Below are 72089 nucleotides of genomic sequence, written 5' to 3'. Positions count from 1 at the left end.
CGTCTTTACTAAACCCACATTTAAAACCGAACGTTCTCTTGTTCAGTACCATTTCCCGTTCAAACAACACACACAGACACAAGGTGAATTCTCACAGATGGGCACATGATCTCAATCATTTGGCTAGGTGATCAAAGGGTCTAATATGGATAAATAGGAGGATTCAATGCAATCATTTTAAGGTGGCAATCACTCAAGAATCAAGGAGCTTGATCATTATGCAAAATTTATCTAAGACTAGGAGCAATTCATGCATACATGGATCCATCCTCATCATTCTACCCCATTCCTAAGTAATTACAAATTCTACACCCTTTTCATTCATCCCATAACCCAAAATGAAAAACACTCACATCACTCACCCAATGAACAACATTCTTTTCTTAAGACTTAACCACTAAAGACTTCTTATTCACTTTTCACATTTCTAAGCTCTAACACTTTTTATTATCCCTTCCCCACTATCTTATTGAATCTTTTTTTTTTCTTTTCTTTTTCTTTTTTTTTTATAGATGGGGAAAGTCTCAAACAATACAACCAAGAGCTTTCTTATCTTTTTATTCTAGGTCCCTAGGGCTTTTCTTTCTCATGACAATCTTTTGTTCATCAATCTCAACTTTATCACTTCCCAAACTCAAGATATAAACATTTAAGGAACAAAGACCCCACTCACCATCCTAGAAGCTAGTTCAAATGATGACCCTATGCTAGCAAGAGATGAGAACAAATCCATGTCGCTCCTAATACTCTCAAGATTTTGCACATGTCAAACTATCAAAAGAGGCCTCACTCATGCAAATCAATATAGGCTTCAAAGAATGGCTAGGGTTCAAGGGTAAGGAAGTGCCATTTGGGTTAACAAAGAGTGGTACAATGGGGAAAGATAACCCAAATGTGTATGAAACCCATGATCAAGTATGCAAATGCCCATATGCAAGAGAGATTAAGTTCATTCAAGTCTAAGTTCAGGTTGGAGCTGGTTTCAAGAACAATGCCAATATCAAGCAAGCAAACAAGTTTCAAGAAGAGTTTTCAAGGCTCATAGCATGCAAGCCTTTCAAAAGATGCTTAAGCTACTTGATATGCTTAACTAGGGTGTCAGATTCAGTGCAAATAAGTGTTCTATACAAGGCAATATCAATCAGCTGCTCCATATGCAAGTGAATGCATCCTATATGCTCTAGACTCAATCTTAAGAATGCAAGTGATGCAACTACATGATTCAAAAATTTCAATTTTTTTTTTGTTTTTCTATGCATATATGTATATACAATGCAATGCATGAGACTCAAAATCATCAAAGCAAACATGATCAAATACTTGCTACCTCCCCCCACACTTAAATCACACAGTCTCTGTGTGAGTAAGGGAGAGATACCCAAAGGAAAGCAATATGCAAAGATAAACTGGTATGTACAAGATTAAGGTGAAGGAGTACCTCTGATGGAGTGTTGGAAAAGGCAGTGGTGTCTAGGAAGCAATGTCTGGCCGCTTTCATCCTTAGCCCAAGGGTCTTAAAAACGAAGATCCTACTGATATGTACAGGGATAGCCATGGGACTTCCTCCCAAGTGAGCTTGTTATAAGTATTTAGCTTGACTTTTCTTCCTTTGGCTAGTGAGAAGGAGGGTTCTTCCCACCTTCAAGAGTGATGGTGAGGACGTGGGAGAGAAGCTCTTGAAGCTTGATTGGATCATTCTGGAGCTGGGGAGTGATGATGGCCCCTGCACTTGAGCATGGCTTAGACCTTCCCTTGCACTTGATTTTGTACTCAATGGCCCCATCCTTAAGCTTCATTGGGTGGAGAGTGAGAGTGTGAGGAGTCTTATCAAGAGGTGAAGGATGAGGTTCTTTCACAATCTTCTTCTTGTCATGAGCAGCCTTTGTGGCTCTACTCACCTCCTTCTTTTTAGCACTTTCCAAGTGCTCATCACACAACTCTTTAGAGGACTCTCCAGCAAGACCTTCTTTCTCAATACCAACCCCTTCAGCCTTGGTCTTCTCAATGGTGGATGATCCACAAGTGATTGTTCCACAATACTCAGCATTCATCTTTGGGGATTGTAGTGGATAGGAGAGAGCTTTGTTCACATTTAGGAGTGTGACCTCTTGTTGGCAAAGTCTATGCAAGCTCCCACTGTTGTGAGGAATGGAGTGCCAAGGATCGATGGGACTCTCTTCTCAGTTGCCATCTTCAGAACAGTGAGGTCTATAGGAATGGTGCATGCTCCAATCTTCAAAGGGAAGTCCTTGATGAGACCAATAGGAGTTGTAGAAGAGGAATCTCAAAACTGTAGGGAAGATGTGTTTGGCTCCATGCTCTCAATCCCTAGGCTCTTCATCATCTCCATTGAGATCACATTCAGACTTGCACCAGAATCAACAAGAGCATCATCAAAAGTGAGCTTACCAAGGTAGCAAGACAAGGTGAACATCCCTTGAGACTCAAGCTTAGGAAGGGACTTTGGAGGGATTGGTGGATCAATCTTCAGAATGGAAATGTCCAAAAGCTCGGCCACTTCAGCTTGGTGGTCTAGAATGTCGTTGATGAGCATCATCTGGACATGAGCTTCACGCATACCTGAGATTTCTGGAAGCCTGACCCCAACATCATTAAGATCTTTCCTGAACTTGGAGAGCACCTTCTTCTGAGCTTTGGTGAGAACTCTTTGGGGGGGGGGGGGGGGGGGGGAAGGGAGCTTATCATAGGGTGATAGCTCAACCTCAGCGGCTTCCTCTAGCTTAACCTCTTTCAGCTTGTTGTCAGCTCTCTTCTCAACTTGTTTCTCAACCTTGTGCTCAACTCTTTCCAGATTCGTTGCTTCAACCTTCCTGGCAGCATCCTTCACAATCTGTGCTTCAGCTGTGGCCACAACAAATCTCTCAACTTCCCCAAACTCAGTTCCAAATACCAGTCTTTCAATCTCATCCTCCTCTTTCTCATGATCACTCAGCTCAATCTCTGAAGAAGTAGTGGAGAAGACAACATTGCAAGACTCCTTGGGGTTCTTTTCTGGTTTCCCTGGTAGAGACCCCATTGGCTGCTTGGAGGATGAAGGCATAGAAGCAACTTGACTCTCCAAAGCCTTGAGATGAGAGGCAAGTTGCATGTACTTGTTGTTGAGGTCAGAATAGTTCCCATCAATCTTTGCATGGATGTTCTTGAACTCATAAGTCATGGTCTTCTCATTTATGGCTTGAAATTCCAAGAGTTGCTTGAACATAGAATCCACACTTGAATCTGGAGCTTGAACTTGAGAAGAGCTTCCTTGAGTCTGAGGAGACTGATTGGCGTGAGGATAGTTCTGCTTGGCTTGGTAACCACCTTGCTGATTGTTGTAGTTAGGCCTTTGCTGATAGTTGTTTTGGTACTGAAAATTGGGCTCTTTCCTGTACCATGTGCCATTAGCATTGATGAAGCACAGCTCCTCTTGGCCTTCTAAACCATCAACCTCATTGATCACTGGAGGTACCTCTTGTTTCTGGTCCCCAACAAAGTTCATCTTCTCCTGCTTAGCCTTTTCTGCAAGAAGAAGATCCAACTTGGCTTGGAGAGACTTCAGCTCTTTCCTGGTGTGCTGATCATCACCTCACTGTAGACTGAGTCACTCTTAGCCATGTTTTCCACCAGCTCTTCTGCATCCTCTTCAGTTCACCCAAGAAGAAACCATTACTGGCTGTGTCTAATCTGCTCCTGAACTCTGGAAGAGCACCTCTATAGAAGGTACTGAACAAACTCTCCTTGGTGAAGCCATGATGTGGGCATTGAGACCAATAGCCCTTGAACCTCTCCCAAGCTTCACTAAAGCCCTCTAGATTCTTCTGCTGAAAGCTAGAGATCTCATTCCTGATCTTGGCCGTCTTTGAGATAGAGAAGAACTTCTCTAGGAATGCCCTCTTGCACTCATTCCAAGTTGTGATAGAGTCATTTGGAAGAGTCTTCTCCCATTGCTGTGCTTTGTCTCCCAAAGAAAAAGGGAACAACTTGAGCTTGAAGGCATCTTCAGAAACACCATTGGTCTTGGACAAGCCACAATACTTATCAAACTTGTCCAAGTGATCAAATGGATCTTCAGCAGCAAGGCCATGATACTTGTTGTTCTCTATGGTGTTGAGCAGCCCTGACTTGATCTCAAAGTTGTTGTTCTCCACAGCTAGTGCTCTGATTCCCAACCTATGACCATGAATGTGAGGTTGATCATAGGCTCCAATGGCTCTAGCTTGGCGTTGTGGATGCTGTGGCCTAAGGTTTGCAGCTCCTTGGGCCACTCCATCATGACGCTGATTCTGATTGTGCTCCATTTCAAACCCCAATCTATGAAAGTGAGCATGTTGCTCTTCTTCTCTTCTCTTTCTTGCTATCTCCCTCTCAAGTGCAACTATGTCTTCAACTCTTGGAACTAGGCTTGATGAACCTCTGCTCCTCAAGTCCATACACCTGAAATGCAAAGGGAGAGGAAGAAGGAGAATCAGTAACAAAATAAAAGAAAAATGACTTAGTCTCAAGCAAGTGACTAAATCTCGATGTCACAATCAACCTAAAACTTGGCAACGGCACCGATTTGATGTTAGGAGTTTTCAAGGCTCCTAATCAAATGTTGTAGTATAAAAGATTGTCGAACTAATCCTAGGTGATTCTAAAGAAAAGGGAATGCAAGTTCATGCTTAAGCTACGTGCAATCCGGTTTTAAAGATGGTATAAACTAAGAACTAATAAGCTAATGCAATAAAGTAATGATCTTTCTTTCTCAATATGAATCAAGAGGACTCATGGGCTAGGCATTTAATCTTGGGTGATGCAGATCCAATCTAGAGGTGGCAAGCTATCAATCAAACACTTTCCTTATGCCTAGACACTAAGCTAAACAAAAACTATCTGTAGATGAGTGTTCTTTTGGTAAAGCAACTCAAGCATATAATCTCTTAGATTGAATGTTACTAAAGCAAACATGGAGAACAAGTCAAATAGCAATCTTAAATCCTTTAGCAACTAATCTCTTAGGTAAAGCAAGCTAAAAGCATTGAAGAGTTGGTTCATGCATTTCATCATACACCTTGTGGGCAGGAAATGCCTAGAGATCTATTTTAGTATTATCAAGACTAAAATAGCATTGAGAACCCTCAACAAGCATGAAAACAAGTAAATCTAACACTAAACACCCTAGATCTTCTCTAATCACCCTAGCCCATGAATCCAAGATTAGTCTACTCACTAATAGACATGAATAACCCCAAAACTATGGATGATTCAAGGTTAAACATGATTAGAGAGCAAGATAATCACACAAACACAAACATTATAGATGGAAAATGATTCAAGATCCAAATTTTCTTTAAAGAGGTTTATGTGTTCTTAGATAGAAAAGAAGATAAGTCCCAACTTTGGGATCTACAAAGTACTTATATGATCCTTAAAACCCTAATGGGCTTCATAAATAAGTCTAAGAAAGCCCATAAAAACATTAAAATCGACCAAGTAAAGACACGGAGCGGTAGGTGAATGTGGGCGACAGGCCGCTCCAACAGATCGCTCCAACTTGGTCGAGAGAAGAAGGTCGTGCAAGCGAGGTCGAGAGGTCCCTGAGGTCGCCCGCTCCAGTCCTCAGTGCGGGGTGATCAAGGCGCTCCGGGTGGTCGCGCCAGTCTGGTCAAGTTGGACGATGTATCTGCCGACGGGTGTGGGACGTCGCTCCGACCAGCCGCTCTACCTCGTCCTGTAACCAGCGGGCTCTCCAGGCCGATGTACTCAACCCACTCCCACAGCCCAGCTTCGACCAAACACCAATCTTCACTTATTTTCGAACCACAATGCCTCAAAACACCTCCAAGAACTCCATAGGACACACCAACACCTGATAAAGACATATGAATGAAAAATGGATCCTAAAGATGCCTAAATCTATTCTACATGATCAAAATATACAAGAATGTATTATTAAAAACATGTAAATATGCAAGATATCAATTTATCACTGTGTCTTCCAACCAGCTTTTCTCCTTTTTGAGACATAGATTCTCCTTACCAATCTGAACTACTGTCTGACACAGTTTTTGATAGTCAATTCCATCATCACCATATGCGCTTGACTGATCATCGTCAGTGTCAGTTTCTCCTTCCATGAACTCTGTGATGCCAATGAATGCTACGAAGTTTGCCAGCTCCTCTTCATCACTATCTTCTTCTGAGTCTATCTCATCAATTCTGATCATCGACTTCTCACGCTCTTCTGACCATTGACGCATTCCAGCTGAGTGTGTCCAATTCCTTTGCACTTGTAGCACTTGATTTCTCTCCTTCGGACAATTTGACATTCAGTCTTGTAGTGTACATACCCGTTACACTCATGACACTGAACCTCCGCTTTATGATCATTCTTTTCTGACTCTGATGTTCGTTTCTCACCTTCTGTAGCACGTTGTGATGTACTTCCTCTTCTCTGACCTGATTCGGCTCTACGAAGGACTTTGTCAAAATGCCTGACTAGCATACTTACTGGATCATCGTCATCTGATTCTTGTGATACCATTGCAACTCCCTTTCCTTTCTTTCCTCCGTCAATCTCCATTTCATGTGCTCTCAGCATCCCTACCACTTCATCAAAGCTTATCTCATCTGTGTTTAGAGAAACTGACATAGCTACCTTGTACGCGGTACACTTAGATGGTAGACACCTTAGGAACTTCTTGACAAGCTTCTTATCCTTGTACTTCTTTCCCAGTATCAAGGATTCCTGAGCTATGCCACTGAGTTGTGAACTGAATTCTTCAACTGACTCATTTTCTCCCATTTTGAGATTCTTAAACTTAGATGCTAGATAATCCAATCGTGAGCTCTTCACTTTTGAAGTTCATTCGAAGTGAGTTTGCAGTATTTCCCATGCTTCCTTGGCTGTCTCACATCCTTGAATCAGCTCAAAATGCTTCTTCGTAACACTGGCATGTATAGCTGAAAGTGCTCTGGAGTTGAACTTCGCCATCTTGAGTTCCATCTCGGTCCAATGTTCTTCTTCTTTGTTGGATTCAACACCATTCTCGTCCTTCGCTTTTGGTTATGACCATCCAGGTGTCACAGACTTCCACGCCATGGCATCAATCCCTCGAATGATAGATCTCATCCGTGACTTCCAAAGTCCATAGTTGGATCCATCCAACATCACCCTTGTGCTTGACACCAGCTCATGATAGTTCTCCATTTCTTCCGCATGATCTCACCTGTTATATAATCGAACGGGTGACCGCTCTTATACCACTTGTAAATGCAAGAACTAACCCACAAAGTAAAGCACATAGTACACCAGAGAATATCTGTACAAAGATATGTGTTATTACTAGTATTCTTGTAAAGCGAACTTACAAGTCTCTCTTTAAACAGAACCCGAACAAGATCAAGACCCTTCTTGACTTGTTCCCCTAGCCTCACACGTCATAAGATCGAATACAAGATCTCTAGAACCTCTACCCCTTAGCCCTTAGTGTTATTCACTCGCTTACAAGCTTAGTGAACTCCACTCTTATGCTAAGAATACAATTTTTTCGACAACCCTAATCCACAGGTCAAGTATGACTATATATACAATATAGTCAAGTCTGCTATCAACGCCTATCTACCCAATATTCACCAAATAAGGTAAGTTCCCTAAAAACCTTACCAAAGTTTTTAAGGACTTCCCATCGTGAGATCTCCCTTTTCCAAGGTGAATCTCTTCGCTTGCTTCCCAAGATCTCTTCGCATTAACTTCGTCTTGGTCCGCAATCCATTCTTCAAGTCGCAATCTTCATCTTGACTTGTTCATCCGCACGTACACTTCTCTGTTGCAGACTCTGCTCTATTCGCTGTTATACTTGGTATCAGAACGTCTATCTGATCTTTGCATCTACAAGATCAACTATGAAAGACTGTCGGAATATTATTGTCGTAATGTAGTATATCCACTGTACTCTAAAGGCTACGTTAGAATTTATGCATGAAAGATAACTAACTAATAGGTATGAGTTTTAATTATATTTTTTTGTAGGTTTATCCGTGGTTATACCATGATTATCAGCCAAGAGTTTTTTATATATTGGACGGTATGTGTGGTACTGCTTTGACTAATTTCACAATCTGAATTTATATATAATTGCAGTAATTTTAATTAATAAAATTGATTTATGTGCACACATCATAGTCTGGTCTATATAATTGAACTGGATGTTATGTAGGAGATAGATTACATCCCTCCACAAGGTCCATTGAATAATAGGCCATAATCCAGCAAGTTGGATTATATAGTTTAGTCGGTTCGGCGGCTAAAGACGTCAGCTCGACCTTAGAGTACTTTTAGCCGGTTGACTAAGCCGACCCGAAGTACCCGGTTTGGAGGGAACTTTACCTAGGCCCATATACTCGGCCTCTCGCATCAAGGCCTAAAGAGGGACAAAATTAGGGCGTCAAGGTTACAAGACCTATAAAAGGGGAAAAGGAAGCAACAAGAAGGGGACTTTTGGATTTTACACACTGAGCGGCTAGATCTAGAGTTTTAGTCATCTCTTTGATCTTGTTGCTTTGAGCTTTCTGGACCGTCTTTCTCACTTTCCTGTCACTTTTGTAACCCTTTGGTTCAAATCTAATAAAATGTCTTTAGTCATCCCATTTCCGAGTTCTTTCAATCTAGTCGACTGAATCTCGTTCAAACAACTGGCGCCCACCGTGGGGCTGACTAAAGTAACGTTCTAGATCTACATGGCTCAAGACGACGCCACCTTCGGCGCTCCGGGCGGAGAACCAACCCCTACGCCTGAAGCCGCGCCACCCATCACCGCAGATTTCATGAGCTCTATCATGGCTCGACTCGCTCATCAAGACGAAGTCCAAAAGACGACCAACGACCAATTAGCTGCTTTGGTGGCACTCACAACTCCTGATGGCCAAACGAGCCGTCCCCAGCAGATACACCATCGCCTCTTCAACACAAACCCAACGGCAACCGAAGGCGACCACGTCTCAGACGACTCGGAGCCTAATGAAACGCTTCTCGCAGACACCCCCCAGTAGGCTCAGATCTCGCAACCATACGCGAGATCGCCGAGCTCAAACTCAGCTTCCAACAAATGAGCGAGAAGATCCATCAGGCAACCAGCGCGGCCCCGCAAACCGAGAGCGTACTCGCTGCAACCTCGCGCACCCCTTTCACTAGCGCGTTGACTAGTGTGCAACTCGGAAAGATCGAGAAGCTGTGCCTACCTGTGTACAAACCCAGCGGAGACCCGGTGGAACACATGACAGCTTTCAACATCGAGATGGCGTGGGCTCGACTCTCCGACGAAGAAAGTGACGCAGGCTACTGACAGCTGTTTGTCGAAACTCTCCACGAGCAAGCCCTAGCCTGGTTCTCCCAGTTAGAGGAAAACTCAATCAGAAGCTTCTGTGACTTGTCAGCAGCTTTCCTCAAGACGTACATTATGTTCACCAAGCGCAGCGCTACCGCCTCTAGCTTGTGGAACCTCAACCAAACCAAAGACCAGAGCCTCCGCGACTACATGGAGAAGTTAAAAGCCGTAGTCTCGAGGATTGAAATCCCAGACGGTATCGCCATTGATGCCCTGCGGAACACGTTGTGGGTTCGCTCTAAGTTCCGAGAAGACTTATTCCAAAACCCAACTACGTCACTCCAAGACGCTATCGCGCGCTCTGATAACTTCATCCGAATGGAAGAAGATACTAATGCAATTCTCATCAAGATGAACGCACCCAAAGCTCCAGCGGCTAAAAACGCCAACACGCGACAAGAACCGCGCCAACATGCCCCAAGCGACAAACACGGCCGCAAAGACGGATACATGTATGTCGTCAATGAAAACAACGTGCCGGTTTCAACTCTCGTAGTCCGCGGAGAAGGTTGGAACAAGTGGGTAAGGGAGCTCGATTCGTCCGACAAACCAGTCGACACTGTTTGCGCGACCCAACCTACAACAGCAGCAGGTTCAGCGGCAGGCCCTTCCAGAACCGTCGATCTCACCAAACACTGCAAATATCACGACGTCAAAGGGCACAATACGACAGAGTGCAAGTCACTCTATTCGCACTACCTCTCATCTCTCGCAAGTGGAGACTTCAAGTTCGAACCCATAAAAGCTAAGCCGAAGAACGGCAAGAGCTGGAGCAAGAATAAAGAAAGGAGATCCCAACGCAATGCTACAGGCAAAGGTCGACATAGCAAAACTCAACAACAAGACGACGGGGAGGACACTCCGAGGGGTAACAGCGAGGGAGACTCCTCACCCGACGAAGAGCAACCAGCTAACCGCAGGCGCATTAAGGTTATACTCTCTCAGCAAACCTTATCATCGGACGAAGAGAACGACGACACGCATGCACTCGAAGATTTGAAAAATGTTCTGAAACGAAAGTTCGAGTCCGAAGATAGCAACAGCTCCACGCACGATGACCTCCGAACAACGTTGGATACACGGAAGTACCGGCGTATCTCGACAAGTGACCCCGATCCCAAAGAGCGCCCAAACGGTGACCTTCGAGATAAACTCAACGCAGGTGCATGCGATCTTTGCATCCGTCTCAGTCGTTCGAAATCCACCGACCTCCAAAGACGTTTGGAGCAAACTAAGACATCAAGAAATGACACTCTGTCGTCGAAAAACATCAATAACGTATCAACCGACTTACGCACCTTCTTAGACCCCAAGCGAGTAAAAACGAGACAGCAGCTAAACGTCATTTTGGGCGGTTCTCCTCCTTGCGGCAATTCTGTTCGCTCCGTCAAGGATTACCGTTGATAGGTCGCGACTTCGCAGAGGTGGCCGACTAGGCCGCCAAGTCACCCTCCGATAACTTTTTTGCCGGATGACGCCGAGGGGATTCACGTACCCCACAACGACCCTCTTCTTGTCGTCCTTGGAATTGGGGAGTACGACGTCACCAAGGTCCTCGTTGATACAGGAAGCTCCGTCGACCACATCTTCCGAGGAACTCTGCAGAAGATGGGAGTCGACCTCGATGACATAAAACCGTCCTCCAGAACATTAACCGGCTTCAATGGATCCTCCAAAAAAATACTGGGAACAATCCGCCTTCCGGTACGCGCATGTGGAGTCACTCGAACTGTCAAGTTTGTTGTTGTAAGCACGAAAGCCCTTTACCACGCTATACTTGGAACCCCCTGGATACACTCAATGCAAGCTATTCCATCTACTTATCATCAGTGTGTAAAGTTCCCCAGTAAAGACGGAAAAATCAAAACATTGCGAGGAGTTCAAAAAGCAGCTAGGGAGCTCCTAGTTGCCACATTCAAACTCCAACGATCGTCTCTATCCGTTAACTCCGTTTCTCCTCCAACCTATAAAGTCTGCTCCCAGGAAGGCGAAGTTCTCGAGTTACCTATTGACGATACCGATCCAAGCCGGACCGCAAGGATTGGTGCATATCTGTCTGAGGATATGCAGCAGTCAGTTATCAACTTCCTCAAGAAGAATGTGTCCACATTCGTGTGGTCCATGTCGGACATAAAAGGAATTGATCCGGCTATAACAACTCACGAACTAAACATCAACCCGACATTCAAGCCTGTCCGACAGAAGCGACTCAAACTCGGTCCCAACAGGTCAAAGGCTGTAAACGAAGAGGTCGACCGGTTACTCGGCGCTGGCTCAATTGCTGAGGTGCGCTACCCCGAGTGGTTAGCAAATCCAGTAGTCGTTAAGAAGAAGAACGGGAAGTGGCGCGTCTGCGTCGACTTCACTGACTTAAATAAAGCCTGCCCAAAGGACAGCTATCCTCTTCCCAACATCGACCGTTTAGTCGAGTCCACAGCTGGAAACGAGATGCTCACCTTCAAGGACGCTTTCTCCGGGTACAACCAAATCATGATGCACCCCGACGATCGCGAAAAGACGGCCTTTATCACAGATAGAGGAACCTACTGCTATAAGGTCATGCCATTCGGCTTGAAGAACGCAGGAGCAACCTACCAACGGCTTGTGAACAAAATGTTCGCAGATAAGCTGGGCGTCACCATGGAAGTATATATCGATGACATGTTTGTTAAGTCGCTACACGCCGCTGATCACCTCCGTCATTTGCAAGATTGCTTTGAAACCCTCAACAAATACGGCATGAAACTGAACCCAGCAAAGTGCACGTTTGGGGTTTCCTCAGGCGAGTTCCTTGGTTACATAGTGACACAGCAGGGAATCGAAGCCAACCCAAAGCAGATCTCCGCGGTCCTGAACCTCCCAAGCCCAAAAAACAGTAGAGAAGTACAATGGCTTACGGGTAGGATAGCTGCACTCAATCGGTTCATCTCCAGATCCACCGACAAATGCTTGCCGTTTTACGATCTCCTACGAGGTAACAAGAGGTTTATCTGGGATGAGAAATGCGAGGAGGCATTTACTCAACTCAAGCATTATTTGACAACACCACCCGTACTCGCCAAGCCAGATGTCGGCGACGTTCTATCTCTTTACGTCGCAAGCAGTAGTCAGTAGCGTTCTGATAAAAGAGGACGTGGTGAGCAAAAGCCAATCTTCTACACAAGCAGGTGCATGACCGGACCAGAAACGCGATACCCAACTCTGGAGAAGATGGCGCTGGCAGTCGTTAAAACGGCGAGAAAGCTTCGCCCATACTTTCAGTTACATTCAGTGGAAGTATTAACCGACCAGCCCCTCCGAACGATACTCCAAAATACCAACAGGTCCAGAAGACTAACGAAGTGGGCTATCGAACTCGGTGAGCTTGATATCACGTGCAAGAACCGAACCGCGGCAAAATCTCAGGTTCTTGTGGACTTCTTAGTCGAATTGGCCCCGGAATTGGAGCAAGACCTCACACTCGCAAACCCAAACTGGACACTGCATGTCGACGGATCTTCGACTAACAAGGGCGCAGGTGCCGGAGTCCAACTACAGTCCCCGACCGGAGAACTGATCAGACAGTCTTTTAGCTTTGGCTTTCCAGCTTCGAACAACGAAGCAAAATACGAATCTTTGATCGCTGGACTCCGCTTAGCAAAAGTTGTCAAGGCTAAACGGCTAAGCGCCTACTGCGACTCGCAGTTAGTCGCCAGTCAGTTTAGCGGCGACTACGATGCCCGCAACGATCGGATAGACGCCTACCTCAAGATAGTACAAGGCTTAGCCGCAGAGTTCGAATTCTTCGAACTCATCAAAGTTCCCAGAGGAGAAAAAGTCTGTGCCGAAGCCATCGCAGCCCTTGGAAGCAAGCTTCGAGATCAAGTTAAACGAACCATCCCAATACACCGCATTTAGAAGGCGAGCATCGATATCTTGGCCGACCAAACCGTCATCATAGCCCCAGTCACCGAAACAGACACGCCCGATACTGATGGATTCGGCCCTGACTGGAGAACTGAGTTCATCGACTATCTCTCAAAGGGAGAACTTCCAACCGAGAAATGGGCAGCCCGCCGACTAAAAACACGCAGTGCCCATTATGTCGTCCTAGACGACGAACTCCATCGTTGGACTGCGAGTAAAGTACTCCTCAAATGTATCCATGGTGATGAGACAGTACGGGTTATGGCCGAAACGCATGAAGGCGCTGGAGGAAACCATTCAGGCGGACGGTTTGAGGCCTAGGCTTCTTCTGGCCGACGATGAACGCAGATTGCGAGTCCTACGCTATAAGCTGCGACAAGTGCCAACGGCACGCACCAAGGATCCATTGTCAAACTGAAATGTTACGAACGACGACCACGCCGTACCCGTTTATGCGATGGGCAATGGATATCATAGGACCCCTTCCCTGCTCCCGCCAGCGACGTTTCATTCTCGTCCTCACTGATTAGTTCACCAAATGGATCGAAGCTGAAGCCAACGCTCAAGTCACAGACAAAGAAGTCCATGGTTTCGTCTGGAAAAACGTTATCTGCCGCCACGGTCTACCTTATGAAATCGTTACTGATAATGGATCACAGTTCATGTCAGGCAACTTCAAGGAGTTCTGCAGCAAATGGAACATCTAATTAAGCCCTTCCACCCCTTGTTACCCGCAAGGAAACGGCCAAGCGGAATCCTCCAACAAGCTCATCATCGACGACATTAAGAAACGTTTAGACCAGAAAAAAGGTCATTGGGCAGACGAACTCGACGGAGTCCTATGGAGCCACCGCACAACACCAAGAGGGTCGACTAAATAGACACCTTTCTCTCTTGCCTACAGTGTTGAGGCTATGTCTCCCGCAGAAGTTAACGTTTCAAGCCTCCGACGTTCGAAAATGCCCCAGTACGTCGAACTCAACAAGGAGATGCTGCTTGATGCCCTCGACGAGATTGAAGAACGACGGGACCAAGCTCTGCTACGAATCCAAAACTATCAACACCAGATAGAGAGTTACTGCAACAAAAAGGTCCGTGCCCGACCCCTTGAACTCGGTGACCTTGTCATGCGCAAAGTGTTCGAGAACACTAAGGGGCTGAACGACGGTAAACTCGGCGCTAGGTGGGAAGGACCTTACAAAATCATCATAGTTGTCAAACCAGGCGTCTACCGACTTCAAACGTCACGCGGAGAAGAAGTGCCTTGAGCATGGAACTCAATGCACCTACGACGTTTCTACGCGTAGGGACATCACCACCCAAAAAAAAAAAAAAAACCTAGTAGATGCACCTCCGGGGTCACTTCTACTCGACCGAGTAAATGCGCTTCTAACGGCCACTTTTACTCGGGAAAAACGAACTATGAATGGCTTGATCCGCTACCGAGGTACGTAGGCAGCCTTAACCGGTCCAGCTGTAACAAAACCAAAGTCAAAATCTTGTTCTTTGTTTCGACCTCAATCGAGTAAATACCGATTATCGAACCAACGGCTCCCGTATCTCTAGCAGGAGGTACGGGACACTCATGTTCCATTGCCTAGCTATGTCCTGATCAGAAACTTAGCCTAAGGACCCAATGGTCGCGGGTCACCTATGCCCAAAGAGCATTGACCGACCAAACAGAGTGAATCTTTACCTTTTCTCGACTAGCGGGTAACAGATTAGCTACCCAATTACTCGATTGTCATTGAGAAAACGGACGAAAGAACCTTCCACTCTTAGATTCAGTTTCTTGTTTTCGAAATAGAATGACGCGCCTAGACGTTATCTCAACTGAAATACGACAAGAGCTGAACAAAGCCCCTTAGCGGGTTGTTTCGTTATCTATTTGCAGAAGCTAAAGATCAGGAATCTATTGTTTCTAAGCGAATATATCGCGAGACTCTAAAGATAACTGAAATTTACTTAGAAAAATTGCAAGTACAGATAAGGACCACAACAACCCACAAATTTAAAGTCTGCTTAAAACAGCGACTTACCGACAAAATGAAAGTATGTCTAATCGTACAACAGCAGGGTCTATCAAGACCACAAACACAAAAGGCACAAAGAAAAACAACATAAGCAAAGCGTCAAGGCACAGAATCTTGATCGTCCTCCTCCGGCGTCCCAAGAGTAGGAGGACCGACTGCGTCTTCAGTAGCGGCAGCAGCCGGGTCTTCCACTCGAGTAGGAACAGGGACAAGGGGGTCCACAGTAGGAGGCGGGGGGTTTTGAACGTCTCTATCCCCAACTTCGTTGGTCGTCTCTTCCTCGACAGGCTGCGGTGGCGACGTCTCCTCGGCTCTATCATCTTCCTCCTCTTCGTCTTCTCGTCCTTCGGAGGAAAAATCCGAGACAAGGACAGGACCCTCGATGCCCACGTTCTTGGTCTCTTCCCCTCGAACCGGAGTGTCGCCTGTCTCAAGGTTGTCCTTTTCGGGGACCTCCTCCAGGTTCTCATTCTCTGGACGTTCCTCAAGACCACCTCCCTCTGGGATCTCGACGTGCTCAGCGGGGACCGACGTGACGTCAACCAATGGCTCTTCTGATGGCTCCTTGGTAATTTCGAGCAAGAAAATGAGCTGAGAAGCCGTCTACGGTCTCATCAAATTTACGTTCGATCCATAAGGATCAAACGATGCTCTAAACCTATCCTCGACGAAGCGAGAAGGAAGAACCAGCGGAGAAAGAGTGAGGTCGCTATCAGACAGCGGACCTACAGAAAGCTTCGTAGCCTCCGCCTCATGGAGTTTCTCCTGCTCAGCAAAGACGTCGATCATTTCTTGTGGGATCTCCGTCCCATTGGCCTTTATCATCTCAAGGCACTTCTTCGTCCCCGAAGCTTGACCGTACAGGTTCTTCGCTTTCCCAAAGGCATCCAAGCGAGTAAAATGGTCGCGTACGCGACCAAGACAGCGATTTGCCTTCTCGGCCATAGCAGCTTCAACCCTTTCCCTCTCACGAGTAACCTCCAACCCCCGAGAGTCCTTTAAGCGTTGCCTCTCTCTGATCAATTTCTCCACTGCAGCGTCCCTTTCTTCGAGTAGCTCAGCCTTCTCCTTCTCAAGGGTCGCAGTCGCTTGCTCCAAACGAGTGTTCTCTCGGGCAAGCTCTTTCTTCGCCGCTCTAGCGGATTTGAGCTTACCCTCCAGCTCTTCGAACTTCACTCAAAGAACTTCCTTTTCTTTCGCAGCCTTCTCGTTAGCCTTCTTATGGTCCGCCCTTACTCTCTCGATGGCCTTCAACCTTGCCTGAGCAAGCTTCTCTGAAGATCCCAACTGGATCTTCGTCTACTTCAGAGCACTGTTCTACTTCTCGACAAGGAAGTTCATGATCCCGTCACTCTGCAGAACGATACACACGGACTACGTGAGATGGATGAACCCAATAAATCAACAAGGAGATAAAAGATGAAAGGTAGCGCAGTTACCTGCGCTCTCGAAGAAGCATCGTCAATGTATTCATGCCTGAAGTAGAGATCTTCCAGTTGCGGCATCTCCTTCGTCCCACCACGAATTTGGCGCGTCAGTTCCGCGCATCTAAGGGGATTAAGGATTAGGGGAGTTGTCTCATCATAAGAAAACTCGACGCGATCAGGGAATTCGATCCTCCTTTTCTTTTCTAGAGAACCCTCAGGTCGAGAACTTTTTCTCGCAGAGGAGTCGGGAGCAGACCTCTCGTTCGCAACGGGCTCATCACCAGAACCCCCTTCTCGAGAGCTGGTTTTCCTCCTCTCCTCCGACAGGTTTTCAGGAGTGCCGACGTCCTCCCCAACAACATCGACTAAGGTCGTATCAGCAGCATTCGTGCCGGAGGTAGAAGGACGGGGTTCTGCCTCAACAGACCTCTTAGTTTTCTCCTTTTGTCGTCCTTCTTCTTCTTTGCCTTCGAACCCTCGGAAGTCGCATCAAGGGAAGCAGACTCCTCGGGAGGAACCTCGTCGGACGCTCTCCCCTTAGTCTTTTTGCTCTTTTTCTTCTTCTCGGGACCTGAAGCAAAAGTCTCCGCTTCGACCTCTTCATCGACTACAATAGGGGCCCCCTCTCTGGAGGCTCCTTCTTTGGAGGCTCCTTCTCTGGAGGTTCCCCACCTTCAGAAGCACCGTCGCCTCCGGAGTTAGACAGTCCCTGAGGATCGACTGTAGTCGATTTCTTCGAGAGCAATTCCAACTTCCCTCTCAACAGGGCGCTTAGATCCGGGACTCCATCCATTTCTCTAGCTTTGTTGAGAAGTCTCTGTTGTTTGCGAGTAAACAAAGGAAGGCGCGACTTACGGGGACCGGGAACACAAGGAAGCGTCGACTCCCTATCAACTACAGAAGCAGAGAATCAACATGAAAATCGCAAAAAAAAAACCTCGAAAAGCCCCTAAAAGCAACCAGCAGGCTTACCTCTAGCGATCCTAGCTTGCTGGCGACGTATCCACTCTCGACTGAGATCCGGCCAACGAAGATGACTGTGCGCCACGATCATATTCGGGTGACGAACTGCAAATACAAGGATAAGAAGGGTTAGATCTAACGACTAAAACGAAACTCCAACAGACGAGTCTCTACCGAGTTGCTGGTTCCACAAAACGCGGTAGTCGTCCCCCGGCGGCTCTTCGAAAGCATGTTCATCAGATTTCACGAAAGAGTACGCGCGTTGCCAATCCTGCGTCTTATTTGGATGACCGGTCAAGACGTTGTAGTTCGAACGCATTTTCACCGAGAAGATCCCGTTTGGCTCCGCCTTCGTGAAAGTCAGCTCCTCAAAGACCCTCACGCTCATCGAAATGTCCATCTCAGCTGCCATTACCATCAACATGACGGCTATTCGCAGCAACCCGTTCAAAAGTTGAGAGATGGCAATGTCTCGGCGGAATGCATAAGACGTCACCAACCGAGGGATCGGAAACCATAGCTTCGTATGCTCCCCGAAGTAGGACTCATACACGCACTGGTAACCAACCGGAGGCGACCAGGGACGCTGCTCAGCAGACGGGATGATGTAGGTAACGCCAGCACCGCCGTTCGCCCTTAACAGATCCCTCACGGTATGGTGAGAAGCACATGATCCAAACATATTCCCCCACAACTGAGCCCGCGGGTCGCGCAGCAGTCCTGGCGGCAGCGGAGCAAGCTCCTCGAAGATCCCACCAGGATGATAAATAGTTGGATGACAGTCTATCTGGTCGAAACGAACTCTCTTGCGAACCTGCCTCGAAGGCGTCGGGGACCGACCAGACACATCAGCGTCGCCACGTTCGGAACAAGTTGCAGCATCGCTTTGGTCTCCCCCTCTGTTCTCACTTCCGCTCACGTCGCTGCTCCCGACTTCAACGCGATCCGCGCCTTCATCACGAATCAGCCTATGGGCATCAGCGACCAAAAGACGCTGAGATAGAGTCATGTTTTCTGTGTCCCGAAGAGCATAGCGATGAATCAAGTCGAAATCATCCAGCGGGCTTCCGGTCGCTGACGCATCTCTGGTCGGACCCGGAGAATCTGCGATGTCCTTCCCTTTCTCCTCTCGCGACAATCGACTTCTCGGAGGCATGTTCCTTAATTCAGGGGACGACCACAACCGCCGAACGATACCAACGAGTCTATACGAAGCAAGACCTATCTAGAGAGAGAAAGTAAAAGTAGAGAGAAGGGAGAGAAAACAGAATACCTAAATCTGCAGAGAAGAATGACGAAAGCAAAGGAGAGAAACCTATTTATAACAAAAACGAATGGACGTTTTCCGAGCGCAATCATTAGGTCTACAAAGGCCTAAATGGGCCTCAAAGGCCGCCTAAATGCCCTGAAACTTACTCGCGACGGTTTGGTTTCTCGCTTGAACCGATTTTCAATCAGGTAGTCTGACCGGAATCAATTCCTGGTCTCGATCTAAACCGGTCCCCGGTTAACCAACAAAGCCGATCCCCGTCGTTTTACCAGAAATAATCTATCACCCAAGTAAACTGTATCTTATCATAAAGACAGAGAGGCAAGTAAGCGAGTCAAGACAAGCGCTACTCGGAGCGACCAGAGACACCTACAGAACATCATGCGACTAAAAGCACATACTGACGACTAAACTGGAAGGATTATCCCTTGCATTAGAGCCTGCTATCCGAATAAACCTGACCCACAAATTCACTGAGACCGCCACGTCGCTCACAAGTGAATTGGGGGGGGACTTATTGTAGGAGATGGATTACATCCCTCCACAAGGCTCATCGAATAACAGGCCCTAATCCAGAAAGTTGGATTAGTTTGGTCGGCTCGGCGGCTAAAGACGTCAGCTCGACCTTAGAATACTTTTAGCCGGTCGACTAAGCCGACCCGAAGAACCCGACTTGGAGGGAACTTTGCCTAGGCCCGTATACTCGGCCTCTCGCATCAAGGCCCAAAGAGGGACGAAATTAGGGCGTCAAGGCCACAAGACCTATAAAAGGGGAAAAGGAAGCAACAAGAATGGGACTTTTGGATTTTACACACTGAGCGGCTAGATCTAGGGTTTTAGTCATCTCTTTGATCTTGTTGCTTTGAGCTTTATGGACCGTCTTTCTCGCTTTTCTGTCACTCTTGTAACCCTTTTGGTTCGAATCTAATAAAACGTCTTTAGTCATCCCATTTGCGAGTTCTTTCAATCTAGTCGACTGAATCTCGTTCAAACATGTTACAACCTCAAATGTTGCGGCTTCGCGGAAACCAGTCATTATCGCAGTTGAAGGTGCGAGCGGTGGAACTTCTACTTTCAGAGGCATGCAAGTCATGACTATTAAGATGTGGATAGTAAGTAACTAAGTATATATGTTGGTGATATTATATATATATATATATATATATATATATATATGTATATAAATATATACTAATTAATAAATACTAGGTCCGCGCCTTGCGCAGAATCAACATTATATATACAAATTATTTTATGTATTAAATATTTTTACATATTATGAAATAATTAATATATATTAAATAATTAAAGTTCAGTAACTATTAAATACATAATTAAACGGGCAAATCTCCAAAATAGCACATTTCTAAGTTTATGTCACAAAAATAGCCTTCAAAAACTAAAATGACCAAAATAGCATTTTATGTTTTGAAAAATTTAATTTTTTTTTCTTTTTCAAAATTTGAAATCTTATCCCAAAACACCACTCCCCAACTCTAAACCCTAAAACCTAAACTCTAAACCCTAAACCCTAAACTTTAAACCCTAAATCCTAATTTCTAAACCCTAAATCCTAAACCTCACCTCTTAACTCTAAACCCTAAACCCTAAACCCCACCCCTAAACTCTAAACCCTAACCCTAAACCCTAAATCCTAAACCCCACCCCCTTAACTCTAAACCCTAATGTCTAAATTAATTTACCATTGGGGTATAAGTGTATATTTATCTCTTTTGATAAAACATTAAGTGCTATTTTAGTCATTTTTATTTGTAAAGGCTATATTTGTGACAAAAACTTTTTAGTGCTATCCTAGTCATTTTCTCTAATTATATTGGTGCGAACATATAAAACAATTTTATTAATCAAAAAAAAAATTATATTTGATAGGATATGTAATTAAATTTAAATGATACTAACATAGATAATATATTTTAGTATATTTTTAATATTAATGTCTATTAAATGATGATTTCTACTCATACAGTTTTTTTGATCATTTATATCTTTTATAGAAAAATTTAAATTACTGATAACAAAATTTTCATTGTGGGATTAATAGTTTTAGTAATTTATAATTTAAAAAAAAATAAGTTGTCAATGATCGTTCAAAACTTTTATCAAAAAAATTGTTCAAAGTAAATTTTGAAATAAAATATTGTATTTTATATGGTTTATAGTTTAATTTAAAACAATATATATTAATCTTAATAATTAATTAAATTAGACTTTTTACTTATATAATTTTTGTAATCATTTGTATTTAGTCATAACAAAATTTTTAAACCATGGATCATAAAATTTGAACGTGAGACTCTTAACAGTTTTAGTAATTTATAGCCAATTGTAAAAATTCAAAATATAACATATAAATAAAAATCTAAATTTTTATTATATGGTTATTGTGGTTGTTTAATTTATTTAATAGTTTAAAATTAAACAAATATGATAGAAGATACACTATTTTTTTATCAAATCTTTATTATTCAAAACCATTAATTGCTATATGTACTTTAGCCATATTAGGCAATTCCGTAAATTTTATTTAAGGAAATAATAAAGTACATTAATGATGAATTTATTGTTAGTTTAATAAAAAACTTATTATATAATTAGATGGACCAACATATTTCTCTAATGATTCTAAAAATCATCCTAGTGATGACATGTGGCTACAAAAATAAGTTGTAATGCTTCTCAAATAATATATAGGGGATTAATAGTTTAAAATTAAACAAATATGATAGAAGATACACTATTTTTTTATCAAATCTTTATTATTCAAAACCATTAATTGCTATATGTACTTTAGCCATATTAGGCAATTCCGTAAATTTTATTTAAGGAAATAATAAAGTACATTAATGATGAATTTATTGTTAGTTTAATAAAAAGCTTATTATATAATTAGATGGACCAACATATTTCTCTAATGATTCTAAAAATCATCATAATGATGACATGTGGCTACAAAAATAAGTTGTAATGCTTCTCAAATAATATATATGGGATTATCAAAACCTTGGGGTTTGGTGGCTTGGAATGATACTTGAGCACGATGTCCTAGAGCTGGTCAGAGAATGGTATGTAATCTTTTTAAACCGCCTACACAATCATGCATAACAGTGGAATGAGGCGGCAAGATCATCAAGCAAAATTTCGGCCAACATACAACAACCGAAATGGCACCAGATATCTATCTGACAGCGGGTTTGGGAAAACAGCGTATATGCGAAACCTGGAAATCACATTGTCTGAAAACATCTTTGAGCTGCTCCAAGACCTCTATGTAGGAGTTTTTCATCGAGATTATTACCGAGCAAAGAAGTAAAACATATCTGCATTTGGGGCCAACTTTTGTTATAGATGGCCTAAACAGCTCTCACTCGCGCGCAATCCATCTTAAGTGACACTCATCTCTTGTTTATTTCTCTTGCTATTTCTAGTAAGTTCTTTTGTTTGTGTGTGGTTTCTTTGTTGTATTTTGTTGAGGAGTTAATAGGGTACTTTGATACATGTAATGGGTTGTTCTAGTATGAACGTCTAGATATATATTTAACTCTCATATAATTGATTGTCTTAGTATGAACTTTAGATATATATTTAATTAACTCTCATGTAATGGTTTATTTTAGTATGAGCATCTAGATATAGTAAAAACTTTATAAACTTACTCGATACATTAATAAACATAATTAATTAATAAAATTTTCAGTTCTTAGTTGGGCCAATACAATGTATGACACAATTTGATAAATAATAAGATAATAATTTTGAAATTTTTATGAAAATATATGGCTTTACTATAAATTTTTTTTTTGTCAACAACATTACGGACTCATATTGACCATGTAAACCACGCTAGGAGATGTTGATCCATGTGAACGACGAAAGACGTTTGTGTCCTGACACTGCGTGCTAGGTTATCCGCCTTTGTATTTTGCCTTCTTGGTACATGAATAATCTCTGATCTTATGAAACTCTCTTTCAGACTCTTGATATCCTTCAAATAATTGCAAAAGGTGGTATGCTTCTGGGTCCGAAACCATCTTCGCCAATTGAGAACAATTCGTTGCAAACGTAACCTGAAATTGTCGTAAGTTTCTCATACATTCCATAGCCCATAGTAGCGCCTCCATCTCTGCATGTAATGGTGTTAGAGTGGCCCGTACATTCCTTGCTCCCATCAGTCCCTCAAATCCTTCTAACGTACTGAACTAACCCTGACCAGAGAAAATATCACCCTCTTTCCATGATCCATCTGTAAAACACCATCGTCCGGGAATTTACGGAAGAGTCGTAACCTGTATCTGAGTTCCCATTTTCTGTTCATTCAAAAGTTGTGCCTCTGCCCAGAGTGTAGATTCTGTTTCTGCCAATTTTAGAGTATCCCTAGGATCCATATCCAAATTACTAAAAACCTTATTGTTTCTTCCTTTCCAAATATACCATAGTATTCAAGCAAACTGATGATCCTCCATCTGTGGATCAACCCTTCAAAAAAGATGATCCATATTCGTAAAAAGAGAACTCGTTGGGAAAATGACTGGATTTGTTGGTATCTTTGAAAGAGCCCAAACCTGAAGGGCTGAAGGACAATCGAAAAACACATGGTTAATCGACTCCTCCTCCGCTCCACGTCTTGCACAACAAATCTCACCTTGCATCCCTCGCGCTTTCAGATTCTTCTTAACTGCTACACACCCTGATACCAATTGCCAAAGAAAATGTTTAATTTTTGGTGGACACCGGATTTTCCAACAAAATGCCTTCAGAGCATCAACTATTGGTCCCATCAATAAAGGTGGTCATTCCCTATCCGGGTAGATCCGCTCTACTTGGTATGCTGATTTAACCGTAAATCTTCCATTGTTTGTGAAATGCCATCCTTCTCTATCGATCATCTGATTTCTGCTCAGTGGTATACTTTCTATAATTTTCACATCCTGTGGGTCTACCAAATCCCGTAGGGCCTGCGAATTCCATCTTCGCGAAGTGGAATCAATAAGTGAGTCCACTTTAAGGTTTGGATACAAATTGTGTTGATTTTTGTTGGCTGGTCTCGGGCGAGTGGTTGGGAGCCAGGGATCATTCCATACAGATATCGAAGAACCTGTTCCCACCCGTTTGATTAGTCCTTTGCTTACCAGAGATCTAGCAGATACAATACTCCTCCAGCCATATGACGGAGAGTATGAACGGATCGGTTCAAGAGGTGAGGCATGCCTATAATACCTCCCCTTGAAAACTCGAGAGAATAAAGTGTTTGGCTTTTCTATCAGCCTCCATAACTGCTTACCAATCATTGCGGTATTGAAATCAGTTATATCCTTAAAACCTAAGCCCCCGTCTTCCTTACTGACGGATACTTTGTCCCAAGATTTCCAATGCAGTCCTCTTGAACTACCCCCAGGACTCCACCAGAATTGTGCTACAGCACTCGTCAATTTTTTTGTGGTTGCCTTAGGTAAGCAATAACATGACATCGTATGGTTCGACAATGCCGTAATCACTGATTTAATGATCACTTCCTTTCCTCCTTTTGTGGAAAACTTAAAAGTCCAACCATTGACCATATTATTAAGACGATCCTGCACAAAGCCGAAAACTTGAATCTTCGAACCTCCAAGATTTTCCGGTAATCCTAGATAAGATCTCATACCCCCCCCCCCCCCCCCCCAAATTCTGAATACCCAAAATATCTCTTAACTCCTGCCTGGCCGATTCTTCAATCTTATGTCCAAATTGAATCGAAGACTTTTCAAAATTTATCAATTGCCCTGAAACCACCTCATACTCCTTTAAAATCCTGAGAATAGTGTGACATTCTTCCTTTTGAGCTTTGCAGAAGAACAAACTATCATCCTCAAAAAATAGATGTGAAATCAATGGACATGCTCTGGCTACCTTAACTCCTGTTAATTGTTTCCCTCTCTCCGCCTTCCTGATATTTGCAATCAATGCCTCAGTACACATAATAAATAAATAAGGGGACAACGGATCTCCTTGTCGTAAACCTCTTTGTGGTACAATGAGCCCTTGTGGTTGTCCATTTAGGAGAATCCTATATTGAACCGAGGATATGCACTCCATCATTAATTTAATCCAATGCTGATGAAAACCCATCTTCTGTAGTAAAGCTTTAATAAATTCTCATTATATCCTATCGTACGCTTTATTTATATCCGTTTTAACTGCCATATACTTTCCTTGACATGCTTTATTTGTCCTTAATCCATGAAACATTTCCTGAGCTATAAGAATATTATCAGAGATCAAACGCCCTGCCACAAATGCCGATTGAGTCTCCGAGACGAGAGAGGGTAAATAGATTTTCAACCGTTGACACAAAACCTTCGATATTATTTTATACCCCACATTACATAAACTGATTGGTCGCAACTCTATCATCCTTGTAGGCCTTTCTGTCTTTGGAATCATACATATATTAGTAATGTTTAACCTTGCATCCATTTCTCCCGAGACCAGAAAATTATTCACCATCTCTACCAAATCATTCTTAATAATAAGCCATGAATGTTGAAAGAAAAGAGCTGTCGTACCGTCCGGTCATGGTGCTTTCTCTGGATGCATCATAAATAGAGCCTCTCTGACCTCATCCTCAGTCGCCATTCTCAATAACCATCGATTTATCTGAGGAGTAATCCCCGGTGTTATTTCCGAGAAAAAATCGTCAAACTCCGATGGAGATGTGGTACTAAAGAGTTCTTCAAAATAGTCTACTGCTACTTTTTCGACTCCATTATCCCTGTAACCCAATTTCTGGCTGCATCATGTAGTCCTACAATCCTATTACGTACTCTTCGTTGCTTAGTCAAAGCGTGGTAAAATTTTGTATTAAGATCCCCAGATGAATACCACATATTTCTGCTTTTTTGGTGCCAATACTCCTCTTCATCCTTATATGCCTCTTATAGCTTCCTGGATACTTCCGGTATGTCCTCCTGAGACCTAGTATCATCAGTTTGTACCTCTTCAAGGGCCTTCTGTAAATCTGAAATTTTTTCCTTTCCATAAGGTGGATTATTTTTCCGCCATTTTGCTATTTGGTGACGACAATTACTAATCTTTTCCACTATACCATTTCTGGTGCCTTCATTATATTCCGACCAACCCATTGTTATTGATTCCATTATACCGTCTTGGCCAACCCATCTCTTATCAAATCTAAATTGGCCTTTTCTCCGTATAACTTTATCATCGAAAAAAGCCACCAGAGGTCGATGATCAGATGCCACCATCCCTAAATCTTCAGTATGAGAACATGGAAATAAAGTATGTCATTCCTCATTTGCTAGTGCACGGTCTACGCGACATCTTACCATTACTGCCCATTTTCCTTTACCTCTTCTCCCTTGCCATGACAATTTGTTTCCCTTAGCCGGGAACTCCACTAATCCACTATTCCTAATCATATTGTTAAAAGGGACAAATGAATCCGCACTCCTGAGAGATCCACCCTCTTTTTCATGATTTCCTGTAATCTCATTCAAATCGCCAATAATGAACCACGGTTCCGATCTTGAAAGTCCATATCTAGTTAAGCGTTCCCACACTTGTTCCCTCAAATCTTTGACTGGATCCCCATACACAAAAGTCAAATAAACCGTTTTCCCCAGAGCCACTGCTTCCACGTCAATCATTCGATTACTCAAAGCTCTATATTGTATGAAAAGATGGGCTCAATCGCACCGTTGGACGGTCTCCATCCATATCTAAAATTCTGACACGTCTGTGCAGCTCTACACTCAAAAACCTCCAAAAGACACCAAAATCACCACTTTCCTCCAAATCGTCCCTGAACCTGTAAACACTCTAAATAGACTCTATATCGTAGTAAAGATATCTTAAAACACCTATATACCATAGTTAATAATGGGTGAAATCCATGGTATATCAACCATAAATAATTTCCAAGCGCACAAAGCATACACAGAGAAAAACACTATCCAAACCTGAAGTAGCAAATATGGCGAAAGAGAGAGCCACAAGAGACGTGATCAGCGATAAAAGATGTAACGAGATGAGAGAAAAAAAAGAAAAAAAGAGACAAAATAAAATCAACAAACCGTGGAGCCATCCTCGAGCTATGAAAAGGAGCATAGAAGTCAGATCACCAAAAACCCGATCTTGAAAACTAAGACGAGCAGAGACTATTGACGGTAAACCAGCGACGAGAAAACCAACATCAATGACAACTAAACTGTGACCCAGTCCAACGAGATGTAGTTTCTAACCTTAGCTAAAACCTAAGGAAAAAGAAGACCAATATTGACCGAAATAACATACAACGCCGTAAGAAACAACCGCACAACATAGAACTAATATGCATGATCTATAAAAATATATCAGATAATCTCACAAAAAAAAGAAGGTGAGGAAAAACAAGAGCATGAAGGTGAGTATTTTCCCGGTGGTGGTGAGAAGCACTGCACACCGAAGAGGTAAACGAAATACATAGATGGTGATGGCTCAAGTCAAAAAATGGGGGAGAGTGCAAAAAACACCTAAAAAGATAATACAAAATGTGAAAAATTAAAATATAATTATGACGCCGTTAATCTTAGAATCAACAAATGACTAAAAACAAAGTTATTGAAATTCAGTATTATATATACAACAATATATTATTAAAAAGACAAACACATAATATATTAACTTATTACCTATTACTACATAACATAATAAAACATCAAATAATGCTATTCAAAAATAAATACTGACCACATAATCACATCATCATAAAATCGTATTTAAGAACAATAAAACAATATTCCGTGCGAAACGCAGACAATCCCCTAGTTCATAAAAAAATTATTCTGCAAGAAATTCATTTCTCTAAGTATGGAAAAACTTGTAATAGTGAAGGTTCTGATGATAATTTGGATTTTGACTAATTATCAAATACACTTGGAACGTTTCCGGATCATGCTGAGTGATGATAAACCGATCATGGAATTACCAGCGCATATGCAAGAAAAGAGATAACCTGCAAAGACATTTAAGGAAAGGTTGGCTGTTTGGATAACGCAGATTCCAAGTATAGCAAGTTTTACTCGCCATTGTTGTGGGATTATAAGAAAGGAATGTCTCATCTGGAAGAATCATATTAAAAAAAAAAGTATTGCAAAGAAAATCGAACATTGATGGTAATCTTTGACCAAGTCAAATAACGAAACTAGTATTAGGATTCAAATTTGATGAAGAAATCCAAAAATCCTATAAAAAGGGATCTTGGATCTCATTTTTCACACAACCAATCAAAGCAAGAGGAAATTCTAGAGACAGATTTTGACAAAGGAGGATCGAGAAAGAAGGATCACATGAATTTTCGCCGGAAAACATAACAAAATCCAGAGTTTTCGATTTTTAAGATCAATCGAGGTGATGATGTAATTTATAGCAGTTTGATAAGTATTGTTTTGCCATTTTTATTCAGTAGGATTAAGATTATGCGTTATGTAAATCGTTTATAGAAATTTTGTTCTTCATTCTTATAAAGGAAATCTTCAAGAATCGAAAGATGTTATTCGTATTCTTAGGAAATGCATGATACATTTGGTGGATTGATAACTGAATTATGTTAGGATGTTTGTGTGAAAGTGATCATTTAATTTGAAGTACCTAAGTGATGAAATGTAGTATGCGTTTAAAGAAAAGAATAACTAAAATGTGTTAATTAAGCAAAATGGTTAAGTGAATTTTATTATGTGATGAACCTTCAGGTCGAAGTTTTGCTACGTGCTATGGTGGACCGACGGATCGCAGATTGGATACGGCCACAAATTTGGCTACACCCGTATATTTGGTTAGAGCCATAACTTGATTGTAGCTGCAAGTTGGCTTCAGCTGCATGTTTGGCTAGAGGCGCAAGTTCAATATGGCCACATGTTTGGTTAGCGCCTCAGGTTGATGGAACTTCGGATCGAAATGTTTATAAATGACTAAACAGCAGCTTTTATATTTTTCATCCAAATCTAAACATAATAAGTGAGATTCAGTCACAACTTTAGCTTTTGAGATTGTTTATCTTTTCCGAATCAGCAAGAACGTGGTAATAGAAAATAATATTATTGTCAAATGACTTAACTGGTAAACAATCACGGTTATCTTAACTCTTAAGCCTACACAAGAATAAGTGTGGGGATTTTATCCCAAACCGAAACCCTGACTTTAATCTGAAGCCAAAAAAATGAAATCGCATCTGAAGCATTATACAAAAATATCCTAACGGCACTTAAGAGTTTGATTGGGTACAATCCAAACCAAATCAAAATCCGAAATAGGATCCAAAAATATAGGAAATTAGTTAAATATGTTATTATTTAAGACATTGGTTATAATCTGATCTAAACCAAATTGAATCCGATCTGAAAATTAATAAAACCCAAATGAGAATTATAAGCATAATACCGAAAATCTGAAAATCTAAATCAACCGTACTGAATTCGATGGAGCCCCCAAATGCCCAGGTCTACACAAGAATGCGGTGACTCTTTAAACCACGATGTATCTTAGAGTTATAAATAACCATCGTCACGTTTATTGATTCCCACCGCTCATTTTAGCTGTGAATGACAGCCAAAACACGCTATTATCTTTTTTGAAATACGTTATTATCGATAAAAATATTTTAAAATGAAATATGAGTATTTTGATTTGTTATTAATGCTTTTGAACAAATCTATTTAAAATGGAAAAGACCAAAGCGTAAATGAAAAGTAAATACATCTTTATTATTTTAATATATGGATTCAACTCTCATATTTAGTCTAGTTTGATCTTAAAACCTTCAAATAAGAAAATTACTGTAACTTTTGTGTATATTTCTCTTTTAAGTTTTGTAATTTGAATATCACAATTAAATTTCTAAATTATTCCATATATGTTATGCAAATTTTTATCTTTATTATATAAATCTTATGTACATCATTTGAAATATTCTATTATCGATGTTATGAACTTGTTACATATGTTTTTTTTTCGTTCACTACCATTTTTACAAATTTCACAGACCAATGAAGAAATATATTTTCCTTCTCATTACACATTCAAATGTGGGGCGGATCCAATATTATTTTTGGTATGGACATATAACCATTTTAAATGCTTAGTTTGACCAAAGTTTTCCTTGATGGCATATGTGTATATTTACTTGTTTGGTCTCCCAGCTTTATGGACACCATAGGAAAATCTTTGTGAAAGCTTGATTAGTATCATAGTATATATATATATATATATAACGCGAAGAAGCCAAAAACACTTTAGTACAATCTTGTTTTAAAGATGGAAGCTTTGTAAGAAGAGTATAATGAAATAAATAGACATTATATTGAGTCAAAAATTCATTATCTTTTTAGATCGTGTACATGTATATGACAAAATATGGTAGAGCATGTGTACAATAAGTACAGAAGTGTACATGTGTATAATAGGTACAGAAGTGTACATGTGTACAATAGGTATTCTAATCTATATGTGTACATTAAAATAGTAGTGCACATGTGTATAATAATAACCAATAATTAGTCCAAGCTAACATGAAAACACACACTAATCATTATTATTGCATACAACAAGGGTTAAAAAAGCATATTTAGAAGTTTGGAGTCAATTAAAGAAGACAAATCTATATATTCAATAATTTATGGTCAAATTAAAAACATAACTAAACATCAATGACTTAAAGTGAAAATAAAAGAAATTGGATTTGGTGGAGATCAATCGTAAACATCTTCATCTTCGTTCTAACCTAGCTGCTAAAGTAAGGAGACAAGAACAGTCCCGAGTGATCGCGTTTGTTATTCACCACAAAACCAGTTGCTCTCGTGCCACGTCCATAAGAAGCTTCGCTACAGCCGCTATGAAGCATCACCACCGGAGTCGTCACTCTCACCGGAGGTAGGTAGAGTCGAATATCGTTGTTGTGTCAGAGCCACTGAAAAATCTCATCATCGTTGATGATTGTATCTGAGACAGTAGAGACTCTTCAGCAATTTCAATGACACCACCTAAATAAGAGAAACCGAAGAGCAAAAAAATGACTAAAATATCACCTAATTTGTTATAGAAATACATTGAAATTGCCAAATATGATTTTCTTCTCTTAGTAAAACAGGATCGTTTATTTGTTGGTGCTTGATAAACATTATCCCAATGAAAGTGTTGTTGTTGGTCGTTCATAATCAGAAGAAAAGGAAAACCAGATAACAAAGACAATAATTGAAGAAAATTTCTCTGAAATTTGTTTCTGAAGAATCAAATCCAATTTACAAAAAAAGGGAATTTGGGAGGAGGAAGATAACGATAAAAAAATGACTACGAAAATAAGAAATAAGCTTAAATGACAAATAATCTGGGCTGTCCAAAATAAAAGGTAGTAAAGTGATCAAACGGCTGTGTTAATGACAAATAATACACTCCTAGGATGCTTCTCTGGTTGGAATGGGATAGATCCTTGCAAACAGAGAATCAAAGACTCAATCTGCTTCAAGGTTTGTGGAATGAATGGTGACACAAAGAGATGTGAGAGGTCTCCTTGATACTCCTAAGTGAATCCCTTGGATATGACACACCAAGACAATCACTCTTGTGGTTTTGTTAGATATGACACACTAACAAAGACTCAAGAACACTCAGATCTACAAGAAGACTTGCAGCCGTCAGAGAGAGACAAGAGTCTGAAAATAAAAGATTGGATAGTTCTATTAGGGTTTTCAGACACATATTTATAGAGAAGTCAAGGAACAGGCTCCTTGGTCTCTAAATGGGCCTTAAAAATAAACCTTATAAAACCTTATAAAAACCTTATAAAACCTTATAAGGGTTCTCAAGTCTGGCAGCTTAATTCTCAAGTCTAGCAGCCTAATTCTCAAGTCTAGCAGCCTAATTCTGCTTCATGTTAACAAAGATAAATAATTAAAACAAAGTCTTGAACTGAGATCATCAAATGAGTGATAGGAAAGCAACATATGGCCTCATTAAAAACCTATCTTTAGAAAACCCAGTGGGACAAAACCAAAGATAGGGAAAAAGAGCACACATATGTTACTTGCTCATTTGATGTCTATCTTGGAGCTGAGATGGCTTGAATTGTGGCAAGTGTGTCTTGGTTGATCAAGCTTCTTCCAAGACTCTCTTCTTGCTTCAGTGATGTCTTAAGTAATCCTCCAATGGCTTCTTTGAGTTGCTTGCTTCTGGCTCGAGTCATAGGACCTTCAGATATGGCTAGAGCTCCTCCATCAGCTGGATCATCCAAGCTCTCATTATCTTCTTTGTTTGGCTGGTCCATGATCATATCATCCCCTCCCTCTTGAAAAGGATTTGTCATCAAATCTAGCTCATCTGCAACAAAAGTAGCCAAGTCAGTAACATTAACGTTGATAATCAGATTACACTTACCTTGCAAGCCTCTTTGATAGGCATTGTTGCTGACTGGATTTGTTTGGTAGAAGGAACTGATACATTGGGCTCTTCATACTCCTGATGCATTCCCCAAACCCGATTCACACACACTGAAACAAAACAAGTTAGCACATGCGAAGTTGTCATAAAGTAAGAGTCTTATCCCAAATTTGTTTCTGCTCGGTTTTGGATTGTAGGCTGCATCTGGAGGTGCTTCTGTGATGATGATAAAGCAAGTGATGTCCTGATGTCTCTCCAGGTTCACATAAAGTGGCTTGAAACGCTTGTCTTCCTCACGCTTGTTCTTTCTCCTTGTATGCTTCAAAGCTTCTTCATAATCTGCACATGGCTCTTTTGACAAAAACAAGTGCATCATATCTGTGTAATCAATAAAAGAATTCTTGAAAACATGATTAGTTACCTTAGCATGCTCACCTGGTCGCCATAGATAGGATTGAGATGTTACAAACTCAGAAAAATTCAAACAAAGCAAACACAGGTTCACCTGACTTGTAGAGCCCATAACTCTTTCTCCTGAGAAGCTTTGGACATGATTCCAATTCACTGTGAGCCCCTGATGAGTTAAGTTTCCATGGAAGTCAAGTTTGTTGCTTAATTCCTTCTGGTTGCTGAGATATGATCCTCGGACTGCTCCTATGTCAAAGCTGGCGGCTGGACAATTTCCAAGATTTGATTGTTGCATCTCCAACTTAGCCAAGGACTCATCATTGATTCTCTGATCATTATAGCCCTTTTTTTTACCTGTACCTTTTTCAGCTTGTTTTGGACAAGACAAGTGTGTTATCATGTCAAAGAAAGTGTTGTAGACTAGAATGTCTCCAAAGCACAAAACAGTATGATTCCTCCATCTATTATGCATATCAAAGAAAATATTGCAGACCCAAATATCATCAAGGATTAAGTTCATATATTCAGAATCAGTGAACTCTAGTTTCAATTGTGGAACAGGTTTTTCAAAGAAAGTGTTATACACTAGAATATCCTCAAAGAACAACCCTACACATTTAGAATCATTTTTAGCACACAAACAGTCAAGCTCAAACTCAGAGATATTTGCAGACTTCACAATTTCAACCCTAACATCAGAATGATGCAATTTCGGTTCATGCAACTTCCTAGGTTCTTTCAAAACATATGTGGGTGCAAGAAAATAATCAGAGATCAGTTCATGCCTAGGAAAGTTCACAACAAAACTATTTTCTTCAGTTCTAGCAAACAAGGCAAAAGGTTTTCTAAAATAGAACTCGGTTGGCTTGAAAACAGGTTCGAAAATCTTTTCATGGTGATTCATAAATTGTTCAAAACTCAAAACATGACCAGAAAAGTTTTTATTACCATATTGAAAATATTTTTGATCAAAAAGTTTATCTGGTTCAAGTTCTTTGAAAGTTTTAAGCATGCTGTCATAAACAGAGTTTGAAACACAAAAATCTTTAACTTTGTCAAGACCAAAACGTTTCACATCATGAGTACTAACCATAAGAAACATTTCAGGCACAGAAGTAACCATATTAAACTCCTTACAGTGCTTTTGCAGGTCATAAGACAAGGATTCAGAAGTTGTATTTGACTGCAAGCTGTTCGGCTGTTCCAACTTTTCTCCTTGTGTTGATTGCTCTGGTTCTCTTTCTGCTGAATCTTCTTTTGCAACCTGTGACACTGAAACAATGCTACTCGGTTGCACCGGTTCAAGACAAGTTAGTTCATCAAAGGAATTATTAAAATTAAATTCAGACTGAGGTAAGAAAAGAGAACACTCTTGTCCTGTCTCAGAATTTTCCTTCTCCATAGATGTTTCGGTTTGGACTTCTTGAATTGGTGCAGCTGACTCTAGTTCTACATTTTTGAGTTCTGGGACAGTAGTAACTGGTTCTTGGTGCTGTGTTTCAATGGATGGACGTGCTGTGTTGGTCCTTTTGAGTTGCTTTTCCACATCCACCACCACTTGAGACAGCTTCTTTATGTCCTCCTCACTGAACCAGCTTGTTGTTTTGCTAGGTAAACCAATAACACTGGCTGGAATTGATCTTATACTGACTTGTTGTTTCTGAACTGAGTTTGCAGAGCATGGCTTTGTTTCAGACTGTTTTCGAAGCACTTCCTTGTTGTACTGTCTTGGAACATACTTATGACGCATCAAAGCCCTTAATTTAAGCAAGGTTGTAACTGGTTCTTTTCCATAGTGTCTCCTAGATGACACCAATTGATTCCACCAGCTTGAAGCATAACCATAAAACTCAGCAGTAGCCATTTGAACCTTCTTTCTTTCAGCATAGTGTTGACAGTTAGAAATCAACTCCATCTTCTCTTCCCACTCCACGTATGCAGCAGGGTCAGCATCACCATAGAAAGGAGGGATTTTTAGCTTTTGATCAGCCAATTTATCTTTGTGATTGCTTCGGCCTTCATGCCCACGTCTTTGTCTCCTCTCACTGCTTCTAGACTCAAAACTCTGACCAGTAGCTTGTTGGAGTTCCTGTCTCAACTCATGCCGGAATTTATCAAGGCTGGCTTTCATCTTCTCCTGCATCTGAGCACTCATAGCCTTAAGTAAAAGCTTTTCATCCTTAGTGAGTTCTCCTTTTTGATCTTCTGCCATGGTACCTGAGACAAGAGAAAGACTAAGCCAGTAAGTAGTTCGAAATCAAAATTAAATAAGGAAAACAAACAAGAGATGAAACAGATTCAGCACAGATCTAGAATAAAAATTCTCAGATTTATCACATTCAAAGCACAGAACAACAGATCTATCAATATTGAACTCAGATTGAAAATAACAAGCCCTAAATCAGACAATAATCAGATACTCCACCTGAGATTAGATCTAGAACAGATTGACCAAAAACTCAAACAGATCAAGAGAAACTCAACCTATTCAAGCCCAAATCGAATCAGATTCAAATCTAGACAGAGAATTTCGACCACAAACCCAAACAGAACAGATCTAAACAGATTAGAACAATTTCAATTTTTTTTTTTTTTTCAGATCTAGGGTTCATAAGAAAATTTTGAAATTGAAAATAGAAATAGAGAGTTTAGAAACTTCCTTCCAGAGATTTGCTCTGATACCACATAATACACTCCTAGGATGCTTCTCTGGTTGGAATGGGATAGATCCTTGCAAACAGAGAATCAAAGACTCAATCTGCTTCAAGGTTTGTGGAATGAATGGTGACACAAAGAGATGTGAGAGGTCTCATTGATACTCCTAAGTGAATCCCTTGGATATGAAGACAATCACTCTTGTGGTTTTGTTAGATATGACACATTAACAAATACTCAAGAACACTCAGATCTACAAGAAGACTTGCAGCCGTCAGAGAGAGACAAGAGCCTGAAAATAAAAGATTAGATAGTTCTATTAGGGTTTTCAGACACATATTTATAGAGAAGTCAAGGAACAGGCTCTTTGGTCTCTAAATGGGCCTTAAAAATAAACTTTATAAAACCTTATAAAAAACCTTATAAAACCTTATAAGGGTTCTCAAGTCTGGCAGCTTAATTCTCAAGTCTAGCAGCCTAATTTTCAAGTCTAGCAGCCTAATTCTGCTTCATGTTAACAAAGATAAATAATTAAAACAAAGTCTTGAACTGAGATCATCAAATGAGTGATAGGAAAGCAACATATGACCTCGTTAAAAACCTATCTTTGGAAAACCCAGTGGGACAAAACCAAAGATAGGGAAAAAGAGCACACATATGTTACTTGCTCATTTGATGTCTATCTTGGAGCTGAGATGGCTTGAATTGTGGCAAGTGTGTCTTGGTTGATCAAGCTTCTTCCAAGACTCTCTTCTTGCTTCAGTGATGTCTTAAGTAATCCTCCAATGACTTCTTTGAGTTGCTTGCTTCTGGCTCGAGTCATAGGACCTTCAGATATGGCTAGAGCTCCTCCATCAGCTGGATCATCCAAGCTCTCATTATCTTCTTTGTTTGGCTGGTCCATGATCATATCATAGGTAGAGTCGAATATCGTTGTTGTGTCAGAGCCACTGAAAAATCTCATCATCGTTGATGATTGTATCTGAGACAGTAGAGACTCTTCAGCAATTTCAATGACACCACCTAAATAAGAGAAACCGAAGAGCAAAAAAATGACTAAAATATCACCTAATTTGTTATAGAAATACATTGAAATTGCCAAATATGATTTTCTTCTCTTAGTAAAACAGGATCGTTTATTTGTTGGTGCTTGATAAACATTATCCCAATGAAAGTGTTGTTGTTGGTCGTTCATAATCAGAAGAAAAGGAAAACCAGATAACAAAGACAATAATTGAAGAAAATTTCTCTGAATTTTGTTTCTGAAGAATCAAATCCAATTTACAAAAAAGGGAATTTGGGAGGAGGAAGATAACGATAAAAAAATGACTAAGAAAATAAGAAATAAGCTTAAATGACAAATAATCTGGGCTGTCCAAAATAAAAGGTAGTAAAGTGATCAAACGGCTGTGTTAATGACAAATATGTCTTGTCCAGATCCATTTCGTGCAATTTCGACCGTCGAAATGTAAAGAAAATCAATGGGTGGAAACAAAAGCCCGCCACTTTCAAGGTTCAGTTAATCAACATAATGATTGGAATTAAACTGTAAATTTTATGATCTAAATGCTCTTTAAAAAAAAGTGCTCTAGTAGAAGAATGTGTCTTAGAATGAAAGAAAGAAGTTATAAAGTGTCCTGCAATATAAATCTTTCTATAAAATAAAACAAATAGGATGAAGCAACCCTAGGTCTGCTTCCTCTATTTTCTAATCTTTATAACTTTGTACGGTATTCATATAGTTCAAAGTATATTTCATCACCATGATATTAATTTCATATAAAAGGTGATTTGTTTATCTTGTGTTGGCAACTAATGAAAAATGAGTTCAAATAACTTTGACTCGTCTCAATCTTTGGTCCACTGCAAATCCTTCTTATAAATGTTATGATTCTTTCACTTTTTTTTATTTTCATTCATCTAATAGTATCAATTTTTACATTCAAGATATAACAATGCATTTTACTCATATTTGGTCGTTTATTTATTTTATTTTAGTTTTCCCGTTGGTGTTGCCCAGTTCCACTTTTCTTTCGGCCATTTTCATTTTTCTCCTTTATTGTCTTTTTGTTCTGCCTTATTGTCATTTCTAACTTTTTGTCATTATAGAATGCACTGTAAAACATCGCTAATACTATCAAGTAGTCTTTCATAGTTAACCACTCTTTGCAATATCAGAAATTTTTTTTTATCTCAATGAGTATATACCATTGTTTTGAACACTTTATTGAATCTTTTTTTTAATACAATTTTCCTGTTTCAAATTTTTTATTTTGAAGTTGTATTTGACTTAACTTATATTTACTAATGTGAAATGTTAATAACCATGATTTCACTTGCATTAGTAATTAAAATTAGTTGACCAAAAAAACAACTAAATCTTGATCATATGTGATAAACAGAATAAGAACTTTTATTACCATAAGTATTTTAAGTTATTTGATCGGTTCAAGAGCCTAAGGCACACCGAAAATGGAGAGAAAAAGAACAGATGTAATTTATCTAATTGACGTTCAAAAACAAAAATTAATTTATCTAATTATAACTATTCTGCTGGTACTTTCACTTTCTTTCCCCCAAACTCACTATTGTAAATTAAATGTTACAAAACTTAGTTTTGTCACAAATTTTCAACTTCTCGGTTGTGACACTGTGGATTCACGACATCCTATATCACCACCTTCTTCTCTTTCAAATAACCTAAACAATTGTTGGAATTTGAAATACCATAACCTAATTACTCAAAGTACCACTAATTAAAAGACTTTAAAAGTTGTAAACATGGCCAGTCTAATATCTTCGTTGAATGGCTGCACAACCATAAAATGTTTTCTAGGACGAGCTAAATACACGTGATTTCCTTAACGCACTAATAAACGATGATAAAATGTAAGAAAAATAAAACATTCATATATTAAACATATGTCTACTAAAATTTATAAGACTGGTCATATCTATGTATGTATGTATGTATGTATGTATGTATGTACGTATATTTAAGTTATGCAAAGTTAATGAAAAGAGTTAGGCTTTGTTAACATGATTTTAAAGAGCTGTTTCCATTAATTTACAACGTCTAAGACTACCAGTACTCTCTTTGCTAAAGGCAGATCACACGAATATTTTGTTGTAGAGGCTATAGCCATTGGCTCACCATGACCGTACGAGAACCTGTGTTTCAACAGAACAGAAAAGAAATTCAAACAGCTGGTAACAAATGGACATTTTGATGCAAAAAATAAACCACGAGAAGACAGCAACTAAGGGAGCTCAAACTGAGTCTTCATATGGTCATTGCCTTCAATTATCTTCAACGCACTGCTTGTTTCCTGAATTGGAATCAACCACTTTGATTCTGCTGAACATAGGAAGTTGGAAAACAGAATTAGCAGTAGCGAGAAAAATTCTACCAGCAATGGTGACATGATACACTTGTCGACTGCATGAACAACACATTCATTTGTTTTTATGCCAATTGCTGAAGAACCAAGCTGCAACAACAATTCATAAAGCTCGAGTATAAATGGATACACGAGTACTGCACAACACCTCTCCTAAAATAGCACAGTAAAAAAAGAAGTGACTAAGAAACAAAATTTGTGTGCAGTCCAAATGGAAATCTTTAGTTCTTAAAAATCAAGCTTAAGAAACTCATAGTTAGCTTCATGGCGGAGAATTTGATGAGATATTTGTGGTTTCAAAAACTTGGCTTGTGAGTCAAACATAGCTTCGTAGCATCAACTTACTGAAATGATTTCACTTTAAAATGATGTGTCAAGTGAGGTGTAAACTTAAAATGTTTTGATTGGAAGTTCAGCTTTTTCATTTATTGATGTGGTTTCTCAAAGCTTCTAAGGGCAACCCCAATGAAATATCTAAAGCACAGTTTCTACTAATTAAAGAAAAATGAAAATTGAAAAAATTGGTGTCAGAGAACCAAACGGTTCGGTGCAGAGAACCTGAACAATAAACGGGAACATACTCTTTTTCCAGATGTTGTTGATACATTGGTTTACATTATTTTTTGTGATTTTAAATTAGCTCATTAGGATCAATATACATAGCAACTTTATAAATTAGCGGAATGGACTTTAAAATAATTGGCGAACTTGTACCTCTGCTACGTTGCAATGACTTATTTGACCTCCCGCATTTCAGTCTCGTTTACTCCACAGCTTACCTGCAACCGGCTATATTTAAACTTGCAAGTTTCAAAGTTTGACAATATTATAAGTGATGCATGCAAGAGGGGACGTGGCGTTTTATAATACGACATGAAAACCTGATATGTTTCCACTAACCTGATATGTTTCGACTAACATCTACGTCACACGCGTGTTAGATCACTTAAGAAAGAGGGACATATGTGGGTGTGGGTTAACCACTATTCCGGACGGTTCCCCTGAAATATACATTTTCACTAGTTGCAATGGAGCTGAGCCGTCTATATATACAACACAAGCTCATTCTCAGCATACACTACTACATACAAAATATAAACATAAAAGTTTTTTTAAAATCACCCAGATGGGGCAATGTGATACTTCTTTTTACAAGCAAACTTGTAAAAGTCACTGAGATGGGATATAGGGATACTTATTATGAGCCATGTTCTTTTTACCGGGTTTCTATTCAGCGATCCTGTATAGAAGCGGAAGGGTGAAATGTGAAAAGGTAGTAGTGAGTGTTTCCGCTATCCCATTTGAGTGGCTTAGAAGAAACAATTCTCATGCGTTGGAGCAGTAAAGATGATGAAAAATACTTGCCTTACCTTCTTATTAGCAGATTAGTTCCGGTATTTTTCAAGTGGGAGAGGATGGTTTACATTTAGATATTATTAATGCTAACTAGTTGTTTTCACCGGATTTTTACTATAGCTCTAGGTGAGGGTCTAAGTAATTGTGAATTGCGAAGTGAAGGACGGATTTACGCCAGAATTAAGCGCATAAGTTTCAATTGGTTCTGATCCCTAATATATGAGCAACAGCGAAACCTGAATTCGAAGAAGTGTTTAAAAATTATAAAAGAAACTACGGAGCTGTAAAAATTATGTTTTCTATCTGGGACGTAAACGACACTTACTCGAAAAGGTTTAGGATTTGGAAGCAAAAATATGGTGGGTAGATAAAGGTGATTACATGTAAATAGGCTCCAATATGGAATAGAACTGTGTCTAAACTGGAAAGATTTGAATTACAAGATTAGTCAGTGATTCTGAACATCCACTGTGGAATTATAATACATGACTTTTTTATGTGATTCAGTAAGTTTAGAAATAAACAACATCGTTTCCATATGTTGTAATAATGCATGAAAGATATTTACAGCCAAAATATCTGCGCTACAAGAAAACAGCAAGGATTCTGAGGGAAAAAATCGTCGGAATTTCATCGGAATATCGTTATTCCGACGACATACCGACGAAACAAGTCGTCGGAAATAATTCCTCGGAATTTCTTCTTTCCTCGGAATTTCCTCGGAATTTTCCGACGGAATTCCGAGGAAATTCCGAGGACCACTAGTTTGTCGGAAATGTCCTCGGAATATACCGAGTGAGAACTTCGTCGGGATATTTCCTCAGACGTTCATCGATCGATGCGTTTTGGACATATATACATCGATCGATAGGAATATACCGACGGACATATTCCTCGGAATATACCGAGGGACATGTCACTCGGTATATTCCGAGGAACCCGTTCCTCGGAATATTCCGAGGGAACATGTCCCTCGGTATATTCCGAACGTTTTTTTGTAAACAGATCGATCGATGGATTTATGTCCAAAAACGCATCGATTGATCGCGTAAAAAATATAATTAATTTCCTCAGAATGTAAAAAATATTAATTTTTTTTTAAAAATAAAATTTCTGAAATTTAAATTCGAAAATATGAAATTAAAATTAAAATTGAAATCATATTAATTAATATTTAAAGTTTCACAAATAAAAATAAAACATTCCGAGTTTTTGGAAAAAAAAAAAAATCTACGGGCCTGGCACGTCCGGGAACACCTCGTTCGGGTACATCCTCTGCATCATCTCTATCATTTGCTGGTTCAGCCTCCTCTGTGCCTCATAGCCCGCCTGTTGAGCCGCCATCTGGGTCTCCAACAAAGATATACGATCATCTTTGTCCTTCAACTGAGCCGTAAGTACTTCTGGATCAACAAAGGGCGGTGGTGCAGAAGAAGGAGGAACCGACCGGGTGCGACGACCCAAACCGACCAAACGTCCCTTCTTCTTTGGAACCGACTGAATAGAAAATAGCCAAATTTACAAATTTAAACCAAAAAATAAATGAATCGAACTTTAAAAAAAAGAACTTACGGATTCAACGATTTCGTTGATTCGAAACCGGGACAAGTTGGTCGAAGCCGTCGAAGCGTCATCCTCGGTTTGAAGCTGAGACACTTCGTCTACCACCTGAGTTTGGACCAGGTCGACCACGTCCCTCACAAGACCGTCATCAATCTGGCCGGTCTTCTTGTTGGTATACGCCCTCCTCATTAGGGCGAGATCATCAACCGGCTCGCCATCATTTTCTTCCGCCTTGAAAAAAAAACACAAATTAAAGAAACATTAGAAATTAGAAGAAATGCACAATAAATTAAAATTCTGAAACTCAAATAATTGAAGAAAAAACGTTTGAACTTACCATGTGATCTCCCAGAGTGGCAATAGATTGAGCACCCAAGTTATGCTTGTAAATGCCCTTCCCTTTACGGTCGCTCCTGCGGTTGGTGGAGTTGGTGGAAGAAGTTTCTTTCGTCTCTTCCTTGTCCCAATGCGCACACAACTCCTTCCAGACCGTGTTGTTCATCGACTTTGGGACCTTTTAATAAAAAAAAAAAAGGAAAATAGTTTAATAAATTAAAAAATAGTTTAATAAATTAAAAAAATTGTTTAATAAATTAAATCGAACCTTATTGATTTCCCACTTATTCTTCCACTCGTGGATCTGCTTCCCATAGTTGTCCATAACTTTATGGACGAAGTGGTGATAGATAAAGAGCGTCTCATCGGAATTCCAGTTGAACTCTTGCTGAAAAAAAAACACAACTAGTAGAAAATTTATATTAAAGATTAAAAATATAAGTAAAAAATTAGAATACTTACCGCAAACTGACGAAACCACAGAATCTGCTTTTCGGTAGGAAAGTGAGTGAAAGTCGGATGTCCCTTGTCGAGGGCCGAGTACATCATACGGTTGATCCATGCGCTGATCCCGTTCCCGGATCGGTTGAACCTAATAAAAAGAACTAACGGTTAATAATGAATCCAAATTTAAAGAAAAAAAAATGTTTAATTACCATGTTTGACCATGTCCATGTGGATACGGAGTGAGATACGGAAGATGGTCACGACCGGGCTGTTGAACCAACTCCGCAACACTCATCACTCCCGGAGGACCCGGAGGAGGAGGAGCGGGTGCAGCACCGGGAACGAGAGGAGCAGGAGCGGGTGCAGCAGAGGGAGATGTATGGTAGGAGCTGTGGGGCGAAGGGGAATCCTGAAAATGGCTGGAATCCCGAGACTGGCTCCCCGTACCACCACGACCACGCCGCTGTCGAGGCCGGATCTGATCATCAAGAGACCTGTAAATTAAAAAAATATATTTAATAAATACAGAAATATATAAATTATTATTTTTTTTTTAAAAAGTCTCAAATAATTTAATCACAAAAAAAAAGATTTATAGATATTAAAAATATTTAATAAATATATAAAAATAGTTCTAATAAAAAAAATAGTTTTAATAAATAAAAAATAGATCAATAATTACAAAAAATAGTTTTAATAATATATATATATATTAAAAATATTTTTAAATCCCAAATAATAGTTTTTAATCACAAAAAAAGTTGTATAGATATTAAAAAATGTTTTGTAAAATCCAAAAAATCGATTTTATATACAAAAAAGATTTTGTAAAATCCAAAAAATCGAATTTATATAGAAAAATCGTTTTGTAAAATACAAAAATCGATTTTATATACTAAAATCGATTTTATAAATACAAAAAAATAAAAAAATTATAAAAAAATTATAAATCAATTCAACAAAACAAATTATTCAACCAAATCACAATTCTAAACTTATTATACAACCAAAAATCACAGTCCTAACCAATCACCTTAACAAAAATCTATCAAAACTCCACAAAAACCTAACAAATAGAACCTAAGAGAGTGGGATAGGGTCCTTACATGATTTGTCTAAGAAAAGGGGGAGATCGCCGGAGATATCGTCGGATTTCAGGGGGAAATCGCCGGAGAAAAAAGAGAGGAGTCGCGCAGAGGAAGAAGAGAGAAATTGGGAAGAAGAAGTGGCTCGTGGTTATAAAACCTAGGGTCCGACGGATATTTTCCGTCGGAATTCCGTCGGAATTCTAATTTCAATTTTCGCGAAATATTTGCCCGGTAAAATGAAAATATATGCCGAGGAAATTCCGACGGATAATTTACTATCCGTCGGAATTTCCTCGGAATATTCTGAGGAAATACCGAGGAACTAGTGTTTGGGGTTTCAAAACATCAATTTTTTTTGGGGTTTTTCATTTCTTATACAATTGTAATGTATACCATTGAGGATTCTTTGTATAGATTAGCATAAACTATGAAATAACAAATTTCAAAACTAATTGAAAGTATTCCCTATACCGTTCATTAAAACGTATAATTAAGTGTTTCTCTTATGTTTTGGGATTTCGTTCATACAATCGGAAAAGTGTTAATTAAGGGGTAAGGAACAAATTTTAGACTTCAAAAGTAACGTAAGACACTTAATAAGGGTTATATAGGTGTTATTCAAACCGCAAAACGTTTTTTTCGGTTTACAACCCCTATTTCCTCGGAATTTCCTCAGACTATTCCGAGGAAACCCTTTTCTTCCTCGTAATTCCGTCGGAATATTCCGAGGAAATTCCGAGGAACTAGTGTTTGGGGTTTCAATCTTGTACGTTTTTTATAAACAAATCGATCGATGTGTTTTTTGTCCAAAACACATCGATCGATCACCAGATGGACGAAAGCCGTAAGAATGTGATCGATCGATTAGATTACACAATCGATCGATCGAACAAAATCTCAAAGTTTCCTCGGAATTCCCTCGGAATATTCCGAGGAAATTCTGAGGAACTTGTGTTTGGGGATTCAATCTTGTACGTTTTTTTGTAAACGGATCGATCGATGCGTTTGTTTACAAAAACGCATCGATCGATCACCAGATGGACGAAAACCGTAAGAATGTGATCGATCGATTAGATTATACCATCGATCGATCGAACAAAATCTCAGACCTTCCTCGGAATATCCTCGGAAAATCGTGTACGTTTTGTTATAAACGGATCGATCGATGCGTTTGTATAGAAAAACGCATCGATCGATCACCAGATGGACGAAAGCCGTAAGAATGTGATCGATCGATTGGATTGTATAATCGATCGATCGAACAAAATCTGAAGCCTTCCTCGGAATATCCTCGGAAAATCTTGTATGTTTTGTTATAAACGCATCGATCGATGCGTTTATGTGAAAAAACGCATCGATCGATGCGTGTGCGAACAGAATTATAAGGCAAAACCCGACCTTTTTGGATCTAAACCTCAGAACTCTCATCCCCTCCGATTTCCCCTATAATTCGACCCCCCCCCTTTTTCTCTCTCTATAATCATCCGATTTGAACAATTTTGGGCTCTATTCCCCTTGATTTTTCGAGCTCTATCTGATTCCTACACTCGTTTTCACCCTAAGACAGGTATACTCCGCGAATCTCCACATTCTCAAATCGTGTTCTTGAGCAATTTTTTGGGTTTTGTGAATTTCTTATTTCCGTGTTGATTCCTTGATCAAATAAGTATGAAACAGATGTTTAAACACCAAATAGAACACAATTGTCTGTGATCAACGAGTTTGGAACAGGATTTGAGATGATTTAGGGATTGAGAATTTTTTTCAATTTGGTTTTTGTTTATCACAACTCGCTTGTTTTTTATCAAAACATATACTGCATACTCACTTGTTTCAAAGATTCTATTTTGTAGAGAATGAACCGCCCGAAAACATCAGCAAAGAAGAACACACAAGAAGAGGGTTCGTCTCATCGAGAGAAGCAAAGGCCAAAGAACTGGGATAAGTCTGATACCACCCACTACAACAACATGAAGAAGGTAGCCGTTTCGGCTACACAACTAGCATGTCCTGAGACGATGACAATATTGGGAATCAAATCAGACATTGAAGGGCTGTTCCAGAACATGGGTCTAGGCCAACTATGCAACCTCAACGAACCCACTTATCCGGAGTTGGTACGCCAGTTCATAGCATCCGCATACGTCAGCCATCCCGATGATAGCCATCAGGAAGGTTTTTTGGCATTCGTAGTGCAGAAAAAATACTTTGAGGTATCTTTCACAGACCTCTGCGGATTATTTGGATTGAGTGCAGGGGAGATGCAGTGCATGTGGATTTGATGCAGTGATTACTCGGATCCTTACACATGTGGGTGTAGACTGCGAGAACCATCAGGTAGCACTGGACAGATCGAACAAAATTGCTTGGAACTACCTGGATGTCAAAAATCTAGTAAGTAAGGAGTTCATAGCTGGTCCCCTCTCGAGGATCCATCGGGATGGTCCTTACGTCTACGTATTCCAGGACCGAGCGAAGAAAACACTCTACTGCCACCTGCCTCAGATCGGCCTGACTGCTCTACTTTCAAACGCTGCAGTTGAGTTCCTACCCCCAGCTACCGCACTAGTAGACAAACCATCCTTCTTCACGCCAAAATATCAGACCAAAGGCAAGGCCGTGGATGATGAAGAAGGAGAAGATGAGGCTGCACAAGCCATTCCAGATGATTCACAACCCCATCAGCTACTCCCATCAGACTCCAGCCAGTACAAGCTGCAAGAGCTTCCACCGAACGCCACTTCGCGCCAGCAACAACATTGGAGAGATCAGAGCATAAAGACAAACAACGACATGCTACACAAGATCTGGGCTGCCATTTCACGTATCAGGCCGTGTCGTTGCCAAAAGGATGATGTAGTTCATCGGGACAACTCTCCATCCAGCTCTGGTTCGGGTTCGAGTGGTACACACAGGGTAAGAAAGAGGTCTAAGAGAGCCAAGGATGCAGGAACATCTGGAGCAGGAGACGAGGAGTAGGAATATGTTTTTTTTCGGTTAATTTTGAACTTAGTTTTGAACTTAGTTTTTTATTTTATTTTTTTTCTTAATTATGAGTTCCTATATCTTTTACATGGTTTCTTCGTTTTATTTGGTTGTGTTTTGAGTAGTTTTTAATTCGTATTCAGCTTTGCCTTGCTAGATAAACCAAATAACTAATATCCGAGGAAAGAGGTTATATCAAGTGTTCCTCGGAATTTCCTCGGTATTTCTTTAAAAAAAAAAAAAAAATCAATGGTATTCTGTTTCCGAGTCATCATCACTAGATGAATCTGAATCTGGATCTTGGTGAAACTCTCCAATCACTGGTTCATCCTCTACGTGAACGACGGCTTCCTCTCCGAAGTCGGTTAAATCGACTACAAGGCCAACTCCAGCTAAATCTTCTGCTGCACTTAAGTTGCCGGATGTGCTTGGTTGTAGTGGGTCTTCCAGCTCAGAACTTCCCTGAACTCGGCCTCTCGGGTTGAGTCTTGTAACAGTAACCCATGGATCATCTCTGTTCCTTACCCGGGGGTACTTGATATAACAAACCTGTAACATTTAGAAAAATTATAAATTAATACACATGATGATGAATCATTCTGAATAATTAACATTTAATTACCTGATCGGCCTGAGAAGCAAGAATGAAAGGATCATAATAGTGCAGCTTTCGCCTCGAATTTACTGATGTAACACCAAATGCATCTGTTTTCACACCTCGATCTGGAGTGTTGTCGTGCCAGTCACAATAGAAAACAGTACAGCGCAATCCAACCATGCCCAAATACTTGATTTCCAAAATCTCATGTATGTGTCCGTAGTATACATCATCTCCTGATGCAGAACAAACGCCAGCATCATAAGTCGTACTCGAACGTCTCCTCTTCTGAGTTGTGAATGCATATCCTCGAGTACAAAATCTCAGATATGACTTCACAACAAAGTTTGGTCCAACGACCATCTCGCGTATCCAATCGTCAAATGTTTCACCTCTGGCCAAACCAGCAGACACCTATTAATAGCACATATATATGTTATATCAATAAATGTGAATTAGTATAAATATGTGATAAATGATATTTTAATTTGTTTAAAGCACTCACATAAATAAACATCCATCTAGCAAAATCTCTCTGCTTCATTTCTTCTAGTTCGTCCTCTGTGGCGTATCTATATTCGAACAGCTTTTCTGCCATGAAAATCCTGTACATATGATGACAATAATGTAATTAATTAAGATTTAAATTTCAACTTGTTAAAATAAAAATTTGTAAGCTAATTTATTTACCTCTCATATTGAAGAACATCTTCGCAGTTGGTGAGCAAATATGTTTGCAAATGACTGCGCTCCTGCTCAGTAAGTCGACGGTCCTTTGGTTTTCCGCTAAGTCGCCCAACGTCTGTGAAAATGTCTGAAACCGTAACAGGATATGTTGCCCGTTTTCCTCTATCATCATGCAGAACAGGTCTTCTGTTTTTGGTCTGAACTTCTGCTGGAAAGTAGTACTCGGCAAAGTTTGAAGTTTCTTCATTGATCATCTGTGCGACTATAGAACCTTCCACCCTACTTAAATTTTTCACCATCTTCTTCAAATGGAACATATACCGCTCATACAGATACATCCATCTATACTGCACATGACCACCAAGTTCCAATTCTCTTGCCAGGTGAATAACAAGATGATCCATAACATCAAAAAATGAAGGAGGAAATATCTTCTCTAGGTTGCACTGAATCACGGCTATGTTAGTCTTCAAATTTTCAATACCTTCAAGAGTCACTGATCTCGTGCATAAATCGCGGAAGAAACCACTTATGCCTGCAATTGCTTCATGAACATTTCGTGGTAATAGTTCCTTGAAGGCAAACGGAAGGAGGCGCAGCATCATTACATGGCAATCGTGGCTTTTCAAGCCAGTAAACTTTCCTTCCTTTATGTCGATACAGTTACGTAAATTAGATGCGTAACCGTCTGGAAATTCCACATTGTTTGAAATCCAATCAAAGAACGCATCTTTTCCCTCTGCATCAAGTCGGTATATGGGAAAAGGAGCCCTACCATTCTCATCAACATGAAGTTCTGAACGAGCGCATATATCGACTAAATTCAAATTATCCTTTGTTTTACCTTGAACATTAAGGATCGTGTTCATGAGATTGTCAAAAAAGTTCTTCTCAATATGCATGACATCTAAATTATGCCTTAGCAGATGATCCTCCCAGTATGGCAAATCCCAGAAAATACTTTTTTTTGTGCCAGTTATGTAGTTCTCCAACAGCATCTACCGGAAAACGCTCATGTCCACCGACGTCTGGCGTCCTTTCTGCACCAAAATCTCTTAGTTGTATCTTCAAATCTTTCCCACAAATTTCCGGAGGTGGACTGTCAAACACCCTCTTGTTCTTCGTAAACAAATTCCTACTCCTACGATATGGATGATCAGGTGGTAGGAATCTCCTGTGACAGTCAAACCAACACGTTTTCCTTCCGTGTTTTAGTTGGAAAGCATCAGTGTTATCTTGAAAATATGGACATGATAGCCTTCCATGCGTTGTCCATCCAGACAACATACCATATGCTGGAAAATCACTTATTGTCCACATTAGTACTGCCCGCATTTGAAAGTTTTCTTTACACGAAACATCGTATGTTTCAGCACCTTGAGCCCATAGTTGTTGCAACTCATATATTAGTGGCTGAAGAAACACATCAAGTGATCTCTTAGGATGCTCTGGTCCGGGAACGAGAATCGAGAGAAACAAAAACTCTCGTCGCAAACACAAGTTTGGGGGTAGGTTGTATGGTGTAAGAATGACGGGCCATAGAGAATACTGTCTTCCACTCTTGCCAAACGGACTGAAACCATCAGTACATAATCCAAGGTAGACATTTCTTCTCTCATACGCAAAGTCGGGATACTTTGATTGGAAATGCTTCCACGCTTTTGCATCTGAAGGATGTCTGATCTCACCATCTGTTGAGTGCTCCGCATGCCATCTCATTGGTTGCGCTGTGCGTTTAGACATATACAACCTCTGCAACCTTTCCGTCAAAGGCAAATACCACATCCTTTTATATGGCACTGGAACTCTTCCACTCGTATCTTTATAACGAGGCTTCCCACAAAATTTGCATGTAACCCGCTGTTCATCCGCCCTCCAATAAATCATGCAGTTGTCGCTGCATAAATCTATTACTTGATACGATAAACCAAGACCAGCTACGAGTTTCTGAACCTCGTAGTATGAACCAGGAGCTACATTATCCTCGGGTACAATACCTTTTACAAAATCAGCAATCGCATCCACACAGTCTTCTGCCAAATTATAATCTGTTTTAATGCCCATCAATCTTGTAGCAGATGATAAAGCTGAATGACCATCTCTGCAACCTTCGTACAATGGTTGCTTTCCAGCATCCAACATATCATAAAATCTCCTAGCTTGTGCATTGGGTAAATCTTCCCCTCTAAAATGATCATTTACCATCTGCTCAGTACCTACACCATAATCTACATCCGTTCTAATTGGTTCTTCTAATCTAACCGCTGGCTGAGGTTCGCTAGTACTACCATGTTCATAATCAGTTTCCCCATGATGATACCAAATTTTGTAACTTCGTGTAAACCCACTCAAATATAGATGAGTCCAAACATCTCACTCTTTAATAACCTTTATATTTTTACAATTAGAGCAAGGACATCTTAACTTACATGTTTTTGCTTCCGGTTGTCGGTGAACTAACCCCATGAATTCGGTTATACCTCGTTGGTATTCTTCCGTAAGCAATCTCGTGTTCGGATCCAAATGAGGTCGATCGATCCAAGAACGAAAATAATTTGAAGAAGACATATTTTTATGAATCAAATTCGTGTGTAAATAGAGTAAGAGGGAGGATGAAGATATGGAGTGAATGAAGAGGAAGAGGAGCTTGTATTTATAGGTTAAATCCTGCCGACAAACCGAGGAAATTCCGACGGAATTCCGACGCCAACGGCTAGTCCGTCGGAATTTCCTCGGAATTATGTAAAATCCTAAAACGGCTCTCCAACGGCTCTAATATTTCCTCGGAATTCATCGGTTTTTTCCGAGGAAAATATATTTCCTCAGAATTTCCTCGGAATATTCCGACGGATTGATATTTCCTCGGAATTCCGTCGGTATATTCCGAGGAAATTCCGAGGAAACCAAATTTTGTGTTTCCTCGGAATTTCCTCGGAAATTCCTCGGGATATTTCGAGGATTTCATTTTCCGTCGGAATGTCCGTCAGAATATCGCTGTTTTCTTGTAGTGCTGACTCTCGTCAATTGGGTTACTATAGCTTAGATCGTGAAAGGTTCTACAGTACGAGATAATATATTTGGATCACTGTATCTCTACATAAAACTCCATTCACAGCAATATGTAAGTTAAGGAGGTGATGATGACACGCTTCCTTACTTAAATACATTCGTTCCATCTAGGGTCTTCACTCAGAATTTCACTAAAAATAAGCATTAATTGGTAGCCCATAGAGTGTACACAACAGCTTTTCCAGTTAGTCGGCTTATTTTTTAGGGAACGATTTAATATATTAATCAAGTATGAGATCGCTGCTAGAGCACTACAAAGTAAAGGTGAGTAATATATTCCTCAATATAAGTCATTAAATGTGGGCATGAAACATGAGGTTTAGTCGTCACTAAGAACTTTAACCGTAAAAAACTGAAACATTAATGAAATGGCAACTTTAATAAATTTATTCTCATCATTGTACACTTTCTTTTCAGATGGGTCAGCTTGTCCGAATCCCGAGTGGAAAGTGGAATAAAAGTACCGCCGGGGGTTGGCAATTCGAAGGGGATCCATCGGAAGTGGAGCAGTATATAGTTGCGTGCACTAATGAAAATATCGAGTCCTTTACAGGTCTCATAAGTGAAGAGCTCATTATAGGACCAGAATGTCCCATTGCTTTGACATATCAACTCCCCGACACAATGCTGCAGGGCATTGCATCAAATTCTCTACCAGCAAACATAATAACTTCTGAGGATGTCGAGGTAGTGATGAGTGTGCAAGAGTGGACAAACGGAGTGCAACTTTGTATCACATACGGGTCTCTTAATGTGGCTAGATACGAGTTCCTTTGTAGAACTCCTTTCAGAGTTGGTGACACTACATATTTAGATGGAAGGGTTTCGGAGGAGGATCATGTAGCGATGATAGTCTTATATAAAAATCTATAAAAGGTAATGGGTGTAAAGTATTCGAGTTTTGAAAAAAACTTATACGATGTTTAGACATATGTACCGAAAAATAGAAGACTGAATTTCATTGATTTTTCCACAGGTGTGGTGGGCGATGACGTGATACGATGTAGTGAGACTTTACTGAAGCATCTATTCAGCGAGGAGAAGCTGGTCCTCCTTTACCGTTTGTCGTTTGAGGTTGAAAAGGCTAGAGGATTTGCATTATGCCAGCGACCCGGCGATGAAAACAATCCAGACGAGAGTAAGCATTATTCGGAAGATTTAAATATAATCAAGTTTCCTGAATCATACCTATAGTTTAGACCTCGCCTAAGTTTAAGAAGTCGGTGATGCTAATATTTACAATGTTTGCAAAACGTTGAACACGTAAGGGGACATGCATGCTATAATGCTTAAAGTTAAATCCGAATATTCATTTACCCCCCCCCCCCCCCCCCCCCCCCCCCAAATGGGAGGATGTTAAAAGGAATTAAATGATCCTGATGCTTCTGAGTCATCTACGTGCCGTTAAAAAGCATGTGTAATTCGAAATATATATACATAATGGCATATGTGGAGTGTGTCCTTTTATTTCGGATGTCGTAATGAATAAAAATAACAAAATCTGGATATTTAATAACCGACGATAGCAATATAAAAAATTCAGAAATTTACTGCGTATCTGATAGTAACAGTAGGTGCGCCTTTAGTTGAGGAGAGCTCTTTTCACAAGCAGTGGTTATGAGCTCTTTCTTGTTTCGATTCAGAAGAAGTAATGCACTAGTGGATTGAATCACCTTTTTTTTAGTGCCAAGAAAGTACCTCAGGTTCGCCGGGGTAAATGCATTAAAAATGGACAAATTTTAGCTGATGGTGCTGCTACAGTTGGTGGAGAATTCGCCTTGGGGGAAAATATATTAGTGGTTTATATGCCATGGGAAGGATACAATTTTGAAGATGCGGATATTGACCTAACATTTTATAATAAAATAACATGAGCTGCCGATAACCAACCAATGGCGGGAGATGGATACGATGGATCAAGATACTTCAATCCTGATTCGCCAGAGGTGGAGATTGGACCAGATTATTGGAAAATGTGATTAACCGTAATTACAATTATGGGGAGGCACAGTCACAGACAGTTGATGGACATGCAGCGGCAAATGGTACAAGCACAAATGTAATTATGAATTACTGATATCTCATGTTTTTATAAGGTTTTTACTATCTTATTTGAGTTCATACAAGTCATTTTAGGATGCATTTAGATGTATATATTGCATTTGTGTGTTCATTTGCATTTGACAGGGCTAAATGCAAAATAGTGAGGTTATGGTTTGAGACATTAGATGTATAAAGCCATTTGCATTTGTGTGTTCACTTTATACATTAGATGTATAAAGTGCACTTTTGAGAAGTTTGAGACAAAATAGTGAGGTTATGGTTCCAGTTTACAAAGTATGGGGTCAGAAATGGAGTTATCAAAAGTTCAGGTACCAATGTTGCAAAATAAGTATATCCGCCTGGGCTAAATTGGACAGATGAAAGATTGGGGTTGATTTAAGAGGGTGTGTCTGCAAAGTGAAACACACGCGCTTCCGCCGTCCGCCGGAGCCACCGCGAATTCCGGCCACTCGCCGCCGTCTCCGACCAACGTTCGCCTGAGCCGCTGTGACCGACCACCGTCCGTTCGCCGCCGAGAAGCTGCCGCCGCCTCGCCGCCGTCGCCGCCGTTGATTTTTCCGGTAAGCCGCCGCGTCGCCGCCACGTCACCGCCGGTGACCGACACCGGTGACTCGCCAACTCGGGCGAGTCAACCCGGTGAGTCAACTCGGTGACTCGGTCAACCGGTGGTTTTACTGGTTTAAATCGATTTCGATTCGGTTAGGTTAAACCGGTCGGTTAAAATCAATTGGAAATCGATTAGGAAAAACCGGATTAATTAATTAATTAATTAAATAATTAATCTTTGACCAGCGGGTTGACTTTTCCGTAAATACCCGTTTTAAACCGTTCGAAAGGCGTTCTGACTCGAAATTTCGATCTGATTTCAGATTTGGAGTCCATTTGAGCAGCTGGAGTTCATAGATACCACCTCTTATTGTTGCTAAGGTGAGGGTCTATTCCCGAACTTCTCGTACACGGCTTAGGACCTCGAATAAATATAATTTATTTCTAATGTGTTCCGTCTGTGTGAAATCGAGTCTATCATTGCTTGTTTAGTTTTAGGTTCTTTGCATAAACCGGAACTAGGGGGTTAGAGGATTCAACATTGATTGTTTCACTTAATGTAAATTCTTAGCTAGGATTGTTTTTGTTTGGAGACGGATACAGAGTCAGACTGCTGTATGCCGGATTGTATGAGGTTATGGCCAACTTTAGTCGACCGGTTGAGCTGTAGCCTGGAAGTGTCGATAAATCGTCCACGGGCGTGTGTTACCGAGCACTTTTTCGGTGTGTGTATGAACAGAGCACATTTTCGGTATTTGGCCTGTTAGAGGGCGGCGAGTGTGCACCTCGGTAGGACCATTGTTTGTTGCTTGAGTACTTTAGGTACTGTGTTTGACATGCATTATAATTAAATTATATTTATTCGGAGTGCTATGTCCGGGTCCATGGACTTCGGGGTGGCATCCCATACCTCACTGAGCGATTCCCCTGTCGCTCACCCCTCACTCTTCCCCTTTTCAGGTGAGACAAACAAGTATGTGATATTTGAACGGACTTGGTGCTACTGGACTTTTCTTTCGGATTTTATTTGGGCTTGGGTGAGAGTTGTCGGGTTTATGGGCTTTTATATTACGGGATATTGTTGGTGGCCCGTCGTCCTTAGTGTCAGGGAGACGGGTATCACATTGTTGTATGATGACGCGTCGGGGGTGACACGCTGTCTTCCATATAGGAGGTGACGGGTGTCACAGTAAGCAAGACGACGTCGCCGTGGAAGCTTGGTCATCTGTGGTCGCGGCTTGGAGGAGAGCTGAAGCGGTCGGGATGGATGATTGGAGCATCGGAGAGGGCAGAGACGACCAACCATGATCTCCAATCTCGAGATGCAGAGCGGCTTCATGGCGTAGACAAGAGAAGCGGACTTGCGGCGTAGAAGATGAATCGTGTGACAGGACAGACCCACGAAGAAGGCGAAGCTTGGCTGAAGCTTGGAACAGTTCACAGAGCGTGATCATCCAAGCTCAATCGAAGTCTTCAAGTGTTGGAGCCGGTTCGTGGCAACGAGGAGTGTAGGTCGCTGTAAACCGGACGCATCTTAGAGCGAGGTCACGTTGCGAGATAGTGCTCTCACCGTACCATAAGCGTGAGCTGGAGCGGTCTTCTGCTGCGACATCAACGCCCCGCTCGCATCATCCAACGAAAAGCAACATCAGAGCAAGTAGTAGAGCGGGTACGTGAAGCGGGGAGACAAGGTTGTTGCAATTCAAGCCAGGGCCGGCCCGGCTTAGACGGGGGCGAGCGGTGCGACCGCCCCGGGTCCGCACCACTCCGGGTCCAATCCGTTGTTTCCCTGTTTCTTAATAGATACGGGTCCGATTTTTAAAAAAAATACATGTATTTTTATATTAAAAATAAGAAAAGGGGTCCAAATTTTTTTATATGAAAGTATTTTTTATTTCCATAGATTTATTTTTAAAAATATTTCTGGTATTTTGAAAAAAACATATATCTATCAGATTTTTTAAAGAAAAATAATAGTTTGGAAATTAAAATTCTTTTTTTGCCCCATGGCCCATGACACCATTGAGCCGGCCCTGATTCAAGCACACAACAGAGCGGGTGTCCAGAGCGGGATGACGAAGCCGCTCGGAAATTTCACTTAGTCGAATTTTATTTATTTTGTGGGCTTTCTCAGATTTGTTAACTGGATCCACTCGTTTTTACAAGTCATATAAATATATTTTAGACCTAAAATTAGGATATATCTTGTTTCTCTCAAAATACATTGAGACTTTGGAGAAAGTTTGAATCTTTATTAATCTAATCTTTCTTTTTTGAATAATTTGAGTCTATCTCATCTTTTTAACATGATTTCTCTTGAATCTATTATGGAGTTTAAGGTTAATCATGAAGATTAGTGAGTAAACTCTTTTTGGATTCATGGGTTAGGATGATTAGGATGATTAAGTGATGATCTAGAATGTTTAGAGTAGATTAATATGTTTCCTTGTTTGATTGAGTGATCTTAATGTTAATCTAGAGTTGCCCATTTTAGATTAGAAATCAAGACATTTCATTGTCCGGAAGGTGTTCGATGAAATGTCTGAGCCAACTCAACATGCTCTTAACTTACCCTACCAAAGGCATTTGATGTTAGGGGAGTTTAGAAAGTTGAATGATCTGTTCTTAATGATTGCTTGATTGACACAAACTAAAGACATTTGATGTTTGATCAATGAGAGTAAATGAGCATTTGTCTTGACAAAGAACTTACTTATAATTGTTATCTAGACTTAGGGAAATGTGTTGATTGAAACCTTGCCATTTTAGATTAAATCTTAATCATCTGAAATCAAATTCCTATACCCATGATTTCTCTTTTATCCATTTGCTTGAAAGTTGCTAGTTAATTGTGTTAGAATCTTGTTAGTTTAATCAAATCACTTCATTACACTGAATGCACTTAGATTAAGTTTGAACATGTATTCTCTTTGCATTGAAACACTTATAAATGTATTGACATCTAAAATACTGCATTGATTTGAACCCTGGACCCTTGAAAAGTCCATATCAATTACCAAGTTACCGAAGATGAGACCCCAAACGCTGTCGAGGTGGATCATTCCTCAACGGGTTCAACAGGCAATAGTAAACAAGGGTTGGCGGGGGACACCCTATATAATCCAATACATGTAACCATTGCTGACGAAAATAATGGGGGGTAAGCGTGTTGATCAATATTTTTTGCATTATGACGAAACGTTGTTGAAATAGGAAGTGAAATGTTGAGTTGAAATTGGAGCTGTTAATGTAGGCAACGATCAACATGAGCAGACATTAATGGCGAAAGAGAGGAGACTGAGCAGAGGAGGAGAAGGAGGCCAGAGCAGTTATATAGATGTAACTGATGATTCTGATATTCTCGCCATCACCACCCCTATGGGGAGTGAAAGATTGATAATAGATGGATCTTCTTCCAAAATTGTAGGGTACCAAGGTGGGTACGATCTGTATTTATGATTTTGAAGTTGGACCAACCTAATAATTATATCATTATATAAATTTTAGAGGAGAGTGAACAAATATGATACCCAATAACTAAATATTCAGTGATGTTAACCCCTACCATTTATATATCAAAAATGTATAAATTCCAGAATCGATAACATGGTTATTTTTTAAAACTTACAGGTGCTGCTGTAGGAGCTAATAACACGGATGTTGTGAATGTTGGGCTGATATTCAAGTGTAGAGAAGATTTCAAACATCATATGGCGATGTACGCAATCCGAAAGAAACTCAGATTTCGGAATAGCCGTTCTGCCCTGGGTGGGATAGTTCTACAATGCTTTAGCCACACCTGTAGTTGGAGAGTCTATGCTGCAATCTTAAAAAACACCCAGTTGTATGAGGTCAGAACAGTAAATTTAGCCCGTTCTTGCAGCGTTGACGATCGTTCTGGATACCAGTCGCAAGCAACACATACGGTTATTGGGGGGGATGATGAGAGGAAAATTTGCTGGTAGAGGAGGGGGCCCCGGCCAAATGAAATTAGGGAAGCTATGCAGGGCGATCACGAGGTTCACATTTCATATTGGAAAGCATAGAGGTCCAGAGAGGTAGCTTTAGACTACACAAAGGGGTCATGTGGTGCTTCTTACAATCTCCTCCCGGCTTACCTTGAGAAGCTAGTACATGCTAATCCCGGGAGTATTGCAGATGTCCACACCGAGTACGCGGAAGGGATAGGGCATAGGTTCAAGTATATGTTTCTAGCTTTGTCTGCAAGCATTGAAGGTTACAAATTCAAGAGGAAGGTTGTAATAGTTGATGGCACACATCTCAGAGGCAAGTATGTTGGATGTTTGTTAACTGCTTCAGCTCAAGATGGTAATTATCAAGTATTCCCATTAGCGGTGGCGGTTGTCGATGGAGAAAAATGACAAAGCTTGAGAATGGTTTTTTTAGGAAACTAACCCAAGTCATACCAAACAATGACGAAATTGTTTTTGTGTCCGATCGAAATCCTTCGATATACCACATGATTGCAAAGGTAAGTTGTAATAAACTAGTGACTAAATAAATTAAGAAAATACGGGATGATTATTTTACACGGTTAATATGCAAATGCAATCTGCTAATAACCTGATATATTTTGAAGTAGTCGGATACATAACAATGGGTTACAAAACAATTGGGGTTTAATTTTTTACTTATAAATATATTTAACAATCGTGATTAATTTTTGGCCATCCACTTATTTGCGGCAGGTTTATCCGATAGGGCGACATTGCACATGCATACTTCACCTTAAAAGAAATACAAGGACGTATTTCAAAGATAAGCACTTGGGGTACCTGGTGGGGAATGCAGCAAGAGCGTACCGACTTTCCGAGTTTTACAGTACTTTCAACGAGATTAAAAACGTTAATGCCTCCTGTGCAGAGTACCTAATGGGAATTGGTTTCCCACATTGGGCCAGATCTCATTTCGAAGGCAGCCGGTACAATATTATGACGATTAATGTGGCAGAGACTTGGAACTCAGTATTGCGAAACGCTAGAGAATATCCAATACTTTCCCTCATTGTATACATAAGAGCTAAGCTGATGTCCTGGTTTGCTGCTAGGAGGCAACTCCAGCGGGGGGATGAAAAGATTCTGACACCTCATATCGATGATCTTGTGGCAGCAAACTTTGAAAGGAGTGGGGGGCTTTGGGTCACCCTCATAGGAGAAGAACAGTATGAGGTGCGAGACAAGAAGGGAAACATATGTAATGTTAATTTAACAGACAAAACCTTTACGTGCTATGAGTTTCAAGCGCTCCTAATTCCATCACCCACGCCATCGCAGCGGCTACAAGGTACAAAATCAGGGTGGATTCCCTCGTTGGAGAATATTACAGTTTGAGAACCTACAGTAAAATAATATATCCGGTTTTGGGTACGAAAACATTAAAATTCTCTCGAGTGATGGATCAGAAAGCCAGGTAGAAGTTGATCCACCAGCCAGGAGGCCACCCGGGAGGCCTAGAAAAACCCGCATTTTATCAAGAGGAGAATTTGAGGTAGTAATTACATTGTCCTTACTAATGTAAATTGTGTATACTTAAGAAGTTGTAGATGACATTAACATTTCTCCAGTAAACGTTTTCTAACAAGCAGATTCCCTTTGTGCAGATGAGAGGAAAGAAGAAACGAACTATGTGCAGTCAATGCAAGTGCGCGGGGCATAACCGAGCTACTTGCAAAATGGCTATATGATCTATGTTAATGTATGGTTACGGAAGTTGTTGACTCGGATGATGAAGGTGTATGTCAGAAATGGGGGGGGGGGGGGGGATGTAGAACTGGATATAAATCATGGCAATGTATAATATAAACCAGTTCGTGGGTAGTGGCAGGTCAATCTAGTTTCCCGAGTTTGTACAATAAATAATAAGAACAACTTTCGTTGTTAAGTAAGCGTGTCTGTAAGATAATGATATTGGTCTTCATTAGATTAAGTTATATTGTGTTAATCTTCGGTTTAGTATATAAACAGTGAATGTTGTAGAAGCATGTACATAGATAATGCGGCTGTTACAGACATCTTGTAATTTTTTGGCAAAAAAATATCAGTCAAACAAATTTATTGGTGGTACATTATATCTTATAGGCATGTATTGACCTCAATATGCGTTGATGTAGACAGTAAAGCAGTAAACGTAACCATCAAATTACTATAAGAACATGTTTAATTGATGTGACGTGTCAATAATAATGGAACGATATAGTTAAGGCAAACTTTATTCTCAACTTACCCACGCATATGAAAAATGTTGTAACTTTGTTATGTGAAGTAAAACTGGGAAACCATTTGACGATACATTTTGGACCCTAATCTGTAAATCAGATTGATAATTTGAGTATCCTTGAACAACATCACGTATTCGGATATAATTATGCTGGTTTCGTTAATATAGTGTGTTTACATGCGAAGTCTAAAAATACTAGGTTACTTTAGTTGCTAACATAATGGTCATCTTACCTTCCCAATTAAAACAGCCTACCTATTTTGTACTATACGCAAACGAGCTGAACTGGTTATATTAATTTTTTGAATAATTTTCCTTACACAGTACAAGTTAGAGTTGGTAGTCAACAAATAGTAAACAAATATACTATAACTGAAGCAATTAAATGTTCGGACCGAGACAAATTAACTTAGTTTATTTGGAAAGTGGATCAAAATAAAGAAACAAGGCCACATCTCCTCCATGTATTCTAACTCACTTACTATTGAAGATATTTTGTGTTGTTAGCTTACTACATAAGACTTCAGGTTCAGAGAACACAAGATAGTGGAAGTATTAACAAATTAAATAAAATAACAGAGGTGTTTTGTCATGTCAGAAAAGCAAGTAATGATGACACTCTAATCATAGATAGGCTGCGCACATTAAATGGGAAGATATGGGCTAGATTCTCTGAGTTAACTTACAAGTGTAGGTAAGACCGGTTGCTATAGTTCGTAGTTGGCTTTATATAGGTAGTCCCACTATCATATTTTGCAGCACCAAATTAGTCTACAAACACCGGATAGTAAGGAACCTAGCGGAAAAGAACTGGAGATAACTGCAACTAATATTATTCTCTAAGATTTCGATACGGTAAGGGGTCAATGAACATAACATTATATAATATTTTGCAAAAGGGTTCTTGGTACAACTTCTGATTCAATAGTATCATATAAGCTACAGTCAAATTGTCTATTTACAAACTACTGATGATCTTCATTATCACAATCCACAGAAGTCGCGTCTAGTTCGTGTCGCCAAAGGACAATGGAGAAAATCAGCAGAAGGAGTGTGGAGGTTCGAACACGATTCGACCGTCCTAGGGCATGATATTATAGTTGGGAGAAACGACCATGTTGAGGCTGTTAAGGGGATGGTGAGGGGGTTTTTTTAGGCTCCGTGCAGAAACATGTCTACTACTAACCTTTCAGCTGCCACAATGGTTGCTAGAACCAGATGGAGCTACATACTCCCCCACAAAACATTGTGACAAATGTGGACGTGGAGATGATGATTTCCGTTCACGAATGGAATACATAGCCTAGATTATGCGTAATATTCGGGGCGGAGGATGTAGCTACATACCAGTTCAGATGCAGATCACCTTTCACCATCGGCGCTAGAAATTTTCTTGCCGAGGGTGTTACGGAGGAGCAACACATGGCCGTTGTTTTGGGTATAACCTTGTACTTTTTAAGATATGATATACAAGTTTCATTACTCACCATTTCTTTTGTTGATTTTAGTATGAAACAGCACATAACATATCGCACACTACCTATGCAGATATGATAAGAGGCAAGGAGTTTGTGTGTAGTCAACACGCCATGGATGAGATATTTGAGGAAGATGAAATAGTGCTTCTCTACCATTTCTCTATGGAGATTGAAAAGGCGAAAAACAATCTTGACCTAAATCTAGGTCCTACCGTTGAAACCGGTGATCACATTGTCCCAACTATTGGGAATACAGGGATTGTTAATCGCATATGAGGAGATGGCCTTAGGGCGGCTACGGCTAACGTTTATGGTAAGATAAAATTAACCGGTCATGTCTGTTGTTTAATAGCATTTACAAAAATAACCGGCTACATTAATAGGACATAGGGAAGGTGTTAGAATAATTTATTTCGCAGTAGTAACTGGTTTCAATTTTCCAGGGTTTCACCAAGTCTTAACGGGTGGACGTTTCAGGACCTCTGTTCCATCACCAACCTATGATCTACACTACTACACCCCGCATTTTGGTGCAATGGAAGACAGTCCGGAATATTTGGAAAGCTTGATGTCTTCGAGCTATGTTGTTCAGCTACAAAGAATATATAGAGTCCCGGGGTCGGAATATGTGGGTTACGCCCCAACTGATCTCAACATAGGGGCCACAAATGTTCCTCCTATCCCAAGAAACCAACAACTAATTGATGTATCCTCCAATGGTTCTTCAACAGATGTGAAAACCATCGTCGAAACTTGGGCAGAGGTGAACTTCTCCAAGATGGAACCCACATGCTATGGAAATTTTGTATATGTTGAGAAAGATATGAATTTCGCTTGTTCCAACGGATATTATGTCAACCAGTTATTGTGGTTAGAAACAGATACATACAAATAACTAAAATACGTTGTTTGTTACCGAGATATAGGTGAATCGTCAAAACATGGCAATTTGGGACCAGCTGCACATCTGGCGGGTGTAATGAATACTGAAAACATCCAGCAGTCCCCTGAAGCGGAGGGAAACAATGGAGGAGATGCAGGTGAAGATTGAAGCTCTCAGCCTTATATAAATATATCTATTGACGCTGTGATGGTTTGTTGTATTTTGCTTTGCGATGCTACCCCGATATGAGTCTTATTTTGGGGGGTGTGGGGTGTAGCAACTTATGGTATTGTATGTAAGATGTTTAATATGGTGTGTGATGGCCTATGGAAAACGGGGAGAAAATGGTTCTTAAGTTTGAAGTTGTATTGTGTAATATATTAACGGGGTGAACTTGTAAGATGTTAATGTGAAATATTATTTTCTTGCAAGTATAGCAGTGCAACATTTTAAGGTGAATATGAGAGTATACAAAGTCTATGAGAGGCCTGAGAAGTGAAAGATGATACCGTTGCACAAGATTTACGAAAGACAACTACATATAAGGCAACCAAGTAAATAAATATTTTCCGGCTAGAAACAGAACTTACCTTCAGTCGTATGATATATGCGGATTTAAGTTTGTAACTTACAGTGCCTTCATGCATATAGTATATCCGGATTAAAGGTTATATATTAAATACACTTCATGCGTATGTAATATCCGGATTTAAGGATGTAACTTACATTTCATGCATGCGTATATTATATACGGAGTTAATGTTTAAACATATCTTTCCTTCATGGGTAGCTTATAATCAAATTAAAGTTGGTAACTTAAATTTCCTTCATACGTGTGAAACACTCGGATTGATGGTTGAAAAATATGTTCAGTTGACTGTGTGGTCTATATATAAGTTCAAGAATATATTCATGTGTTTCGTATATTAGAATCGGATTGGAGACAATGATGATACATACATTTCCGATTTTCAAAGTTGAACTACATTTTTAGAATGGCTAGAGTGAAACAAAGGATCTAGTGAAGGTTACAGAAATGGAACAGATAGAAATAGCTAATTATAATAATTAAAAACCGGGTTCTAAATAAAATAAAAAATTCAAGAGCTGGTCCAAAATAACGGGTTGTCACAAAATACGGCCGGTTAAGGGAGAGTACCAATACAAACCATTGAAAGTACGAGAACGAAACAACATACATAAAACTCCTTAGAATGTTACATCGGAAGATGGGATCAAACGTTAAAAAAGGGGGCTCAGACAACAACACACGAACCACCTACACCATCTCGTGAAACTCATATATCATCACAGCTGCCCTTTGAGCTTCCTCTGGAATGACTAATGGAGTGATAGAACTACAAATTTCTGCTCCATACAGCGCATGGGTTTGAATCAACAAACACGCAGTTATGGCTGCATCAGCGGGGTTTGTGTTCTTTACCACACCTTTCATCCTTTCAACAACAACTGCCTTGTCCACATACTCAACCAATGCCCCACAGTGTTTCAGTAGGGATGGGAACATTTCAGTTACCGGAGCAAGCTCTTTACTTAAAGCCTTGTCATCGAGCACGTCAGGGTTGCAGTCGAGAACATATATCTTCGCAGTAGTGATGTCAACGCAAACTGCCACCCAGTGTTTCCGCGCAATGGTGACAGGCATGTAGAAGTGTGACAAACCAGAGTTGAAATTCAAACTCTTCTTCACGATATCAACGAGAGCCTTGGTGAAAACATACTGAGTTTGCGTCTTACTTTTTCTGAACTTCGGAAAGTTCATGGACAACAGAACCTGAACTCGACTATCAAGAAATAACGGAGTGGTATGGCCCCTATCAGATACTTGGCTGTTGACAGATGCTGCAATTACCCTCATAAGGATGTCAATGACCTGCAACCATTGACAGAATGATGATTTAATAACACAACCAAAACTTTTTAAACTACACGTTAGAAAGCAAATGTTACATACTCTGCCTGTAAGTAACCGGGTTCTTGCTCCAATGTCGGTAATTTCCTTGCAGATACGGATAGGCCCACGACATTTATAGCACTACAATGAAAGCAATCACGGAAGCAAAATTCAATTTTCCTCAATGTTAATAATAGGAATCTCTCGAAAATAATACATTGTTGTTTCTAGGGTTCATACCATTCTTTCTTCAGTAGAATCTAGAGGGTTTTGTACTTTTCCTGTACATATCCTAAGGCGTACACACCATTCCCGATAATGGGTACTTCCCTCGCACGGTTAAGAATGGCAGTTTCACTTTGATAGTCGGTAAGCAATTGAGGTGGGACAGTGCAAATGCGCTTACTTTTATGGCAAAGTAATGTCTCCTGTGTATCTCCAACACCATCTTAATTGTCTTTCTCATCCAGCTGGTCCTCATCGTCTCCCATCTCATCATCACCAGGGGGCTGGGTGGGCTGAAATTCCTGAGTGAGGCCAAGTCAGAATGACGGAATCTGAATGGGAATAAATTAACAAAAAAGGAGTGTCATGGTTAAAAGAAAACCATGGTAACATGTAACTACATAAAGAAAACATATGTAACATATATGAAGGGAGTGTGATCATACAATTGGATCAGGATGTTCATGCGTCTGGCTATGAGCAGACCTAGATGGGCGATTTTCGAAAGATTCTTCTACGTTTCCCTCTGAACGCTGGTTACTGAGTTGGGGGTGTGTTGGTGCAGCGAGAACTTGCATAACCAAATACATATGGGTCTCATCACATAATCCAATAACTGGATATTAAAAAAGAAAACCGGTTTTTTGATATATATAATTAAACAGATATTCAATTTATAAAACCAGCTATATAGAATAAAGGTGGCTACGTTTGCAAAAGTAAATACAGTGCATCAGGCATGGGTACGATAAACACGAAGAATAAGACCAAAATTATCGAGGACCGATTCAATAAGCCAGTCCAGTGAGGTTTTAAGTTCTAATAAGTATAATACGACACTCACCGGCGTAGGGTCCAGTGTTTTTGACTTAGGTGAGTAAGCACTAACGATTTCATTCCCATGAGTGTTGTCTTCCTGAGTGCAAGCTAACGGGTTGACTGATTGCTAGGGACGGGATTTGGCATCAGAACCCTGAAATGAGACCATTACTGTTTAATGTGAAAGCAGAAGCTTTTAAAGACACCTAATTTGGGCAACTACCTAATCAATATCCAGATACGAACTATAATATCGGTTAACAAAACTAGGTTACGGATTGTGACTATTCTAAATTGTTGATTCTTTGCATTAAATAGACTTGGAGAACAACTCAGAGTTAAATGATTAAAACTACAGAAAGCACACTTACGGGGCATTCGTTATCCAGACCCGGGGGCGTTGAGTAATGACTAATGTTTTCAATCACATTCTCAATTATCGCATCATTTCCATCACGAGAAACGGCGGTTGTGTTTGGAAGAACTCATCCATCCGCCACCCCATCAGGCCCTCCCGTAGATTTTGGAGACTCAGAGGGGATGGAGTATTTATCCTCGACCTAGATGACATGATCTCAGTCTTCAAAGACTTCAACATTCCTTTGACAGTTGCAATAACCTTGGCTGCGAACGCAACAGAACAGGCAAAAACCTCTTTGACAGAGGCAACAACAGCAGCAATATCACCATCAATTTGATTAAGCTTTGGTCACATAATAGCATTAACAATAGAAGTTATTCTTGTTTCGTCATTCATCACAACTGGTGACTCTTTACCCTTCGAAGGTAGTGCTTTCTTTCTCCCTCCTGCTTTGGCCTTCTCACGCATCCTTTCTACATCGCCTTTGGTTACCCCACCCCTGAACATATTCTTTGTAAATACGTGATTAGCGCTAATGCAACTAAGCATGTACGCTACTTTTATGTCAACAACTTCATCAGGCCATACAAGCACCGACTCGTCTACCGGTCTTGCTGGGTCTTGGGGAAGTATACTCCACAGCAAAACCTAATATATCAGTAAACAAGAACTCCCATTCAAATGATTATATTAAGAAATTCATGTCAACTATAAGTAGAATGAGAAGGGGGAAAGCATACCTTTTCTTTTTTGTCTACTTCGCGGGTATGTTCAGGGCTTAGAGTTTTCTTCTTTGTTTTACTTGCCACGCCATCAACATCATCTTCATCGCTGTCAGACTCTGATGACGAACAAGATTCTTTGACTACTTCAGTTAGCGAAGGAACAGCTTCAACAATAACAAGCTGCATGCCATAGAATTTTGGGAAAGGGAAATCTCATCCCATTTTTTTATACTAGTCAACATATCAAATGCAAGCCGACCCCAGGAGAAGGCAAAGACTCTTCCATATCCCCAAGCAACTCCGCGTGTTCCTTCAGCATCTTCATCTTCAAATTAGTGGATAACAGAACAGAGAATACAATTGCAAGGCATGCTAGTTTCATCCGGATATCTTTCTCAGTGACAGTTCTTTTCCGGAGCATCTTAATCGCCCTAGATACACGCATCTCTTCCAGACTTCCGAAAAGCTCAGGCCAGTAGAGTTTGTCGTTAATGTTTTTCTTCTTCTTCAGCTTATATTTCTTGGGGAACTCGCCACAGGGAAGACCGGTGACTATGACAAACTCTCGGAGCGAGAATCTTATGGGCTTTCCAGCGAATCGGAACCAAGCTTCATATTTTTTTTCCACTTTCAGTTGTCTCGACAGAAGGAATCGGGCAAATCTATCGGAGAAGGCGGGTTTCTCTGTGATATCGACAAGCTTGCCGAAAGATGATTGTCGGATAAACTGAATCTCTTCTTCATCGAGAGCATTGAGAATGGTGTTGATGGAACGCGATGACTGGTATGTAAGAGCCCTTACTCCGACGGGTTCCTCGCCGTCGGCGAATATCATTTCCGGTAGCTTCATACTCGTTTCTTCGATTTGATATTCTGGTAATTCAACAAGACGCGAGGGAATCATCTCATTTACGACTGAGGGAATTCTGGGAAGTTGAGCAAAATATAAGAACTTGGGAAGACAAATAGACAAACATAGGGGAAAACGTTTAGGGTCTGGTTCTTTGCAAATTATTGAATCTAAATTTCGAAACAGTTTCCACGCGCATAATTATTTTTTTTAATCAACTGATGATATTATATTACTTTAACAGGTTTCAATTACAAACAGCCTTACCACCCAAAGCAAGAAACAGAATCATTTAAGAACTTAAAAGGCTATCTGTAAAACCAACACAAGGACCTAAACCAAAAACAACCAACAGTTCTCCGATCAACGAAAAGGTCTCCATCAACCAAAGCTACAAAGAGGTAAGGGTTCTCTCAACGTCAAAGAGCTCGTATAACCACAAGGGAGGGCCACGAGCAACATACGATTGAGCAAAAGAAGGATGAAGAGCACTTTGAGCAATGAGAAAAGCTCCTCTATTAGCTACCTGAAACTCAAAAACTAATTTCCATTCCTTAATCGTAGATAAAATTGCAAGCAAGGCCGATGAAACATGACTAAACGCAGGCCATCTAATGGGATTGTTTATCATTTCCACCACCGAAAGATCAGAAAAAGCAAACACCACCTTAACTTGACGATGAAAGGCCAAGCTTTCAATGGCCCAAGATAACACTGAAAACTTTGCATGATCCAAATTCTCCATCTGAGAAAAAAGTCTCCTACTATGTAGGATAACCACTCCTCTTTCATCTCTTAACACCCACGCAGCTCCAACCATTTTCTCCTTTTTTGACCAACAGAATCCAATATTACACTTCTTCCACTCCGGAAGGGGACACTTCCAACCTTTCTTGCGAGCCACCTCCATTTTCTTTTGTTGATCCTCTTCCTGCGTATCACAAGCTTGAGCCTGAAACCAATTCTCAGCTTCTTCCAAACTCCTCTGAACAACACCCAATGCATTAGGAATCAAACCTTCAAATAAAAATTTGTTTCTGTCTATCCAAATGTTCCACATAAGCCATGGGATTGCTCTTCTTTGCTTATACTCCCTTCCTTCCAATTTAATCAGCTGCAGAAGATATTTCATATTGGCAAATACAGACTCCGAATCAAAACCATGCCTTGGATAAGGAATATTAGACAAAGCCCAGACTTGTCTAGCTGATTCACAAGAAAACAGAACATGATTTATTGTTTCCTGAAAAGAGCCACAAATCTGGCAAAATTCCTCTGCTTTCATTCCTCTCCTACTAAAACCTTCATCCACCGGCAAAGCAGAACTTAAAGCCTTCCATAGAAAATTTTTAATCTTTGGTTCAGAAGAAATTTTCCAAACCTGCTGTTTCAAGGGATTTAAGGAAGGCAAAGCTTTTGCTTCCAACACAGATTCCTTGTCAGATTGATTCACCAACCAAAAGGCCGATTTCACTGAAAAGTCACCACTCTTGTTAAACTTCCAAATCCAAAAATCAGAGCGACTTTTAACTGGAGGAAATTTTAAAATCTGCTTAATGTCTTGTGGATAAAAAAGCTCCTGAAGTTTATCATAGTTCCAGTGATTACCATCAGCACTGATGATATCCTTGACTTTTAACATTGAATTAAAGAAGTAATTCTTTCTCCAAGGAGCTCTCGTAGACCCATCTTCATCTTCCATCCATGGGTCAGTCCATACGAACGACGATTTTCCATCCCCTATCCTTCTAGAAATACCTTTTTCCACCAATACTCTTCCATGAAGAATACTCTTCCAACCAAGAGAAGGTTTAACTCCTGTCACAGCTTTTAGAAAGTCACCATGGAGATTGCTAAACTTTCCTAATTCCACGCGCATAATTATTAATGCAATGGCGTATTTTACCGTCTATATTACCGGTCAGTCCGACACACTGCCTAAACCCTAGATATCATTATTATATTCCTATAGGGCTATTTTTGATATTATCGAAAAGTGACATGGTGACCAGTTACCTAATAAAGTAAGTTAACGTAGCCATACGATGCAAATTCCCTTTTAAATTTAACTTTTAATTACATTATGTCATGAAATAACTTATAATTTATAGTATCGAGAAATTTAAATAAGAGTAGAATTTAATACCCGTAGGAAGCAAATAACACTAATATGAGGGAGAGAGTTTATTATAAGGAAGAAGAAGAAGATGTAATGGTTCTTTGATTATAAACTCTTGTTCTTGTTTATGGTGTACAAAAGAGTGAGATGAGTGATGGTATTTATAGTGAACAACAATACATAAAATAACAAAGATGGTGCTTAATTTGGTAAATGAGTGGGTGATCATAGTGCTTGATGAGTAGATGATCATAGTGCTTGAGTTGGTAAATGAGTGGATGATCATAGTGCTTGAGTTTGGTAAAGAAGTGGATGATCATAGTGCTTGAGTTTGGTAAAGAAGTGGATGATCATTTCAATGCTTATCTTATAACACTCCCCCTTAATTATCCATCTTGTATTACGTGGTACCTCGTTAAAAACTTAGTCATGGAAAACCCAATGGGAAAAACCGTTGTAAAAGTAAAAAGAATACAACTACGTAAGCTCCCCCTCGAATGAGTAGTTATAGAACCTTTAGAACAATGATAGATTTTCATCTCTTAAATTGTAACATTCTCTTTGGGTGTCTATCTTTTGTATGTTCTTTTGTTGCCTCGTTAAAACCTTGTCATGGAAAAACCCAATGGGATAAAAAAAAATCATGATAAGGAAAAAGAGTACAACCACACTTACTATCATATTTCTTTCCCTGGAAACAATATCTTCAGGATATGCATTCCAATCAACTCTCTTCAGAGAATTAAGCTTAAGAGAATAAACTCTATTCATTTCTATTATGATATCTAGGGCCTTTAGACTTCTTGTCCATAATTCTCTTTTGACTTAGACAATAGTTTATTGGTCTATTTGGATTTCAAACCAAATTTCTTACATATAATCGTATAGAAATTCGTCTCGTACATACGAATTATTCATTTGTAACTATAGAAGTTACTATTATGATTTTCTTTCTTTTCATATGAAATTACATCTTTCAGTAATGAAAAAGATTAATAATTTTCTTAAATAACACTCTTACGTATGGTATTTCAGGACCAAACATATACGAGCGTCTTAAATAAAATACTTTAAGGATCTTTATGATAACATCTCAGTTTTAGATCTCCAGTTTAGAATACATAAAAACAATATAGTATTGTCAAGAGTTTTCTTCCAAAATATAATTTTTCTATAACTCTTCAGGAGTTTTGATTATATTCAAATCATGATTCTATTGATTTATAATCTCTTGATAAATACAAATGGATACATTTGTTAACCTTATAATATTTCATATATCCCATAAAATAGTTTGTTTCAATTCGATCGAATATGCAGAGTTCCCGGGAACATGATTTTGATATCATCAATCCTTCATGGATTATACTTTCAGGGATTAACATTTTTCAAGTGGATTGTTTTATTCAAGTTCTTCCTTTATTACCAGACTATAAGGAACTTGAAACTAGTTGCATCTACCATATGAAATTATGTCTCTTCACAATCAATTTCATATTGATCCTTCTTTGTGTGCAACGGTTCATTTACATCTCACTTGTTTTACACCTTTTAGTGTATGGACTACTGGTCCAAATACTTCTCTATTTCACAAGAAGTTTATATCTTTGTCTATTGCATCTTTCTGATTTGGCCAATCATTTCTTTGTGTACACTTTTCAATAGACTTTCTTTCATGATCCTCTTTCTCATTTATTATATCAACTGCTACTTTGCATGTATAATATCATCGACGTCAATTTTCTTATCGGTTCCATTTTGTTTCATACATGACATAACTTATTGAGATCTCTTCATTTGTCTCAGGTACCTGAATTTTCGTCAGTCATGTTTAATTTCTCTTCTGGAGATCATACAAAACTATATTGCCTCGTTTTGACCATTATCAATATATGCTCCTTTTTCATTTACGAGGATTTATCTTTGGAACCAATCTGTCTACCACGCTGCAGGCGTGACTAGCAGTTTGATATTGTTCTTGTAGAACATTTATTCTTATTGGAGCATTTACAGCTGGTATATGTGACTTGATCACTATATTTATATGGGTCGTGTCTGGCAACTGCTTTAGTAAGTTTTGAAATGAATTATCTTTTGGACTTCTATTTCACATTGTGTTTAGCCCGAGGATCAATGATAATTCATTTCAACTTATTTTCTTTTCCAGCTGTTTATTTTCTCCCCCTTATGTTGGAAGTACTAACTCACTTTTAGAATTCATGTATAGCCTTACTTATAGTTTTCGGGGATGGCTCTGGATTCTTAAGTGTCAATAGAGATTTATATCCAACATATATTTCCAACCTCATTTGAAAACACATCTTCATTTGAAGCTCTGTGGCGGAGCAACATCCAACATTCTTAGATGAAAATGATTGGTTTCTGATTCTATACCAATGATGGGGAGAACTAGTGAATATTTATTGGCTTGATGCGATCCAATGTTGCTCAAAATGTTTAGCACTTATCTCAGTGAATGTGCTATAGTCGTTAAAGACTTTAAGAAGTGAATTCACCAATATTATAAAAATGCATAGTGGGTGATCAGTCCACTAACATCTTCGTTATTTATGCCAATATCTTATTTTGGCTGGTGAAAACCATATTACCCTTTTATCTTATGGGTAAGCAACATATGTCAAATCATTCGGAAGAATCTTCTGGTTCTTATATGACTATGCATATGACCTTTAAGTATATATTCGCATTATTAATGAACCAAAATGGTCTAACTGATTCATGCCAAATGTAAACTTCTAGTTTACTATACATTTATCTTCATTATACTAATCTTTGTGTAGTACAATATATAAGAGGCTGTAGATATTTTCTCTAAAATACTTATACTGCTTTGAGAATTATTTCTGATTGAAATGTATATA

General features: G+C 39.9%; 4 protein-coding genes, 1 long non-coding RNA gene and 1 other non-coding gene across 14 annotated transcripts; 2 read left to right on the top strand and 4 right to left on the bottom strand.

Annotated features, from left to right (window-relative positions):
- The first annotated feature begins 3747 nt into the window (after window positions 1-3747).
- On the top strand, window positions 3748-3854 carry LOC125582555. The gene has a single exon (XR_007320012.1). It is a non-coding gene; the product is annotated as a small nucleolar RNA R71 (small nucleolar RNA).
- An 11552-nt stretch (window positions 3855-15406) lies between these two features.
- LOC125582413 (meiosis-specific protein ASY2-like) lies at window positions 15407-18853 on the bottom strand. The gene is made up of 7 exons (XM_048749106.1): window positions 17872-18853; window positions 17707-17802; window positions 17407-17628; window positions 17162-17305; window positions 16747-17099; window positions 15932-16477; window positions 15407-15871 (listed from the first exon to the last, which is right to left on the bottom strand). The coding sequence occupies exons 1-7, from the start codon at window positions 18851-18853 to the stop codon at window positions 15407-15409; spliced, it is 2808 nt and encodes a 935-aa protein (XP_048605063.1).
- An 11644-nt stretch (window positions 18854-30497) lies between these two features.
- On the bottom strand, window positions 30498-36790 carry LOC125581807. 9 transcript variants are annotated; one of them, XM_048747841.1, is made up of 5 exons: window positions 36524-36789; window positions 36120-36437; window positions 35483-35747; window positions 31045-35017; window positions 30498-30958 (listed from the first exon to the last, which is right to left on the bottom strand). In XM_048747841.1, exon 4 carries the CDS (start codon window positions 35010-35012, stop codon window positions 32463-32465), a length of 2550 nt encoding a protein of 849 aa, XP_048603798.1. In that variant the 5' UTR covers window positions 35013-35017; window positions 35483-35747; window positions 36120-36437; window positions 36524-36789; the 3' UTR covers window positions 30498-30958; window positions 31045-32462. The 9 variants fall into 9 exon arrangements, with proteins under 9 accessions (XP_048603798.1, XP_048603795.1, XP_048603797.1 ...); XM_048747838.1 differs by having other exon boundaries at window positions 31045-35747; window positions 36111-36437; XM_048747840.1 differs by lacking the exon at window positions 35483-35747 and having other exon boundaries at window positions 36111-36437.
- Window positions 36791-47572: 10782 nt separating this feature from the next.
- LOC125581806 lies at window positions 47573-48308 on the bottom strand. Its single transcript, XM_048747834.1, has 2 exons — window positions 47920-48308; window positions 47573-47834 (listed from the first exon to the last, which is right to left on the bottom strand). The coding sequence occupies exons 1-2, from the start codon at window positions 48252-48254 to the stop codon at window positions 47666-47668; spliced, it is 504 nt and encodes a 167-aa protein (XP_048603791.1). The 5' UTR covers window positions 48255-48308; the 3' UTR covers window positions 47573-47665.
- A 12190-nt stretch (window positions 48309-60498) lies between these two features.
- On the top strand, window positions 60499-62219 carry LOC125581917. Its single transcript, XR_007319682.1, has 3 exons — window positions 60499-61270; window positions 61381-61623; window positions 61754-62219. It is a non-coding gene; the product is annotated as an uncharacterized LOC125581917 (long non-coding RNA).
- Window positions 62220-65588: 3369 nt separating this feature from the next.
- On the bottom strand, window positions 65589-67142 carry LOC125582412. The gene is made up of 4 exons (XM_048749105.1): window positions 66498-67142; window positions 66254-66418; window positions 65913-66161; window positions 65589-65855 (listed from the first exon to the last, which is right to left on the bottom strand). Exons 1-4 carry the CDS (start codon window positions 67140-67142, stop codon window positions 65589-65591), a joined length of 1326 nt encoding a protein of 441 aa, XP_048605062.1.
- Window positions 67143-72089: the final 4947 nt, after the last annotated feature.

This window comes from Brassica napus, chromosome C2, assembly GCF_020379485.1.
Source record: "Brassica napus cultivar Da-Ae chromosome C2, Da-Ae, whole genome shotgun sequence".
Taxonomy (NCBI): Eukaryota; Viridiplantae; Streptophyta; class Magnoliopsida; order Brassicales; family Brassicaceae; genus Brassica; species Brassica napus.
Note: the sequence above shows the minus strand (reverse complement) of the source record. Positions and strands in the feature narration are given on the sequence as shown.

What these genes read in the sequence shown, in the direction of transcription:
- LOC125582412 (XM_048749105.1), bottom strand. Translation starts at nt 67,142, where the DNA reads ATGATTCCCTCGCGTCTTGTTGAATTACCAGAATATCAAATCGAAGAA. An exon ending in AAGTAGACAAAAAAGAAAAG is followed by an intron (nt 66,162 to 66,253) that starts GTATGCTTTCCC and finishes CTGATATATTAG; the next exon opens with GTTTTGCTGTGGAGTATACT. An exon ending in AGGGTAAAGAGTCACCAGTT is followed by an intron (nt 65,856 to 65,912) that starts GTGATGAATGAC and finishes ATGTGACCAAAG; the next exon opens with CTTAATCAAATTGATGGTGA.
- LOC125581807 (XM_048747836.1), bottom strand. Translation starts at nt 36,650, where the DNA reads ATGAACGACCAACAACAACACTTTCATTGGGATAATGTTTATCAAGCA. An exon ending in GTATTTCTATAACAAATTAG is followed by an intron (nt 35,018 to 36,523) that starts GTGATATTTTAG and finishes CTCTTGTCTCAG; the next exon opens with GTACCATGGCAGAAGATCAA.
- LOC125582413 (XM_048749106.1), bottom strand. Translation starts at nt 18,853, where the DNA reads ATGCCTCCGAGAAGTCGATTGTCGCGAGAGGAGAAAGGGAAGGACATC. An exon ending in CAAAAGGAGAAAACTAAGAG is followed by an intron (nt 17,100 to 17,161) that starts GTCTGTTGAGGC and finishes ATACGACCTTAG; the next exon opens with TCGATGTTGTTGGGGAGGAC. An exon ending in TTGATCCTTATGGATCGAAC is followed by an intron (nt 15,872 to 15,931) that starts GTAAATTTGATG and finishes GAAATTACCAAG; the next exon opens with GAGCCATCAGAAGAGCCATT.
- LOC125581806 (XM_048747834.1), bottom strand. Translation starts at nt 48,254, where the DNA reads ATGTATCTGTATGAGCGGTATATGTTCCATTTGAAGAAGATGGTGAAA. An exon ending in GATGTTCTTCAATATGAGAG is followed by an intron (nt 47,835 to 47,919) that starts GTAAATAAATTA and finishes TCATATGTACAG; the next exon opens with GATTTTCATGGCAGAAAAGC.